Here is a 72,089-nt window from a genome sequence, read left to right as displayed (position 1 = left end):
CATCAGCAACTTACTCAACTTATTGTTCTAGTAAAAAATCATAAACATTTTCACCATGAATGCTTCTCCTAAACAAACATAAAAAATTTCATTCCTCTTCTCAAGGTTTCTCTTTTAACCTATATTTTTAATTTTATAAAAATTTATTTAGTGAATGTTGACTTAAACTAAGTGCATGAATGATGATGAAATCTTGAAATGTAAATTTGATGTTTTTCGTTGATGCATGAAATTCAAGAGAGAACATCAATATTCACATTATTACTATTCATGCTAGTGATGTATGCATTGTTCTTGATCCTTTGATTTTTTAGGTTGATTTTACATGTGTGCATCCGATCCGATAAATTTAAGAAAAATTCTATGGTGGTTATCAAAATTACTTTATTGGTGAAGTCACAATTCCAGCCAATCGACAAAGTTTCCTTAATCCTAGATTGCCACGTAGGACTATATGGTATATGTAACTTACTATGTAACCTCATATTTATTAATATTACAACTAATTATCTGACATATTCGCAAGTAAGTCCCTAACATATTAAATTTATAATACTTTAAAACTTGTTTCATGAAAATCAAAAGTCATAAAACAAATGAAAATATTGTTACGATATTTCATCTTCTTTCGGATTTTTTACTAATATAACCCAACTTTTTAAATTATTTCCCAAAATAACCCAAGTTTCAAAAAATTTCCCAATCTACCCCACCTTTAATAGGGAGGCGCCAATTGGATTGGCGCCCCCTCTTAAAAATTACAAGGAGGCGCCAATTGGATTGGCTAGGGCACCTGCCCTAGCCAATCCAATTGGCGCCTGTGTGTATTTTTTAAGAGGGGGCGCCAATCCAATTGGCGACTCCCTTAAAAAAGCCTCAAATGAAAAAACTTCCAACATGAAAGTTGTAGATCTTTTCAAAACAATGAATTTGGATATAAATTTTGCAACATTTGGATTTTTTTTGAGAAAGTTATGGGCAGTTGAAGTTGGACTTCTGAGTTTTTCAACTGTTGTCTGACCTATAATGTCTTGTATTATTTCATGTGTTTCTTTTAGAGTTATGAAATTTTGTCCAACATAACATTTGAAGTAGACATCTTAAATTTTGCAATGCACTTGGTCCCACCTCAAAATAATTAAAAATGAGTGAGTTATGTCCCTGCGAACTTGACCCAAAATTAGGGTTTCTGTCAGAATGACCTATAATGTTCTGAAATTAATGATGAGCTTCCAAGTTTCAAATGGATTTTTGATGAACATGAAAGTTGTTCATATGGCGACTGTTGTTAAAACTTGAATGGAGGCGCCAATTGGATTGGCTAGGGCAGGTGCCCTAGCTTAGGGTAGGTGCCCTAGCCAATCAAATCGGCGCCTATGTGTATGTTTTAAAAGGAGGCGCCAACTCAATTGCCGAGTCCATCATAAAATGCCTTTTTTGTATTATAAATAGATGCGTTGTGTGACCTATTGTTCCACAACTCAAATAATCATTTGGCTATCATGTTTGGTGTTCGTCGCCGATACGGTAAGGTGATTTATGCGAGAGACAAACCTCAATTGGTGATGCTGTTTTGGAACATCACCACGTTAGATCAACTGAAGAGGGAGCTGGTTCGATGGTTAGACGGGAAGATACCAGAAGGGGAAAAAATCAGAAGTATTGAGAGACTTGACAGTATCTTTGGTTGGGTGCGAATGAGGACTGATAAGGATGCTAGGGAAATGATGTTCGGTCGAGACGACATTAATTTGATTGTTGTAATCAGTTAGAATTAATTATGTTTTCAGATATTTTGTACTGATGTTGGTTATGAAACTCGTTGTAACAAGAACTTAATGATATATAATGATTGATTGTTACAGAAATACAATGTTACAAAAAGCATAAGATGTAGATACAATGTTACAAATAGCTTAAGATCTAGATATCATATTACAATAAGCTTAAGATCTAGATGATGCTCCTAGATTGGGACAGTTGTTTTTGTTGTGTCCTGGTTGGCGACAGATACTACATAATCTTATCATTTTATCTGTGGAATCCATCTCTGTTCTTATACGTGTGCTGTTTGGCCTTCCTTTCTTCTTTCTACGCATCTCTTCATTGTGCCAAACAATATCTCCTTCATATGGAGGCCAGTAATCCTCCATGGGTAGTACTGAAAAGCCTCGACTATATACATTCATGATGGTGTTGGCCTTGTACACATCAGATAAATAGGTGTTAGCGTCTTGACGAGTATAAGCGCATGCTGCAATGACATGGGAGCAAGGTATGCGGAAGGCCTGAAATTTTCCACAATCGCACCAACTTGTGTTTAGTCTAACAGCGTAGGCTAAATTTGGTCTCCCCTCGCTGTTGCCCATTGTTTCCTGGACGCTGAAATTTTGTCTATGACGGTCAAACACGGTTACAGCGTGTGTCGTAGCTTTGATGCTCTCCTCTTTCATGACCTTCATGCAACATTCACTGAATACTTGTCCAGACATTAACACTGCACTCCATCTTTCGCCTCTGGTTGCGAACATAGAAGCCAACCTATAATAGGTTGATCTTACCAAGGCGGTTATCGGCAGGTTTCGAATTCCTTTGAAAACCCCGTTCATGCATTCCACAATGTTTGTTGTCATGTGGCCCCATCGACAACCACCGTCAAATGCTCTTGTCCACTGCTCTACTGGGATGTTATTTATCCATCTCCCCGCATCTTCATTAGACAGTCGAATCTCATCACGATAATATTGAAAAGACGGTTGAGTTAAAGCATACCCAGCATTCACCACCTTCTTGCGAAGATTCTTATCTTTTATAGCACGCATGAAGTTTTGTGCTATGTGTCTGATACAGTAGACATGTGTAGAAGGAGGATCATGCCATCCGTTTTCATGGTTGTTGTAGGCACTTTCGATGGCAGCATGTCTATCAGAAATCAGACATAGATTGGCTTGTGGTGCGACATGCGTTCTGAGATGTCGAAGAAAGAAACCCCATCCAGCAGCTGTTTCACCTTCAACAAGAGCAAAGGCAACGGGAAATACATTGTTGTTACCGTCTTGTGCAACTGCCATGAGCAACGTACCCTTGTATTTTCCGTATAACCAAGTGCCATCAATTTGCAGGAGAGGTTTGCAGAATGTGAAACCTTTGATGCAAGGGTCAAATGCCCAAAAGAGACGGTGGAATATTCTATTACCTATAGCACAGGTTCCGTCTGGCATCATTGCTGGCACTGTCTCCAGAATTGCCACGGTTCCTGGGACATAAGTTTTTAGTGCCCATAAAAATCGTGGTAATTCTTTGAATGAGTCCTCCCAGTTGCCGAAAACCTGCTCAACAGCCTTTGTCCTCGCAATCCATGCTTTCTTGTAAGATGGAGTATAATTATATGTTGTTCGGATATGTGATATAATTATACTCACCTTCACTGATGGGTCTTTGTTTACCAATGGCAGAATGTCTCGACAAATCAATGCTGTGCTCAGTTGACGGTGATCTTGTGCAACGGTTGTTGCGACGCAACTGTGTGGTGGGTCTATTGAAGCGATCTCCCAAGAGTCATTTCTCTTCTTGTAAGATGCAGCCAAACGAAACTTACATAGCATGTTACAACATTCAATAACATACCTTCTTGAATCAGTGCGTTTAACCGTAAAGTCAACAAAGTTGTTCATGTGATATTTTTTGATTGCCAAGACACATTCCTCTTTGGTACGAAACATGTCTCCCACCTTTAATTCTCCTACTGGTCTCGGATACGGATTGTAGAAGACACTGTCGGACATTTCATCATCGTGAAGATCCATATTTGTCATATGTTGAGGAGGAATATAGACATGAGTAGGAGGTATTGGTGGTGGTTGAGCCTCATCTTCATCGTCGTTATTCAGGATGTGATCAACCTGTATCTCAGTCTCCTCTTCTTCTTCATCAAGCGCCCCCCTTAGTCAGTCCTTGAAACCAAGCATTCAGAACTAGGCTTGCATGCATGTGCCCTAGGGTGTCGCCAATTTGAATGGCGCCCCCTCCTAAATAATGTACATGGTCGCCAAATGAGGTGGAGACACCATGCAAACACAATTTTTCATGCACTCTTCCATTTGCCTATAAATTGATTCACTCCTTCACCAATTCTTTCACACCAACATTCTCACTACTTCATCTACATTTCTCACTACTTCATCTACATTACTTCTGTTACAATTTCATCTTCTACAAAATCTTCCATTTTCATCTACACTAACTCCCCAACAATATGTCTTTACTCACAATGGGCGAAGCACACAGAGGAACAGTTGCAAACATCGCAACATACGTAAGTTTTTTCTTATACTTCTTTTTTATGTTTCATCTCCACCAACCCCATTTTATTTTGAAATACCGACTTAGTCATGTGTTTCATTATTTCTATTATAGGAGGTCTCAAGGTTTCGCACTAGAGTCCACGAATTTGTCCACATGGACCCGATGATTCAACCTTATGTTGAACTCGCCGGTTTTGGTCACCTTAGCAAAATTATGTCTTGGTCTATAGATAACAAATTCATTCTAGCCTTATGCGAAAGATGGAGGCCAGAGACACACACATTTTGGTTTCCAACCGGTGAGTGTACCGTGACGTTAGAAGACGTCTACATGCTTTTAGGACTACGAATAGAAGGCAAAGCCGTTAATGGTAAGACCAACTTTCCTAATTCAATTTGCATGGAGCTTTTAAACGTTGATTTGTTAGATGATAATGCTAGGGGACAAGGTATACTACTATCTCGCCTAAAGTCATATTATAATAGTTTTTATTTAGATGAGCATTCTACCGAAGAGGCTCGAATCATCAAAACTAGGTGTTACATTATGTTGTTACTAGGATCCTTTTTATTTCCCGAAGGTAGTGGTTCTAGCATGCATATTATGTACTTACCTTTACTTAGAGATATAGATAGAATAGGTAGTTATAGTTGGGGATCCGCATGTCTAGCCTATCTCTATAGTTCTTTGTGCAAAAACTGCCACAAAGATACTTCTACATTTTCTGGATGTGCTGTTTTGCTACAAGCATGGGGATGGTCAAGACTACCGTCTCTAGCACCGGTCAATAGCAACCCCTTCACTTTTCCATATGCAAAAAAGTAAGTTGTTTAAATTGCTATGTCTTTACTTCCTTCCTTACAGTTTATTACCCATAACTAATTTTTTTAAACTTTTTGGTGTAGATGGTCGGCACGCGGTATGAATTACAGCAGATGTCCGAGACACTGTATTACTCAATATCGCAACCTGTTGGATCACCTTCGACCGACAGACGTAAGCAAAATAATTACATTATTTCTTCATATTATATTGACTTTTTCTACATTCATTTAAATCCTATTGTCTTTAACATTTCAGTTCATTTGGCGTCCATACCTTAATATGGAACATGAGCATCAGATCAACCCTGAAGACGCAGCCGTATGGACAACATGCGCACTGATAATACGGTTCACAACAGTGGAGCTGCACAACACCGATCGTGTGAAGCTGCAGTTTGGTATGGTCCAGAATATCCCAGATCCCCCAGCTAGCCTAGGAGAATGGCATATGCGCAAAGTGAACGACCAATGGAACTACAACCCTTGGCAAACCTTCGCAAGATCAGAGTGTCGCAAGTGGAAGCACCGTCATGACCATGTCTTAACTGACGCAGTCATGCCAAATGAGGTAAAACCAAGTCGTACTTATATGGCTTGGTATAGATCAGTTGGATTTCAATTCATCGCCGATGATATGTACCTCTACGACCCACGCCAGACAACTTACACACAAGAAGCCTCAACATCTAACCCCCAGCAACATTCTCAGCCCGGTTACTCACAACCACCTATCCAACAAACTTTCCGTTCCACAAACACACAAACATACAACCAAAACATGCCATTCACCCAACCCCAAAACCAAGAACATCCCCCATACCACCACCAACAAATGGACCATCAACCTTCGACCGAACATCGCTTCGCACCCACACCATCACCCTACCAAAGTCGCCTTACCCAAAACACTAACCGCCCCATCACCTACCGTAGCCAACAACCCCAAACATCACAATACCAAAACATCCCACAACCATATCTCTTCCAAACACCCCAACAACCTTTCCAACCTTTCCTAGACCCATCATTGTCACCCATGTCCCCCTTCAACCGTCCTGGTCGCCCATCCATGAGTCAACCACACCCCAACTTCTCTGGCATGGGTCATGAGCTCAGCTACGCCGGTACACCATCATTGAATACTGAAGACTATGCTGAGTTGGCTGCATACCTCAACGGATCTTCTCCTGTAGGCGGTAATGACGCTCCTGGACCATCAGATGAACAAACACCGGTTCAGAATCGTCAACGTGGGTTAGGGCCAAGGGTTAGGATAGCTAGGGGATGTGGGACCGGAGGTCGGTTAGGTGATCCCGGTCATCACCATTAGGATTCATTGTGTAAAATCCAAATTTTATTAATATCAATTCGTATTATGTCAAATTTATCTTTGTGTATTCTCCAAACATTAAGTTTCTTTCATAATTCTAAAATAAACACATATCATAAAACAAAAATTTATAGGTCAAAAACCCTAATTCAAGGACTTGTTATTTTTATGTTGAAGGGCTTGAAGTTGGTCCCTTTTGGCAAAGTTCACATACACTTGTTTTGACAGAAACCCTAATTTTGGGTCAAGTTCGCAGGGACATAACTCACTCATTTTTAATTATTTTGACGTGGGACCAAGTGCATTGGAAAATTTAAGATGTCTACTTCAAATGTTATGTTGGACAAAAATTCATATTCCTAAAAGAAACACATGCAATAATACAAAACATTACGACTCAGATAACAGTTATAATGTCAAATAGTCCAAGTTCAGGTGCCCATACCTTTCTCATAATCATCAAATGATGCAAACCTTTACTCCAAATTCATTATCTTGAAAAGATATACAACTTTTATGTTGAAGGTTTTGTCATTTGAGGCTTTTATCATTCATACTAAAGGGCTTGAAGTTGGTCCCTTTTGGCAAAGTTCACATACACTTGTTTTGACAGAAACCCTAATTTAGGGTCAAGTTCGCAGGGACATAACTCACTCATTTTTAATTATTTTGACGTGGGACCAAGTGCATTGGAAAATTTAAGATGTCTACTTCAAATGTTATGTTGGACAAAAATTCATATTCCTAAAAGAAACACATGCAATAATACAAAACATTACGACTCAGATAACAGTTATAATGTCAAATAGTCCAAGTTCAGGTGCCCATACCTTTCTCATAATCATCAAATGATGCAAACCTTTACTCCAAATTCATTATCTTGAAAAGATATACAACTTTTATGTTGAAGGTTTTGTCATTTGAGGCTTTTATCATTCATACTAAAGGGCTTGAAGTTGGTCCCTTTTGGCAAAGTTCACATACACTTGTTTTGACAGAAACCCTAATTTTGGGTCAAGTTCGCAGGGACATAACTCACTCATTTTTAATTATTTCGAGGTGGGACCAAGTGCATTGGAAAATTTAATATGTCTACTTCAAATGTTATGTTGGACAAAATTTCATAACTCTAAAAGAAACACATGAAATAATACAAGACATTATAGGTCAGACAACAGTTGAAAAACTCAGAAGTCCAACTTCAACTGCCCATAACTTTCTCAAAAAAAATCCAAATGTTGCAAAATTTATATCCAAATTCATTGTTTTGAAAAGATCTACAACTTTCATGTTGGAAGTTTTTTCATTTGAGGCTTTTTTAAGGGAGGCGCCAATTGGATTGGCGCCCCCTCTTAAAAAATACACACAGGCGCCAATTGGATTGGCTAGGGCAGGTGCCCTAGCCAATCCAATTGGCGCCTCCTTGTAATTTTTAAGAGGGGGCGCCAATCCAATTGGCGCCTCCCTATTAAAGGTGGGGTAGATTGGGAAATTTTTTGAAACTTGGGTTATTTTGGGAAATAATTTAAAAAGTTGGGTTATATTAGTAAAAAATCCTCTTCTTTCCCATACAAACAACAATTTCATCTCCTTTCCCCAATCTGTAGAACTACCTACATCCATCTTCTTTCGTCGCAATTGTAAAACAACCACTAACTAGGGTTTAGGGTGGAGAACCGTCGCCAACCCAGAGGTCGGTCCGCAACCGACCCCCCGATCACGCCCCCCATTTTTTTATGCGGCGAGGCTCCACCTCCACATCCAGTCGGTGCCCCCATGACTCCTCCGTCGCCACCGACGAACACTATCACGTATCATCGCCACCTCCCCATGCGGCTCTGTCTCCAACATGTCAGTCGCTGCCGATTTTATTGGGTCATCGTTGTCGATTCTACGACATAGTCCGATCTGACTCGGATTACGATTTTGTCCCAAATTTGAATTCGCAGATTTTCCTACCATATTTTGACCTACGACCCAATTTTTCCCGATTACCACAGTTTTGTTACAGTACTTTTATGGCCGATTTCACTACAGTAGCATCGTGATCTATTTTTCTATAATACCATGGCAACCAATTTTTTTGGCTCTTTTAAATTCTTACACTAAATTTTTTGAATTTGACATCGCCATTGAACCCTTTCACCATCCCAACTTAATCTCCTATGTGATTCACCAATCAACATTATCAGTAACATTTTAACCAAATCTCAATTCTTACTCATACTCATAAATTAACTAATTAATATTCACGCACACAAATCAACAAATTATTCATACTAATAATTTAATAGGGTCAAAAATTCATAATAAATCGTTCAACAACTCAATTCATGTTATAACACAGATCAATAATTCATTAATAGGTTATCATGTTTGTCCTACAGAAGTTAAAGAATCCCCACTACCCCATAGCTACAAGTCAATTACCAGATAGTCTCCTCTTACCTTGATTATGCATAAAAATTTGAATTATTGGTGGTTAGGGTTGCCTCTACTCTACTATGGTTGCCTCCTCTCTCTTTCTCCAAAATAATATGTGTTTCTACCTCTTCTCATAATCCTAATCCCTATATTTATATTAGTTATTTAAATTTGTTTTTCCATCTAGCCCCCTTTGATTTTTCTCTATTCCTCTTTTACTCCCTCTATTTTACTCATTATAATTTTTCAAATAGTTACCACTATTTATTTTTATATTTTAACAATACTACTAATAACCCCAAAATTCCAAAAATTCGTTATTACAACTCATTATTCCTCATAATTCAATTATTTTCGCATCAACACCTCACCTATATTATTTATAAAATACTTCAATAATAACACATTACTACTAAACATTAAAATATCAATTAATTATTCAATTACCAAAATTTAGGGTGTTACAACTCTTCCCCACTTATTGAATTTCCATCCTCAAATTTTTTACCGAAAGAGAACAAGTTTGGATAAGACTCTTTCATTTGGTTCTCTAGCTCCCAAGTCGCACTACCCTCAATGTATCCTCCCCACATAACTTTCACCAACAGAATTTCCTTGCCACTTAAGTGATTTACCTTTTGATCTTCAATTTGCAAGGGTGATGTTTCATAAGTTAAGTTTTCTCTCATCTGTGCATCATCTGATTGTATCACATGGTACATACTGAAAATATACTTATGAAGTTGAGAGATATGAAAGACACTATGGAGGTTTGAGAGAGATGGGGTAATTCAACCTTATTGGAAATTGCGTTGTCTCTCTTAAGAATTTGATAAGGACCAATAAAACTAGGAGTAAGCTTTTGAGATTTCAACACCCGGCCAACCCTAATCACTGGAGTGAATATGAAGAATACATGATCTCCTTCTTGAAATTCGAGTGCATTTCTATGCTTATTGTAATAACTCTTATGTATGCCCAACATTGCCAACATCTTTTCTTGAATCATTTTAATCTTTTCAATAGTTTGTTGTATTGTTTCAGGCCCTAGCACAATGCTTTCACCCTACTCATACCAACATAACAGTGCCTGACATCTCATCCCATACAAAGTCTCAAAAGGTGAAAAACCAATATTAGAATGGAAACTATATGTATAGGTAAACTCAATTAGCGGTAAGTGACTATTTTAACTACCACCCTACTCTAAAACATATGCCCTTAACAAGTCTTCCAACGTCTGGATAGTCCATTTTGCCTGACCATCAGTCTGAGGGTGGTAGGAAGAACTAAAACTCACGTTAGTCCCCGAAGCTCTTTGCAACTCTCCCAAAATCTCGAGGTGACCTCAGATCCTGATATGAAATTATGCTAGAAGGGATCCTATGCAATCTCATTATCTCCCCTATATAAATCTCATCCAGCTTATGCAATCGATATATGATCTTTATCAGAATGAAATGGGTTGATTTAGTTAACCTATCCACTCTGACCCAAATTGCATCATTCCCTTTAGTGGTCATAGGTAAACATACTACAAAATTCATGGAGATACTATCACATTTCCACTTAAGAATACTCAGAGGTTGCATAAGCTCATATGGCTTCTAGTGTTCTATTTTTTATTTTAGGCAAGTCAAATAAGAGTACACAAATTTGACAACTTCCTTCTTCATTCCTGGCCATCATCATTCCCTCTTAAGATCCTGATATATCTTAGGGGCACTTGGATGAAAATTCATTCCACTCATATGACCTTGTCCTGAAACCTTATAAATTTGTATTCTCCTACCTTGAAGTCCTCTAATTTCCCTTGATTGATTAGCACTAATTGGTCTATCAAGTGTAAATTCAGTTTTTGTCCCTCCTTAATTTCCTCTAACACGTTGTTAGTCAACCTTAAAATCCCCAACTTCACACTATTTGGCATTAGCTCACACGCCAAACTTAGGTTTCTGAACTGTTCAATTAAATCTATCTCTTTGGGCATTAATGGTAACATGTTTAAGGACTTTCAGCTTAAGGCGTCTTCCACTACATTATCCTTCCCTGGGTGATAATTCAGTTCAAAATCATAATCCTTTAGGAACTCTAGCCTCCTCATTTTCCTCATATTCAACTCCTTCTAGTTGAACAGATACTGCAAACTCTTATGATCACAAAAACCTCAAATCTTGATTCGTAGAGATAATGTCTCCAGATCTTAAGTATAAACACTATGTATGTTAACTCTGGGTCATGGGTAAGATAATTCCTTTATTTTAGTCTTAATTTGTTTGGAGGCATAGTCTATGACATAACCCTCTTGCTTGAGTATGCCACATAACCCTAATTTGGATGCATCACAATAAACCACGAAAGACTGACTTGGGTCTGGTAGGGTTAGGACGGGTGAAGATGTCAGTCTCTACTTATGTTTTTGGAAACTCCTCTCACAATCGGCATCATATACATAAGCATGGCCCTTCCGATTCAGTTGGGTCATAGGAAGTGCTAACTTTGAGAAACCTTCTATGAATCTCCGTTACTAGTCGGCTAAGCCCAGAGAACTCCTAATCTCAGTTACTGACTTAGGTGTCTCCCATCGTAACACCACATCTACCTTCGACGGGTCCACCGTTATTCCACCACTGAAAAATTACATGATCAAGGAAACACACCTCTCTCAATCAAAACTCACACTTAGACAACTTGGCATATAACTTCTTTTATTTTTAGATTTGCAACACAACTCTCAGATGTTCTGCATGTTCTTTATCTGATTTAGAATAAACCAAGACATCGTCTACGAACACCATCATGAACTGATCCAAATAGGAATGGACAATTCTATTCATATACTTCATGAATACTCCTTGCACATTCAACACTCTGAAGGGCATAACTGCATACTCATAGTGACAATAATGAGTTTTGAATGTTGTCTTGGAAATATCTTCCGCATTTTCTCAAATATGATGGTACCATGACCTCATATCAATCTTACTAAACACTTGTGCTTCTACTAGTTGATCCATAAGATTTCCAATTCTAGAAAGAGGATATATGTTCTTGATAGCCACCTTATTCTCAACTAACAATACAGGTGCTCCCCTGGGTGACACACTGGGTCTGGCAAATTTATTCTCTAAAAGTTCTTCCATTTGCTTCTTAAGTTCCCTCAGTTCTTAAGCGGACATTCTATAAGGGGCCATAGACACTGGTATGGTACCAAGTACCAAGTCTATCACAAATTCGAATTCATGCTCGGGTGGAAAATTACTAATATAATCAAGGGAAACATCAGGAAAATCGCATACGACTGGAAGGTTAGAAATCAAAGTTTCACGCTCTAGCTTCAGGGAGGCTCGCATTATGAACACTTGAGCATCATGTTTCAAACACATTTGTACTTGGTTAGCGGATACAAACCTTGAATCCTTACTCTATTCTAACTTAGAAAACATCATCAACTTATCAAAGCAATTTATGTGAATGTGATTGAATGATAACTAGTTCATTCCCATAATAACATCTAATTGACTTAGAGGTAAGTAAATCAAGTCGACACCAAATTCTCTACTATAGATGGATAAAGGACAATTTAAACATACTAGCGTCGTGGCTATAGAACCACTGGCCAGGGTATCAATGGTCATGACAAACCTCATAAAATACACCTTCAAATTTAACCTACGAACACAATCATGTGATATAAACGAGTGTATCACATATGTATCGATAATAGAAATTAAGGGAATACTCACTTTATTCTCTTTTATAAGCAATTTTTTACTTTTTAGGTTCATTAAATAAGTGATGTATTTGGACTATATATAGACTAGAATTATCAATTACTCAATAAATCTAAAAAGCTAGAATTTTCTTATAAAAGAGAATGGAGGGGTACCATTTACGAAACATATACCTTGAATCAGCCTATCCGATTTCGAGGCTTCAACACCACTAAGAGCAAAGACCTTTCCTTTATTTTTGCCATTCTGATCGACACATGGTTCCCTTTTTGGCGTTTGGCAATCTCTACTGAGGTGACCATGTTCTCTGAAGTTAAAATAGGTTAGGGATGCATCTTTGTACTCAGTGACATGATGGTCCAACTTTCCACATGTAAAACATATCGAAGAAAAGACAACCATTCCCCCACTACTTTCATTCTTGGTTGCAGCTTTTTGAATCCCATTGCCACTTGAAACTGCATACAACTTGCCCCAATTCTAATTACTGGTTTTCTTATCACCCAAAATCTTATAGTGAGTAGACCTTGCATTGTTCTCTTCATCATAGATCATATATTTGTTAACTAGCACTGAGAAACGACGAATCTTCTAATACCCACTGAATTGCTTAATCTCAGAGCGCAGGTCATTCTCAAATTTCACACATTTGGAAGCTTCATCATCTACATCATTATAAAGCAGACAGTACATGGATAACTCGTTAAACTTGGCTGCATAGTCAACCACATACATTTTCCCCTGCTGTAGGATAGCTCGTAAGGAAAATATTTTCCCAATAACTCATTCTTAAAGATATCCCAAGTAAAATAGTGCTAGCATCTTCCATTCTTTTGCAGGAATGCTCCCACCAGTGTTCAACCTCTTCAGACAACATGTAAGGTCTAAACAAAACCTTATGGGCATCGGTGCATGCCATGGAAAATCTTCTCAATTTCTTGAATCCAGGCTTGTGCTCCATCGGGATCATATCTTCCCTTGAATTAAATGTAGGAAAATTATTCTTTTGAAACTTCCCTAGCCCTTGGAACTTACCAACTCCTCCATTCTGATTCTGATTAGCTAATAAGGCAGCATTAGCTTGAGCCATTACATGGGTCATTGCCTCTAGGACATCAACGATTGCACAATCGTTCCTACTAGCCATTTTTTCCAGCTTCAAACATTAAAGCAAATAGTGGTTAACGAAAAAACAACAACACCAATAGTGGCATCACGCATATTATGTGCAAGGGTAGTATATTCAAATAGATCTTAAGATCGGCCGGACCAACCAGGCACTGATACCAACTATATAACACAATAAAAACCCCTATAATTTTTTTTTCATTTTTAAGTCTCAAAATCATTTAGAATATTAGAACATTAGGGCGTTACACACCAAAGTTCCTCATTTATTTCAAGAAAAAGAGAATAATCAGTGTATCATAAAATGAATAATCAATTCAAGTTGCAACAACTAACAAATGAAGGTTCCCTCCCGTTGTTACAATATCAAAGCTACGAGTACTACAACTATTGGCCAACATCGAGGTTTAACAAAACATGAAAGACAAGAAAAACAAACGAACATCTCCTATTAGAAGTTGGATCACTCCTTAAGGTCAATCTGAGACTGACCTGTACAATTTTACAATTTTAACACATAGAAACAACCAGGGGTGAGAATATGCCTGACAATTAACATTGGGATAATAACAACGAGGGTAATATATTTTACACATTCAGTCATAAATATAATACATGATTTATCATACGAATAACAAATACATTTCATCTTACTAATTCAAACACCACATTCAATAATATAATTTATTCAATGATGTAACATTATGCTCAACTACTCCACTCACATGCATATGGTACCATCCTACAACATTGGACCGAAGTCCCACATCATCAAATTGAAGTTCATCATCATCGAACCTAAGTCCATGATCATCGGACCCAAGTCCTAACCTAAATTCAAATATACATGATGCATGACTTAAAAAAATACAAATAACCTCCATCTGAACCTCCTACTCGCATTACCATGTACCAATCACAACTTTGGACCGAAGTCTTACATCGTCGAACCGAACTCCATCATCGTCGGTCCTCATGAACCAATCTCAATAACTATACATATAGGCGTAAACAACACAACATCAATATGCCTCAATTAACGGATATTCCTCAACATGTTATAATCAATTACATCAAAATCATCATTCAACTTCAAGAAATCAACATTGATTCTCATAAACGTAAACATATAAACAGATCAACATATAAATATTGGTTTTCCTTAAACCTTCACATTTCATTGCCTACTCACAAGAAAGTCAACAATTCAGTCATTAACAATCAACTTTACTCATATTTCTTAATAAAACATCACTTAATATAATACACCAAATCAATCCAAGGGTATCCCAAACCTTTGCCCTTCTAAATCACCTCTATGCTATAAACATTTGATTTAACTCTAAAATTGTCTCACTGTAATTAATAGGGTTATATACTCTAAAAATGTCTCATTGTATAGGGTTATATACTCTAAAATTTCCAAAAGCATAATCCTGAAAGCCAAAGAACCATCGAACTGACTAAAAAGTCTCAAAAATATGAAAATTGAGACATTTGGAACAAAAACCCAAAAAGACTCATAATCGTATGAACATGGTGGAAAACTACCGCGTCGACCGTCGACCCTCGGCTACACCGGCGATCGCGCCCCCATTTTTTACGGGTGCGGCTCCTCTGCATATGATGTTGCGCACCGCCGCGTCGATCATTGACCATCGCCTCAACCTCCAAATCTAAACTCCTCCCCCACGACCTCACTTTTGCTCGTTGTCGTGCAACACAGCCACCCCCTCCCACGAGGCTCCACATCTGCCAAGCCGACCACCGATAATTTTTCGGCGCCGACGTCGATGATATTCCAGCGAGACCCAACCTTAATCGTGATTTCGGACTGATTCTGAATTCGCGGATCTACCGACCCGATTTAGACCCACGGTCCATTTTTTTCCAATTTCCATGAATTTGCTACAGTACCGTCGCAGTCGATTTTGTTACAGTTCCATCGCAGCCAACTTTTCGATGCTGTCAAATTTTTACATTAAATTTTTTGAATTTGACATCGCCATTGAACCCTTTCACCATCCCAACTCGATCAACTCTATGATTTATCGATCAACCCTATCAGTAACATTTTAACCCAATCTGAATTCTTACTCATACTCATAAATTAAAAGATTAATACTCCCATACATAAATCAACAAATTATCCATACTAACAATTTAACATGGTCAACAACTCATAATAAATAATTCAACGACTCAATTCATGTTATAACACAGCTGAATAGTTCATTTGTAGGTTATCATGTTTTTCATATAGGGGTTAAGGAATCCCTACTACCCCATAGCTACAAGTCAATTATCAGATAATTTTGTCTACCTCGATTACGCAGAAAAATCTGAATTGTTGGTAGTTAGGGTTGTCTCTACTCTGCTATGGTTGCATCCTCCCTTATCCTCTTTCTCCAAAATAACATGTGTTTCTACCTCTTATCACAACCCTAAACCTATATTTGTATTAGTTATTTAAATTTGTTTTTTCAACCCTTTGGTTTTTATTCCTCTTTTATCTCCTCTATTTTACTCATTCTAATTTTTTAAATAATTACCACTATTTATTTTAATATTTTAACAATACTTCATTATAATTTTTTTAAATAATTACCACTATTTGTTTTAATATTTTAAAAATACTAATAATAATTCCAAAAATTCATTATTACAACACATTATTCCTCATAATTCAATTATTTCTGCATCAACATCTCACCCATATTATTTATAAAATATTTAAATAATAACACATTACTACTAAACATCAAAATATCAATTAATAATTTAACTATCAAAATTTTAGGCGTTACACCACTAACTTTAAATTTTGACATGAGGCTATACTCTGGTTCAAGTTAAGGATCACTAACTTTATATTTTTACATGGGGTTATACTCCGGTTCAAGTTAAGGATCACTAACTTTATATTTTGGCATTGGGCTATACTCCGGTTCAAGTTAAGGACCACTAAATTTAGATTTGGACATAAGGTTATACTCCGGTTCAAGTTAAGGATGATGGTGACAAGAAACACAAGAAAGGGTGATTTTAATTGGGTTTCTGAAAATGAAATCTTTTTCAACCCAACACAACAAGTAGAAAACTAAGAACAAAATTAATGAAACAATTATTTTTATCTTGGTTCGCTGTTAACTAAGCTACCTCCAGTATGTCATACCCTAACTTTTACCCCTAAGATCCCATATTATTTCCATCATTTGCATGGCATCAAACATCTCATGTGTGTATCTTTTATGCATTACCAACCTTATGAAAATACAAAAATATGTTTTGTCTTGTTTAATTCTTTCACAAGGTAGGTATGTTGGTTTAAGGAGCTCAAGTGATTGACCGGTCAAGATTATGGGCATTCCTCAGTAATTAAAGCTTCTAATTCATTCACAATAGTCAAGTGATCTCCATTCATCATAAATCAAGTTCAAGATTGCATCCATTCAAGATCAAAAAGCTCCAAACTCATCTGATGCTTAAATTAGGGTTTTGATCAAGATTGCCCTGATGTTAACTTTTTGATCAAGACATAATCTAATGGTTTGAAATATTATTCAAGGTCCTCAATTTCTTCATTATGATCCATTCACGTGCTTCAATTGGCTAAAGAATTTGATTCATTAATCATTGAAGATTTGGAATTCATTTGATGAAAAGTCAACTGCTAAAGGTCAAAGTTTGACTTTTGAGATTTTTTAGTCAACCATGGGTTTCTCAAGTCAAGAATCGTGAAAATATGGTTGATGAATGCATTTGATCAAGAAAATCGAGAAAAAGTTCAAGAATGTCAAATCTAGGGTTTTCAAAATTTCTCTGAGTTATGAAATTGCATGTTCATGAAGCCCACTTTACAAGTTTGTAACTTCTTTCTCAAGCCATCATTTTTCATGCTCAAAGGATGTACTTGTATATGATGTTCCATACTTTAACTTTATAGAAATAATTAACCAAATATCTCATAAGGATTGGAAGATATGAAGTGATGAAGATGAGATCTCAAAGTTGTAAAATTGTTCAACACTTGGAAAAATTTCCAAGTGTTTAGCAGTTAAGATTGTCAAAGTTGATGGTTAATTATCTCCATGAAAGTTGTATAGGATTATAAAATCTTCCCAAATATCCCATTGACATGAATTTATCACACTTGATCTAGGAGTTTCTAAGAAGTAAAGTCACCATGTTAGGCCAAATTGAAAGTCCATCTTCATGTCAAGTTTCATGTTGAAACCAAAGTTAAACCTCAAGATCTTGCTTTGCAGCCTATGATGCTTCTAAATCTTAGCATAATGAGTGTTTTACACAAACCACTGATGCATTACACAAGGGCTTACACCATTATCCAAACAACATACCATTCATGGATCATTTTGCCATAAAACTTCATTGCCATTTCCATAAAGATTACTTTTCTCAACCACTTTCGCTCTGAGCTTTGTAAATAGATCTTGATTTGATCTTACTCTATCTAAACACCAAAAGCAAAATCATATTTGTACTTTTCACCATTTTTTTAGATTTGATCCAAAGTCCATCAAACAATACCAATAACCACTGCACCAAATCTGAACTCATTCACTATAAAAGGAGGTGTCATTGCAATGCTCCAACACGCAAAAAAACATCCATCATCAAGCAAAAAAGAACATAAAATAATTCTTTCACTCTTTCCATATTTTCACTCAAAGAAGCTAGATGAATCATTATTTCTCATCTGGAAGTGCTTTTGAAGGTGCAATGGACACACTGCGTTAGGTAAAAAAAGCTCATTTTAAAACCCCTCATAAAAGCATCATTTTTACTCATTCTTGTTACCATTATGTTTGTTTTGAACATGAACTACCTCATAAAAATCTGATTTATTTTGTTATTTAGTTTTTAATTTTATATTAAAAAATCCCCCCCAAAAAACTTTATTATTTATTCCTTTTTATTTTTCATTTAAGTATGCTTTGATTCAATTTTTGCCATGATTAATTTTCTCCCATTTTTATCCATATGTGTTGAACACCTTGATTATACTTGGACTTATACTTGATGATAACTTGTTTATTTGATTTATGTTTGAAGTACATGGATGTTTATGGTTGATGACTTGCTTTGAAACCCTAATGTATGAACCTTAGAGGCATGAACCTTAATGACTTTAACCCTTGTATGAGGTGAACTTTTGACATAAAATGATACTTTTATATGCTTTGAACTTGCTCCTGAATATTGTTTTAGTATTGGTGCATGACATAGTTGTTTAAGGTTTAACATGCTTGTATGCTCCTTATATGTCCACTTTTAAAATGCCTCGACCATTGCTTTAAATGTCTTGTGATTGATATCATGATATATATTATTTGATGTTTTGACTTGATGAACTTTGCAAAATTATTCTTGAGACATTTTTGCTTGTATGCTTGTATGATCCATGTGTTATGAACTATTCTTTATGCCATGCCTTTTGCTTTATTCTTTATTGATGGTCTTGATTGGTATCTTAAGATGTTTAAGCTTGATACATGGTAGTGATTTCATTCATATGCTTACTTAGTGCATATTTTTAATGCATGATACTTGTGATTATGTTTCAATCCAAGGTAAAAGGGTTATAGTTGACTTATTCCCATGCGCATATTCATTGTGAGTGTTTGTAGCTTCCTTTACCCACCTTATACCCTTTAGCCCATTCTAAACCCTAGTCCAATCTTAGGATTTTTCAAACTTGAACTTCTTTCATAAAAAAACCTTGACTTTAGGTCATTGAATTTTCAAACTTTCTTTCTTCATAAATTCTTCAAAAAAAACTTTAAGCATATCAAACTCTTTCTATAAGACTAAAAAACACAAATCTCATTCAAAACTTTTGTCACTTGGCTTTTTTCATTTTTAAACTCTTTCTCAAAAGAGACTAGACATGAATCATCTTTATAGTTGAGATATAAATATCCTACCCCATAGTAATGATTGAAATTGATGTTGATTCTTTTACATATGAAGGAGTTAGTGGTATACTTGTAGATTCTATATCCAAGTTGGAGCCCTTCCTTCATAATGATGCAAAGATTCATCTTCTCATATTTGTGGGGGTTTAGAGGAGTATTCTCCTTAAGATGACAACTTGTCTCTTCTTCTAAAATCAACTAAACAAACCCTTTTTTTATTTGTACCTCGAACTACGGGATTTTGATCCTTCATTGGTACGTAGGCACAAGAATTTATGTCTTTTCAAATATAAAAAAGCAATAAAACACACTTCTCTTCTCATCTCCCCAATCTTTAGCAAACAACAATAACCAAACACACATATCTCAAGAGGTTCCTATAGGATACTATAGATTATTAGGGTGATAGTACCTTCTATTTTCATAACAAACCCCCCGAACCTTCAATCTCTGTATTTCATTATTTTGCATTGTATATTTATAGGTTATTTGATCTTTTCCCCTTCATTTGGATAAATTAAAGTTCAGTGGTGACATTTTGTTTTGCGAGTCAAGTTGACCTAATAGCTTGGTCTTCAATTCTCACCGCGACACAGTCCACCCACCAAGGTGATTTTGCCTAATCAACAAGGACTTAATCCACTATAATCAAACTGGATTACAACATAAAGACCAATTGTCAATGTCTTCTTGAGTATTTTGACTAAACCCTAGTCACTCAAGGAAAATACAATAAAACAGATTGAGATACAAAGTGTGTTTACAAAATACTTCTAAGAATTCTAAGAAAGCAGAATAAATAAATGAATAGCAAGTATATCATACAAAATATATTCTATGAAGAGTATGAATAAAGTTCTAGTGTGTATTTTCTTTTCTCTCAAATATTTCACAAAGAGCATTATTCACGTATACTATAATTCCTTAGAGTGTAGTGGCTCTTTTCCATTCTTCTAAATCTTATTTATATAGACAATGAAAAGATTCATCGAAGGATAGGATTGGAAAACCAAAGTGAAGTTGTACCCTTGCATAACGGCTTGTGAAAATTGGAGACAAAATGGTATAATAGTACAGTCCTTAGCCTATAAAATTAGTATAGTGGAAGGAATATTTGATCTTGTAATGTGTATTATTTTGTTCATGTGAAACCTTTTCATCTTATCTTCAATTATCAGAGGCTTCTGATAGATAGGTGATGTAACATGCATAAGAGAAGAGTAAGAATATGGTTGAGAGAATCTTCAGAAATTAGGTCTTCAGAGTCTTGATCCAGTTCATCAGAACCCGATCTTCAGAGTGTGGTGACACAAATCTCATAGTTGTTTTGAGCGTAGGGCTTTAGAGCATATCATCATCAAAAGCATCAGAATAGAAAAGCTTTGGATGATCATAAGTCAGAAGTGTTGAATACTTAATCCAGAGCTTGCTTATCTTATGAACCACGTATCTTAGAGTCAGAGTGCACTAGGTTCAGAATTTGATGACATCACATGTCATTCACTCAAAGTCAGAACTTGTATCTAGTATATGCATACTAAAAAAATGATTAGGGTATAAAATTGTTCTCTAAGAGTCTATGAATTGTTATCATCAAAACATAAGACTAGATATAGAACCAAATATTATTCTTACAATCTCCCCTTTTTTGATTATGAAAAAACCATAAATTTGAACAATCTTTACTTGGTTTTATCACATAAAAATATCAGAGTGAGATTGGTAAGCTCCCCCTAAATTTTATACTATTAAAATTATTTTTCAACTTAGAACTTCAAAGTTAGGTTTGCAAGTTCCCCCTGAGTTTAAGACTTGAAATAATTTTAACATATAAAATTATTTAAACAATTTATATATTTTGGAAACTCTTCGAGAATTTCAATAATATTTATGTCATCCACATGGATATCTATTATAGCAAATTCTTTTCTAGATTTTTCATAAAAATACACGGACTCCTAGAGTTATTTGTATATCTCTCTCGTAGCAAATATTCACTTAGACGATTATACCACATGTATCCATATTGTATTAACTTAGAGAGAGACTTGTTCAATTTGATGGAGTAACTTTCTCAAGATCCAAAATTATGTATCTCTGATATATTAAACCCTTTTGTGAGTTTCATCTAAATGTCACTATCAAGTGAGTCATATAAATAAGTTGTTACAACATCCATCATGTTCAAATTAAGTCATTCATGTGCTACAAGGCTAACTAAATATTGAAAATTAAATGAATCCACTACATGTGGATATGTTTCATCAAAATCCATCTTAGGTCTTTGTGAAAATCATTGAGCAACAAACCAATTTTTATATCTCATAATTTCACCAATCTTATTTTGATTTTTTTTTTTGCAAAAACTCATTTATATCTAATTGATTTCACACCTTGAGGTGTTAGGACTACAGGTCCAAAAGCGATATGCTTGTTGTAACAATACAATAATACGTGTGTCTAGAATCACATAGTATTAAGTGTTAAAAATGGTATGAAATATAATACAATAGTAGAATTACATTAGTATACAGATCTTTGCATCCAAACAAGGTATGTCAACACTACTAAAAATAATACATTTCATGACGAAGCTTTCATCTAACCTATTGAAAAACTGAGGTCAAATGACCTGGAACGCGCCATTTTTTCTAAAAGCTTAATCTTTTACCTAGATTTTTCCCAAAACCAATATAACAAGTTGCTCCGGATTTGAGCTTCGATTCCCAACACTTGCAATTTTATGTTTTATTTAGAACTAAAAAGACGCCTTTATTTTTTATAGATTTCACATCGAATATGTTCCCTCGGTTTTTAAGAAAATCGAGATAAAAATTCTCTAAACAATATTTTATTCCTTCAGATTAAATGTTAAGTATCATTCAATTTTTGCGCCCTAGCTAGCAAACCAAAGGAAAATTATTCTCCTCCAGTGAACAAAACTGAAACACCATTATTCTCCAAGGAGGAAGGAAGTTCGAACCTCAGACCAACACTTTTCTGTGCGTCTCTCATCATATTTTCGGTATGTACAAATTCTCCATTATTGTTGTTGTTGTTTTTTGTTGTTGTTGTTTCTGTCGTCATTCTTGTTATTGGTATTGTGGCCTTTGTTGATGTTGTTGTCGTTAATGTTCTTATTATTATGGTTTTTGAGACTTATACAGTTCATTTTTGTTGGTTGTATGTTATTTTTATTTTATTTTCAGAATTTGTATGTTATTATGGATCGTAGTTGGATGAAAGCTAATAGATTAAGTAAAGAGTATGAGAATATAGTGATTCACTTTCTTGAGTTAACAGAAAAAAATCTTCCTAACAATAAGGGGATTTTTTGGTGTTCTTATAAAAAAATTTGAAATATGAAAAAAAAAATCCAAGGGATGATATATTCAATCATTTAGGTTGTAATTGAATTATTCAAAATTACACGAAATGGACATGGCATGGTGAAGTGACAAAAAAAAGACCTTTGTCACATATAGTTGAAGATGATGAAAAATTTACGAATAATACTCTAGAAGACATGATTCGTGATATTGGAGTAGATGCTTTCAAGAAAACTAATGTGGTAGATACTTTGCAAAGAGACATGGAAGAGTCGTATTATACAAAATTCAACAGTTTTATAAGATTGTCAATTGTGTTAAGACTATTAATCTTAAGGCAAGAGGTGGCTGGACGGATATAAGTTTCACTGAATTGCTTGAATTATTGAAATAAATGCTTCTAGAAGGTAACATGTTGTCGAACCGTAGTTATGAGGCAAAGAAAATATTGTGTCTAATGGTTTTGGACTATGTAAAAATACATGCATGTCATAATGATTGCATATTATATAGGAAAAAGTATGAAAACTTGAAGGAGTGCCCGAAATGTGGGGAGTCACTCTACAAGCAGAAGGACAATGGTGTTGAAGTCGGTGACGGTGTAACTGAAAAGGGTGTTCCTTCCAAAGAATATAAAGGTTCAAGAGATTGTTTGATAATGTAAATGACGCAAAGAATGCTATATGGCATGCAAATGAAAGAGTGTGTGATGGATTAATTTGCCATGTAGATGATTCATTGCAATGGAAGAAAATTGATTCATTTTTTCTATATTTTGCACTTGAACCGAGGAACTTTAGGCTTGGACTTACCAACGACTAAATAAACCTTTTTGGAAATTTGAGTATTAACCATACGTCATAGTTTGTTCTTCTCATAATTTACAACCTATCTCCATGGTTGTGCATGAAGTGCAAAATATGATATTATCAATGACGATTTCAGGTCAACGACATAAGTGTTTATTTGACGCCATTGATTAAATACTTAAGACTTTTGTGGGAGAAAGGCGTTCATGTTCATGATGTGTATACATGTGATAATTTTAAGTTGCGCACCATGTTGTTTTACACAATCAATGACTTTCATGTATACAGTAATTTGTCTAGGTACAACGTAAAGGGACATAAAGTGTGTCCTATATGTGAATTTGGTACATGCCTCCACCAATTACAAAATGGAAAAAGACTGTTTATCTTGGGAATCAAAGATTTTAAGACCTAATCATCCATACCATAGATTGCAGAAGACTTTTAATTGAGAGCAAAAGTTTGATATCGCTCCAAAACCCTTAATTGAAAAGGAAGTTTATAAAAAACAACACATTAATGTTGTCTTTAGAAAGAAACAAAAATGGCATGTGGAGGAAAATATTTGCAAAATAGTACAAATGTAAAAAAAATACAGTAGTCATTACAAAATACAGCGGAAACACATCAAGATATGCTAAAGTAAGGCCTTCTCGTGAACATCCTCAAGCCTCATTATCCTTACCTTTAGCACCTGAATGAGTAATTATTATAATAAAGAGGGTGAGAAGCAAATATCTTAATGGGATTCTCCTATCTTAGGAATCCTCTTGCTCATAAGGTATTCTACAATATTACTCCGACTCTAGTGAATTATTCCTTACGGGATTGTAACAATCCATGGGTACCAGGGTGTCATACCCCAAAATTTGCCCATTCATATTTCAAGACATTTCAGGGCACTCCGACTCATTTTTATGACACTTAAAGGAACTAAGGCCCAGCTCGCGAATGACCCAAACTGGCCTACTCGCTACACGCTCACCTAGTGATAATATGAAAGTGGTTTATTTGGAAGTGGAGGAAAAGGGGTACAAAAAGGAAAGAAAACGGACCAAACAGCAAAGCCCAACCCAAAGTACAAGAACACGGGTGTGGCATCTGTGACGAGCGTCACAGAGGCTGTGACGAGCGTCACGCCTCGCACACCCCTGTGACGGGCGTCACACCTGGTGTGACGAACGTCACACCATTCCCCTACTTTGTGGGCGCAGGCAACGCTTCGGAGACTTGAAGATCCGTTGGGCCCTATATCCACGTACGTGTTGAAGACTTTTTTTTGGCAGCAGGCATGACCTAATGACAACAATATAAATAGCCGCCTTGAAAACCTAAAAGGAAAAGCTTGGGCCGAGATTCTTTTTCCTTTGCCGTTTTCGCCTTTGCATTTTCCCGTCTTTTCCAGCAGCTTAGGCATTGTGTTTTACAAGTGCTACACTATTTCTTTTGCAATTCCTGATTCCCTTTTGGTATTTAGTTGATTCTTTTTGCACAATAATTTCTACAACGGAAACTATTGTGTGCCTTTTTACCGAATCTAATCTTACGGCGGCAGCGAGGTCACCTCTGCTCAATTCTATCCGATCGGCCAATTCAAGGTTGCGACTCAATTGCAAACAGGTTTGCGTTACTATTATCGCTTTATGTTCCTAATTCACATGTGATATCATAATTGAGATTCATAAATATATTTGAGGCTTTGCATGTAACTTAAGTATGCCTGGATACTTTGAATTTGTTGTAATGGATGCCGCTGTTCTTCGTCCTATTTTGATCTTTGCCCATCTGACCTGTTTTATCATAACCATGCTTTGTTTACCTATTACTTTGGTGCAGCTCTCGATTGCACCCTGATTTGGTATTCTAACCCGTTTGCTGAATTTTGCAAAGGTTCATATGTCCCGGGAAAAGATTGCTGTTTAGGTCTCCCACTTTATTGGTGGGATACCCTTGTGGAGATTCACCCTAAGTGGCCTAATTAATTTTAATGTGTTCATTTTAATGTCTTAATTTTAATGTATTAATTTTAATGTATTAATTTTAATGCATTGATTTTAGTATGGACTTAATTACTTAATTGACTTTAAAATATGACCTTTAAATAAGTGATCTTGGACCTCTCTTTGCTGCCTTACGGTATCACGGTATAACGGTCATGTCCCGCGAATATGGGGATATCCTTAGCAAAGACCCTTCGGTAAAATCATCATAGTCCCTCGGATGTTGCCTTCGGAAATACGATTTCGTCCCTCGATGACCCTTCGGTATAGCCTACGGTTAAATGATGATCGTCCCTTCGAATGCTAAGGTATCCTCACAACTGTTGCCTTCAATGACCTATCAATGACCCTACGATGACCCTTCTACATCCCAAGGATAAAACTACTTACTTCTCAATAGTAAGGACAGTTTTACCCTCATAAGGATAGGAAATGCCCGGAAAGACCTCGGACAGGTATAACCTAAATTGCTCATTCATAACCAAAAAAATATACTTTTCACCTCACACCTTTCAAACATCTTTTTGGAAAATCACCACTTAGCATACATCCGCACTAGGATCATTGTCGAGTTATATTTTTCTAAACTATTTTCTAAATTAAAACGAGATAACCACTTTGTATACATTCATGCAAGAATCATTACAAAGTTAAATTCTCATTTTGCAAAACATTTTTCACACCTTTCTCAACCACCTTTTTCAAACTAGAAAACATAAATGATTGAGCAATTAAGAGCCCATGGATAACCATGGATACAAAGGGTGCTAATACCTTCCCTTTGTATAAAGTACCTCCCGAACCTAAGAATTTAAAATTAAGGTCTTTCCTGTTCTTTTCCACCTTTCCTTATTGGATAAAAGAAAAGTCGGTGGCGACTCTTGCTAACCGCGACATTGCGATTACAAATCCAATAAAGTCCAGTTCACCGTATGACAGAACTGGCGACTCTGCTGGGGACTTAAAGAGAGGTCCATCTTTGAAAAAAATCATTTATGTTTTGGGATTGTTCCTTCTTTTAAGGGTATTGTTGAGTGAAAGATCCTACACCCGGATCTAGTGTACCTTAGGTAAGTAGCAATAGATCATCGCGACTATCCGGCGTATACTGGAATGGTTAAAATGATAGTTACGGTTAATGTGACACTTTGGTTGTCCTGATGTTCCTCATGTTACTTGAGGAAAAATTTGGCTTCCGCGTGGTGTCATCAAAGCATTAACCAGACCTTTAGAACCCTAATTGACTTATCCTAGCCATTAGAAAGTAGTGAGATAACTGACTTCGGTTCCGATTGAGGTTGGTTGATACTCGATACTACACTCTTTGAGATTGGACTTTAGGGAAGCTTCGGTCAACCACTTGGTGTTGCACTGAAGTGGACCTAAAGAAAGGTCGATGATCTGAGATCCTTCTAGAACCCGGTTACTATTCTAGGACAGGTTGAACCAACCAAACTTCAGTGGGGAGGGTACTTACCTATGGAACTCATGCAAGCCTTAAAACCTAGGAATAATTGTTGTGTGACATGCTTGTGCTTGCATAACATCATAACATCATAACATCATCATACTAACCATTTCAAGGACTTAGGAATTTAGCTTTGCTCTTTGAACAGGTTATGGCTTCCAGGAAGACTATCCGGATCAATCTTGTAGCAATCTCTCCTCAACTCAAGGATTTGGTGTCAGAACTCCCCGATCATGCTCAGTTCAACAAGAAACATGGTCATCTCCTCAATCTGGTTACCACTGGTTTCAAAGAAGATATGATGAGAGTCCTATTCCAGTTCTTCGATCCTAAGCATCATTGCTTCACTTTCCCAGATTATCAGTTGGTACCCACGTTAGAAGAATTCTCCCAGCTGCTTGGGATACCTATCCTGGATCAAATACCCTTCAGCGGTTTAGAAAAGATGCCAAAGTCTGAAGAAGTTGCCGCAGCTTTACACATGACGAAATCTGACATTGAGACCAATTGGGTAACAAGAAGTGGAATTAAAGGTTTACTCGCCAAATTTCTGATAAGTAAGGCCCGAGAATTCCTAAAAGTTATGAATGTTCATGCTTTTGAAGATGTTCTAGCATTGTTAATCTATGGTTTGGTGTTATTCCCTAATCCAGACCAATTCATAGACATGAATGCTATTAAGATATTCCTCACTCATAACCTTGTGCCTACCTTGCTTGGAGATGTCTTGCATTCCCTTCACACTCGTACTATGAAGAAGCAAGGGACTCTCATGTGCTGCGTACCATTGTTGTCTAGGTGGTTTATTTCGCACCTCCCTCAATCAGTCTTGAAGAATGATCAAAATCTGAAATGGTCTCAAAGGATAATGACACTCTCCCATTTAGACATCCGGTGGTGTTCTAACCTCAGAGAAAATGTTATCATCATCGACCGTTGTGGAGAATCCCCTAATGTACCCCTCATGGGGATAAGAGGAGGTATTACTTATAATCCTGCCTTAGCCCTACGTCAGTTTGGGTATGCCCGAAGAGATGGTCCACATGAAATGATTATTCAAGGTACAATGTTCGACTATGACAATGACCCTCAAAATCTCCGTCAAAAGTTTGTACGAGCTTGGGGCATGGTGAAAAGAAGCAATTTAGGCAAGAAAAATTCTATTCCTATGGAGCCTTATCTCAGATGGGTCCGCGCCAGAGCTCGTGAACTTGTCATGCCATATCTTGCAGTCGGACCATTGATTGTTGAATCGGAGGTCGAAGGAGGTACTTCCCAGATCATTTCTTACCCAGATATGCCTACTGATGCTGAGGAATTGAAAAGATCCTGGACCCAGTTGAGAGAGGAGAGAGATACTTTCGAAGCTCAGTTCAATGCAGAAAGGAAGAAAGTATTAGAGCTCACCAGTCAGCTTAATGAGGAACGAAGACTCAATGCATATCTTCGCCCAAAAAGAAGTCGCCCCTGGGAGATTTGAGATGTCATTGTATTTTACTATTATTCCTTTTGTAATGAACATTGATTAAAAAAGTAGCAATAAACATTTCTCTCTTGTTGGTGATTTATGCAAAGTTAAATTCCAAAAGTCCTTGAAAACATTTCATGCATTGCATCACATAACATAACATTGCATAACAGGTATTCTAAAGGACCATATTCTCACGGTCTGCCTCTTAAACAGAAAAATGGATCTCGAGCAAACTGTCAAAGATCTCCAGACTCAGAATGCTCAGTTCAAGGAGATGATGCTAAGCTTATCCAAGGGGCAGGAGGAACTGAAGGCTCTTTTGGCCGAAAAGAAGAAGGACAAGAAAGCTGTGAGCTTCATTAACCCGGGCAGAAGGCGTAAAGGACAGGCTACGGGAATCAAATTTGGAATCCCGAATGGTCCAGAAGAGGGGGCGGAAATTGATTCAGAGGAGGAGAATCCTGATTTCTCTAACCCTGAGGATGAAGATGAAGAGTATGAAAATGAACAGTACTCTCCAAGAGATGATAAGTACAAACTGCTGGAAGAACGCATGCTAGCCATGGAGGGTCAGAAGACACCTGGTCTGGATTTCGAAAGTCTGGGTCTGGTCTCCGATGTGACCATTCCCCGCAAATTCAAAATCCCCACTTTCACTAAGTATGATGGTGCGTCTTGTCCTCAGATGCATCTAAGGGCCTATGTGAGAAAGATTCAGCCGCATACCACTGATAAGAAACTGTGGATCCACTTCTTCCAAGAAAGTCTGTCTGGCACTCAGTTGGAATGGTATTATCAGCTCGAGAGCTCTGACATCCGCACCTGGACTGATTTAGCAACGGCTTTCTATAAGCAGTACCAGTACAATTCTGAATTAGCACCTACTCGGCTACAGTTGCAGAACATGGCCATGGGATCTAAAGAAAGCTTCAAAGAGTATGCTCAGAAATGGAGAGATTTGGCTGGCAGAGTCAAGCCCCCTATGACTGACCGAGAATTAGTAGACCTGTTCATGGGTACCCTGACTGGCCCATTCTACAGCCACCTACTGGGGAGTTCTTCATCAGGTTTCACTGAACTTATACTGACAGGCGAACGGGTGGAGAGCGGCATTCGGAGTGGGAAGTTACAGGCAGCTACTTCTACAAGCAGCAAAAAGTCCTACCATGGGAAGAATGAATCGAATGCGGTGTATGGTCAGAAGAATCATAATAAGAAAAATGGTGACCACGCCGTTGGAGCAGTGACGATCACAGCACCGCCATCTCAGAACTTCCAACAAAGACAAGACAGACCAAGAAGGCAGTTCACCAGGATCAATATGACCTTGGCACAGGCACTGCAGGGAATGCTAAAGGCAAATTTGATCACCCTCAGAGATCCTCCTACAAATCCCAACACTTCCTCTTCTCGTTATAATCCCAATGCCAGGTGTGCGTATCACTCCGATAGCCCCGGGCACGATACAAACGATTGTTGGCCATTGAAGAATAAGATTCAGGATATGATCGAAGCTGGAGAAATTGAGTTCGAGCCTCCGGAGACTCCTAATGTCATCACTGCTCCTATGCCTAATCATGACAAAGCTGTTAATGCTCTCGATGACGGTTCTCTCATCACTACTGTAGCGGACTTAACATCTCCTCTCCCGATCATAAAGAGGAATTTATTGCAAACTGGTTTATTTCCAGGTTGTACTGAAGATTGCAATCTCTGCATACTCCGGCCCAAGGACTGTCTGAAGTTGAAGAATGGTATCCAACGACTGATGGACGATCGTACAATCCTCTTTGAAAGGGTTTCTAAGGCAGAAAACCCTATTGAAGAAGTATCTGTGATTGCGAGGTCCAAAATTCCAGTGAAGATTACTGCTCCCAGAATACCTGTAAAGATTATTGCTGAGCCCAGAGTAGCTCCCCTGATCATTACTGCACCTGGCCCGATCCCGTATTCCTCAAGCAAAGCTATTCCGTGGAATTATGGAGGTGATGTTTACATCCATGGTGTAAAGCAAGTTGGCAATTCTGCTAATCCTAATGACATTGTTGGGACTAGTAAAGTTACTCGAAGCGGAAGGATCTTCTCTCCAGAGATCTCACCTCCGGTTCCCGAAAACCGAGGAAAAGAACCAGTCAACCCTTCTCAGTCAGAGACACCGATCGAAGCTACTACTGAAGATGTTGCCAAACGAGAAATGGAAGAAATGCTGAAAATCATCCGCAAGAGTGATTTCGATGTGGTAGAACGGTTGGGGCATACTCCTTCCAAAATCTCGATGTTGTCCTTGTTGTTATCCTCTGAATCTCATGCCCATGCTTTGATGAAATTCCTGAAGACTGCCCATGTACCTCAAGAGACCTCCGCCGATCAGTTCGAAAACTATGTTGCTAACCTGACTGTTGACGACGGCCTAGGTTTTTCCAATGCTGACCTGACACCAGCAGGAAAAGACCACAACAAGGCCCTGCATATTTCTATTGAGTGTAAGGGAATCACTTTGGCTCATGTGTTGATTGATAATGGCTCTTCTTTGAATGTGCTACCGCAAGTCGTGCTCGATAGACTTGACTGTAAAGGCATTGAATTGAAGCCTAGTGATATTGTGGTACGTGCTTACGATGGTGCGAAGAGTGTTGTCCATGGCGAAGTAGTCCTCCCTATCAAGATAGGACCTCAAGTCTTCAATACTACCTTCCATGTAATGAACATTCGTCCTGCCTATTCCTGCTTACTGGGACGCCCTTGGATTCATGGGGCAGGTGCTGTAGCTTCGTCTCTCCATCAAAAGTTGAGATATCCGATAGAGGGTAAGATTGTCACTGTGTGTGGGGAAGAAGAATACATTGTCAGTAGTGTGCATACCTTCAGATACGTTGAGATGGATGGTGAATTCTTCGAGACTCCAACTCAGTCATTTGAAGTGGTTTCTCCGCCCGATCCTGTCCTTAAGCCAACTCCCTGTGTGCCCAAGGTTATTCGTGCTCCTCCTGCTATGATTTCTCTGAAAGATGCTCAAGCTGTGGTCGAAGATGGTGGCTGTACTGGCTGGGGTCAACTGATCAACGTACCGTACAAGTCTGACAAAGCTGGTCTGGGATTCAACTCTGAAAAGATGGTCAAAGATCAAATCAATGCTGTAGAAGATGCTGACAGTGATGGCGACCTGGATAATTGGATCTACCCAACAATTGGCGACGGACTCAATAATTGGAAGGCTGAAGACACTATCCCGATTTCCTTTAGTCAGGAGTAATTGTTATTGTCCATTTAGTATTGCAAATCTTTATTTTTCAATTGAACCTCTTAAAGCATTGTGTCTACGCCCGGGGCACAATAGCTAATTTGTTAAGGGTTTTGTCATTTCATAAGCATATTCATATTCAATAAATCAATGGACTTTTTCGCATTCAAATATTGCGCTCTTTATTTTTTCCTGCCGTCTTTCGAACAAGCTATGCTTTCTTACACACACTCACGTAACAAATTGCAGATCCGTATCCACTCTGGATCCTATTGATAATAATTCCGCTACTGTTCATTATGACTTTGAAAATCCGATCTACCAAGCCGAAGATGGAAGTGAGGAAGATTGTGAAGTCCCTGGAGAGCTTGCCAGATTGTTACTGCAAGAGGAAAGGACTATACAGCCGCATGAAGAGTCCCTCGAAATCGTAAACCTGGGTACTGAGGTAGACAGAAAAGAAGTCAAAATAGGAGCAGATTTGGAAAGTAGTGTGAAAGTAAGGTTGATCCAGATGTTGCACGACTATGTGGAGGTTTTTGCTTGGTCTTATGAAGACATGCCCGGGTTGGATACTAATATAGTGGTGCATCGGCTGCCTACGAAGGAAGACTGCCGTCCTGTCAAGCAAAAGGTTCGCCGCATGCGTCCCGAAATGTCTGAGAAAATCAAAGCCGAGGTTATGAAACAATTCAATGCCGGTTTCCTAGCCGTTACTTCTTATCCTCAATGGGTTGCTAATGTGGTGCCTGTGCCAAAGAAGGATGGTAAGGTGCGAATGTGCGTAGATTACCGAGACCTGAATAAAGCAAGTCCCAAAGACGACTTTCCGCTCCCGCACATTGATGTTCTGGTAGATAACACCGCTCAACACAAAGTATTCTCATTCATGGATGGATTCTCGGGTTACAACCAGATTAAGATGGCGCCTGAGGACATGGAGAAGACTACGTTTGTGACGCAATGGGGCACGTTCTGTTATAAAGTAATGCCATTTGGTCTAAAGAACGCCGGGGCAACGTACCAGCGTGCTATGGTGGTTTTGTTCCATGATATGATTCATCATGAGATAGAAGTATATGTGGATGACATGATAGCTAGATCTCATACTGAAGAAGAACATCTCGATCACTTATACAAACTGTTCGAGAGGTTGAAGAAGTACAAGTTGAGATTGAATCCAAACAAATGCACTTTTGGAGTGAGATCCGGTAAACTCTTGGGCTTTATTGTCAGCGGTAAAGGAATCGAGGTTGACCCGGCTAAAGTGAAGGCTATTCAAGAAATGCCAGTTCCCCGTACGGAGAAAGAAGTCAGAGGTTTCTTGGGACGCTTGAACTACATTGCTCGATTTATCTCCCACTTGACCGCTACTTGCAAACCCATCTTCAAGCTACTGAGGAAAAATCAAAAGATGATATGGAATGAGGAATGTCAAGAAGCTTTTGACAAAATCAAGAAATATCTCCAGGAACCTCCGATTCTGATACCACCAGTTGAAGGAAGACCTCTAATCATGTATTTGACCGTGTTAGAAAATTCAATGGGGTGCGTATTGGGGCAACATGACGAGTCTGGTCGAAAAGAGCATGCCATATACTACCTGAGCAAAAAGTTTACCGACTGTGAAACAAGATACTCACTGCTCGAGAGAACTTGCTGTGCTTTGGCCTGGGCTGCTCGCCGACTAAGACAGTATATGTTGAATCAGACCACTTTGTTGATTTCTAGGATGGATCCCATCAAATACATGTTCGAGAAGCCTGCCCTCTCCGGAAGAATAGCGAGATGGCAGATGATCTTAACAGAGTACGATATCCAGTACACTACCCAGAAAGCAATCAAAGGAAGCGTGCTAGCTGATCATTTGGCTCATCAAGCGGTGGACGATTACCAATCTATGAATTTTGAGTTCCCAGATGAGGATGTCATGCTTGTTACTGATAATGGAAAACCTAAACCAGATGAAGGACCCGAATGGGGATCCCGATGGACTATGGTCTTTGATGGATCTTCTAATGCATTGGGCCATGGTGTTGGGGTTGTACTCATTTCTCCCGGAGGTTACCATACACCTCTCACGGCTAGACTATGTTTCCATTGTACCAATAATATGGCTGAGTATGAAGCATGTATTTTTGGACTCAAAGCTGCTATAGATTGGCGAATCAAGTTTTTGAGTGTGTACGGAGATTCGGCCTTGGTAATCAGTCAGATCAACGGGGAATGGGATACTAAACATCCAAATCTCATCCCTTATCGAGAGCAGGTGATGACATTAATCCCATACTTTGAAGAGGTAACATTTGAACATATTCCACGAGAGGAAAACCAGTTGGCAGACGCATTAGCTACCATGTCATCTATGTTCAGAGTCAGATGGGGCAGCGAAGCTCCCATGATTACCATCGGACGGTCAGATGAACCAGCTTACTGTTATGGACTTAACACTGAGAAGGTACAGGAGAAACCTTGGTTCCACGACGTAAGAAGATATTTAGAAGCTCAGGAATACCCTGAAGGGGCATCCATCAAGGACAGAAAATTCCTGAGGAAGTTCTCCGCTAAATTCTTTCTGAGTAACGGAGTGTTATACAAACGTAATCATGATTCGACTCTGCTTCGCTGTGTGGATAAAAAGGAAGCAGAAAGGATTATGGAAGACATGCATGACGGTATTTTTGGGACTCATTCTAATGGACATACAATGGCCAAGAAGATTCTGAGATCAGGGTATTATTGGTCTACCATGGAAGCGGATTGCCACCGTCACTCCAGAACCTGTCACAAGTGTCAGATCTATGCGGACAAAGTACATGTGCCTCCTGCTCCATTGAACGTGTTGACAGCTCCTTGGCCATTTGCAATGTGGGGCATCGATATGATCGGAGAGATTAAACCTACGGCTTCCAATGGACATCGCTTCATTCTCGTCGCTATTGATTACTTCACAAAGTGGGTAGAGGCGGCCTCATTCGCTTCTGTCACCAAGAATGTGGTGGCACGGTTCATCAAGAATAGTCTTATTTGTCGATATGGCATCCCTGAAAGAATTATCACTGATAATGGTACTAATTTGAACAACAAGATGATTACTGAACTCTGCACGCAGTTCAAAATTAAGCATCACAACTCTTCTCCGTACCGGCCAAAGATGAATGGCGCCGTAGAAGCTGCTAATAAGAATATCAAGAAGATCATACAAAAGATGACGGTAACATACAAAGACTGGCATGAGATGTTACCGTTTGCCCTTCACGGTTATCGCACTTCAGTACGCACTTCGACAGGGGCAACTCCTTTCTCTTTAGTCTATGGAATGGAAGCCGTTTTACCAGTGGAAGTTCAGATTCCCTCCCTAAGGATCATGAAAGAGGCGGGCTTAGATGAAGATGAATGGATTCAGACACGACTCGATCAGATAAACTTGATCGATGAGAAGAGACTTGCGGCTGTTTGTCATGGACAGATATATCAGAAGCGCATGACCCAGGCATTTAACAAAAGAGTCAAGAGACAGGTGTATCAAATTGGCGACTTGGTGATCAAGCGTATCATTCTACCCCAAGGTGATCCCAGAGGCAAATGGACTCCCACATACGAAGGGCCATTTGTAGTTAAGAAGGTATTCTCTGGTGGAGCCATGATACTTGCTACAATGGATGGTGAAGACTTCCCACATCCCGTGAACGCGGACATAGTTAAAAAATACTACGCATAAAAAAAGACCCGCTAGATCGACGTATCTAGGCAAAAGTAAGGGCATCCCGGCGAACCAAAAGGGTTCGGGCAAAAATTAGGGATATATATATAAAAGATGTACACCCGGCAAGTCGAAAACCTGAAAAGGCGGCTCGGGCAAAAAAGGGTATCCTGTTGGACTGAAAACCTGAAAAGGCGGTCCAGGCAAAAGTTAGGGATTAAAGCGTATGACTATGTCCCGTTTTCAGTCAACTTTCATCCAAGTTCAAGGGACTGACCAAGCCAATCACTTCTATCCGACAGCAGAGGATGAGATGCTTGAAGACATAATGGCCGTAGTAGACTTAAAATCAATAGGACTTTTTCTGCATAGTTTTCTCTTTGTTTCGACAATTTCCTCTTACCAGGATTTCTGTCTCCTTGTACACAAATTGCCTGTTTATAGGCCTCCTTTCAAAATCAATACAACCTTCTTGCAAAAAAGATATTTTTGTTTTTTACTTTTTCCGTCTTGTTTGCGTAAACGTCCATTGATTTAATTTGAATTAATATGTGCATTTGAATATGATCAATGTTTATCAAAAATACGTACATAGAATAGCAATAGCAGTTACTACAAGACTTTGGGATCGAGGATAAGGTCTAATCATGCTCCCGATGAGTCCACTACCAATTCTCTTCCCCCAGCAAGCCTGTTCTTCCCCAGAAGAAGTGGGCAGTATTCCCCGGCACAGCCAGCTATCCCCCAACAGAGGTTGGCACCATCAGACAGATTGATCCTCTCTTCCATCCCCAGCCAGGCTCTGTTGAATATTTCCGCCATCAGACCAAATCAACAACCCCCTGCCGCGAAAGGGTCATCATTACAAGTATCTCCAATCAGTAGATGGGGGTTTATTTTCCCCAGTAGAGTCTCCAAGCAGAACTTCTCATACGCATAACTCATTCCTTACATCATTTCACATCATACGCATGCATACAACATTCGCATTTATTTTCGAAAGCATAAAACATCTCATGCATCATGACATGGCATAAAGCTAACCTTTCTTTGCAGGTTAATTATCCTCCTGATATAGTCAAAGTAAAAGGCTCATCCAGGCAGACGCCTTTATCAATCACAGACAAGATTCAGATACATATTCCAGATGCAATTCACGGGAACATTCATTCAGACAGACACCTCTATCAATTATGTACAAGATCCAGATATGTATCTCAGATACAATTCCCGGGACATTCATTCTGACTACAGTTCAGTATCTTCCTAACGATGGCATCTTTAAGCCCATCCCAGACATTTATTGCAAGTACAACATGTACAGATATTATCAGATACAGCCTAACATACGGTTCATTCTGATTCAGCCCAACATATGATTCCTTCAACTATTTCAAGACGGTCTAATGTACGACCCAATTAAGACCTTTGTCTCCTCAGATGCTACCTAGTGTACGGTACATTTCTGAAGTGTAGTCTAGTGTACGACTACCCCCTTTTTATCATCAGATTCGGCCTAATGGACGGCTCATTCTGCTCTGATACGGTCTAATGTACGACCCAATTAAGACCTTTGTCTCCTCAGATGCTACCTAGTGTACGGTACATTTCTGAAGTGTAGTCTAGTGTACGACTACCCCCTTTTTATCATCAGATTCGGCCTAATGGACGGCTCATTCTGCTCTGATACGGTCTAATGTACGACCCAATTAAGACCTTTGTCTCCTCAGATGCTACCTAGTGTACGGTACATTTCTGAAGTGTAGTCTAGTGTACGACTACCCCCTTTTATCATCAAATTCAGCCTAATGGACGGCTCATCCTGCAACTCCAATACAGTCTATCATAAGACCCATTTGGATCTTCAACTCAGATACAATCTAGCGTACGATCCGTTCTGATTTTTCATCCTCAGCAAAGTCATCTGCCTAATGGATAGCCCACTCTGGTCTTCAGACACGGTCTAATGTATGATCCATTCTGATCCCTTATCCCCAGCAGTATAGCATACTCTGACTCCCCGACGAAGTCAACAGCATAATGGAGGGTTCACTATACGGTCTGATGTATGACCCGGTGTGACACCCATGTCTCTAGATATCGTCTAATGTACGACACAATCTGGAAATCTCCTCAGCAAGTTTCTTGGATGGTATCTTTAAGCCCATCTCCACCAAGACTAATTGGCAAGTGCAAAATTTTGGGGCATTCTAGTGTTCAATAATCTTTCACCTCTAGACCACGAGCGGCACATACCATTCTACTCTCTCGGCTCAAGAATATTGAACAGGGGCAGCTGTCATACCCCAAAATTTGCCCATTAATATTTCAAGACATTTCAGGGCACTCCGACTCATTTTTATGACACTTAAAGGAACTAAGGCCCAGCTCGCGAATGACCCAAACTGGCCTACTCGCTACACGCTCACCTAGTGATAATATGAAAGTGGTTTATTTGGAAGTGGAGGAAAAGGGGTACAAAAAGGAAAGAAAACGGACCAAACAGCAAAGCCCAACCCAAAGTACAAGAACACGGGTGTGGCATCTGTGACGAGCGTCACAGAGGCTGTGACGAGCGTCACGCCTCGCACACCCCTGTGACGGGCGTCACACCTGGTGTGACGAACGTCACACCATTCCCCTACTTTGTGGGCGCAGGCAACGCTTCGGAGACTTGAAGATCCGTTGGGCCCTATATCCACGTACGTGTTGAAGACTTTTTTTTGGCAGCAGGCATGACCTAATGACAACAATATAAATAGCCGCCTTGAAAACCTAAAAGGAAAAGCTTGGGCCGAGATTCTTTTTCCTTTGCCGTTTTCGCCTTTGCATTTTCCCGTCTTTTCCAGCGGCTTAGGCATTGTGTTTTACAAGTGCTACACTATTTCTTTTGCAATTCCTGATTCCCTTTTGGTATTTAGTTGATTCTTTTTGCACAATAATTTCTACAACGGAAACTATTGTGTGCCTTTTTACCGAATCTAATCTTACGGCGGCAGCGAGGTCACCTCTGCTCAATTCTATCCGATCGGCCAATTCAAGGTTGCGACTCAATTGCAAACAGGTTTGCGTTACTATTATCGCTTTATGTTCCTAATTCACATGTGATATCATAATTGAGATTCATAAATATATTTGAGGCTTTGCATGTAACTTAAGTATGCCTGGATACTTTGAATTTGTTGTAATGGATGCCGCTGTTCTTCGTCCTATTTTGATCTTTGCCCATCTGACCTGTTTTATCATAACCATGCTTTGTTTACCTATTACTTTGGTGCAGCTCTCGATTGCACCCTGATTTGGTATTCTAACCCGTTTGCTGAATTTTGCAAAGGTTCATATGTCCCGGGAAAAGATTGCTGTTTAGGTCTCCCACTTTATTGGTGGGATACCCTTGTGGAGATTCACCCTAAGTGGCCTAATTAATTTTAATGTGTTCATTTTAATGTCTTAATTTTAATGTATTAATTTTAATGTATTAATTTTAATGCATTGATTTTAGTATGGACTTAATTACTTAATTGACTTTAAAATATGACCTTTAAATAAGTGATCTTGGACCTCTCTTTGCTGCCTTACGGTATCACGGTATAACGGTCATGTCCCGCGAATATGGGGATATCCTTAGCAAAGACCCTTCGGTAAAATCATCATAGTCCCTCGGATGTTGCCTTCGGAAATACGATTTCGTCCCTCGATGACCCTTCGGTATAGCCTACGGTTAAATGATGATCGTCCCTTCGAATGCTAAGGTATCCTCACAACTGTTGCCTTCAATGACCTATCAATGACCCTACGATGACCCTTCTACATCCCAAGGATAAAACTACTTACTTCTCAATAGTAAGGACAGTTTTACCCTCATAAGGATAGGAAATGCCCGGAAAGACCTCGGACAGGTATAACCTAAATTGCTCATTCATAACCAAAAAAATATACTTTTCACCTCACACCTTTCAAACATCTTTTTGGAAAATCACCACTTAGCATACATCCGCACTAGGATCATTGTCGAGTTATATTTTTCTAAACTATTTTCTAAATTAAAACGAGATAACCACTTTGTATACATTCATGCAAGAATCATTACAAAGTTAAATTCTCATTTTGCAAAACATTTTTCACACCTTTCTCAACCACCTTTTTCAAACTAGAAAACATAAATGATTGAGCAATTAAGAGCCCATGGATAACCATGGATACAAAGGGTGCTAATACCTTCCCTTTGTATAAAGTACCTCCCGAACCTAAGAATTTAAAATTAAGGTCTTTCCTGTTCTTTTCCACCTTTCCTTATTGGATAAAAGAAAAGTCGGTGGCGACTCTTGCTAACCGCGACATTGCGATTACAAATCCAATAAAGTCCAGTTCACCGTATGACACAGGGACATGCCTCGTGCATGAGGGAGTACTTTACCAATTACCAGATATTTAAGGCCGGTTGAATACCATAGAATCAGTTGAAACTATGGATATCATGAATGGGATAAGTAGGAAATACGCCATGATCAGTCAAGGTTAGTCATTATTCATTATTCTCACTTACTATACTCAAAATACTTCATCATTAAGTCTCAACATTAATCTTATGTGTCGTCACCTTAATTTGTTAGTCATAAACAATAATCTCAATGATTGGTACATTGAGTTAGTCATCATTTAGTTAGTCCTCATTCATGGATACCATTGGCGGTATCTGTGTACCAATCATTATGGAGATATCATATGGTCTAGTCCCTTAGATATCGAACATCATGTGCATTAAATAAATTCATTACAAAAACCATATGTTATATGTCTTATTTCAGAGCACAACAGAATAACTCGTATAATAAGATTTTTTAGCATCTGATTGTGTCTCGTTTCGAGTTACGAAACACAAGATACGCTAAACTCAATGCAGTTAAAAATTTCTGCATCAAATGCCCGCTTAGCCATAGTCTAGCAAGCTCCAAGCAAGGCAAGTCAGAAAGCATACTTTTTTGAAAAACAGCAGTCTCGCTTAGCGACAAGTAGCGAGCTTAAAGTGATATCTCGCTTAGCCACCCCTTTGTCTCACTTTGTGAGGAAGCTCAAAGTTATAGTTCTTCCTCACATGAAGCCTCACTTAGCGTGTTCTAATGGTCGCTTAGCGAGTAAACCCAGAAATATAGTTTCTCTACGCATGAAGGCTCGCTTAGCGGGTATTATGCTCGATGAGCAAGCAATGTAGAACAAAATTTGTTCTTAGGTCCAAAATCTTATATTTTCCTCATGCCACACACTCTTTAACCCTAACACAAACATACAACGACACGTAGTCGCATAACATACATGTATAACAAAAAATTCACAATAACGCAACAAATAGCATGCAAAGATCAAGTCACACCCCAATTCCCATTCATGAAATTCCATTTCCTAAGATTTCTACTAGCTATAGATCCCACCTTGAGACAAAACCTAAAATGAGAGTTGATGAAGACCAAGGTTGATGATTCTAGGCTTGAAATGGGGCTCTCCTTCAAGATTCTTTTAAAAGCTAAGCATGTATCAAAGAAATAGTGGAAGTTCAAGATTCTTTTAAAAGCTAAGCATATATTCATTTTTGGCCAATTCTCACTTCGTTTACAATCTTTGATAAACTTTGATTCATGATGCTCATTATTATTTATCATGTTTAGCTCTATATTATATGCAATGACATTGTCAATATTTACTTTATTTTGATTCCATCATATTTCATTCATGACATAATTTATCGAGATCTCTTTATTTTTATAAATTTCAGGTACCTAGTTAGTTCTATTTGGAACTCAAAAATAAATTATGTGAAAGTACTATTAGAGTTTTCATATCCTCACTTGAGTCATATTTAATTTATTTCTTGTAGAGGTATTTTAATTTTGGAACCAAATTTCTTACCACTCTTGATGTGAGGTTTCAACTCATTTGCAATATTAGCAACAAATAATTAGTTTTATAAACTATGAAAATGAGAAATATATTGAATTTTTGGTTCATATACGTTTATATGAGGATCAAGATAACAAATTATTTTAAATTTTGTTCATTTGAACTTATGATTCACTCTTCAGCCGCTTACTCTCTCCCATTAATTTTAGAAAAAATAATTTCTCAATTAATAATCAGGCTACCTGACTGCAATCAATTATCCAATTCGCTCATATTATATCTCAAAATTGAGATTCATATCAAATATAATTTTCAACATTCTTTCAGGACTCGCCTTAGTGTATTATATTAGAGCAATTGGAAAATACATAACACATCCAAAAATTCACTTTGTTGAGAAGTATCAAGTTATTAACCTGAAATAAATTATACATGGAATGAGAAACATATAGTATTGTGTTGGCTTAATGTGAATAAATATCTTAATGATCATGTTTTATGTGTTTACAATATCTAATTTAGAACTTATTATCACATAAGTATGAGACATATAATTAACTTTAAACGTCTAAAGAATTGATCTTCAAGTCCATTGTTTTATGAACATATGCTACAAGATGTTCAATATCAATTTTAATAATATATGTGATACTTATCAAAAAAGTTTTTAAAAAATTCATAAAATGAGATCTTAGTTTGAGAAAACAATTTCACAAACTTCTGATTATGAGTAGACAATAAATATTTTATGATATTTTAGTCGATTCAACAATTAATGTCATGAAAAACTTAATTTTCTCAGATTTTAAATTTCCTTTAGAAACACGCAAAATTTATTAGATTGAAGAAAAATTTCTAGTTTTTGGATATTAGTTTTTGCATCATAATACATATGCATGATCTTTTAGTTGAGAAAATAATTTCATAAACTTTTGGTTCTTAGTAGACAGCAAACATATGCATGATCTTTTTAGACGATGCAATAATTAATATCATGAAAAATACTAAATTTCTCAAATTTTTAATTTCTTTTAGGGTTACACATAATTTATTGGATTGGAGAAACTTCTAGTGTTCACATCATATTATATCCGAGATGACTCAACCGATTTTGCCAACGACAAACTAAAATTTAATATATAAACTTTTGATTTATATAATACATGTATTTCAATTTTCTAATATGTTTGAACGGTGAACAAATATAATTTGATTGTTGTACTGATTCACAAATATCATCTAAATTTCTCAAATTTTTAATTTCTTTTAGGAACATACAGAATTTATTGGATTGAATAAACTTTTGATTCTTCAATATTAGTTTTCGCATCATAATACATTTGAGACTACTCAATAGATTTTGCCAATAACACACGTAAGTGTGCTTTATAAAGCTTCTGATTTATATGATTTTATTCTTCTAATTTGTTTCAATCCATAGTAAATAATAAAATAAATAGATTAGGACCCGCGCGATGCGCGGATGGTAAAGAAGATCGTACGCACTAGTACAAAAAGAATAATATAATTTGTAAATTTACACCCGTTTTACAAAAAACGGGTGTAAAAAGCAAATGCGGTGGCAGTTTTGTAAATAAAGTCTTATTTTGAATTTTAGTACGTAACAATAGACACCCTATTTTTAAATAACGGGTGTAAATTCAAATATTATTTATTATCAACTCTATATTACACCTGATATTCAAAAAAAGGGTGTAAATTTAAAAATAAAAATAAAATATTCGTGCCTTAAACAATAACTTTTATTATTCTTATTTGTTTAATCTTAAATTTTCTTAAAAAAATAATAAATTTTAATATTAATATATAACAATAGACATCCTATATTTAAAAATAGGGTGTATAATTATAACAATATAAATGACTAAATTTATATTAAACCCGTTATATTAAAATAGAGTGTAAATTTTGGAATATTAATATAACAATAGACACCCTATATTTAAAAATAGGGTGTATAATTATAACAATATAAATGACTAAATTTATATTAAACCCGTTATATTAAAATAGGGTGTAAATTTAGGAAACCCTAAGTACAATTTATCATTACCGCCTAAAATATAACCATGACTTCTCATGTTCCAAATTTTCTTTTCATTTCACATTTTAGAAACTTTTCATCATCGATGAAGTGCAAGAAATAGTGAAAAAGGAACAAAGAACGTGATTGCTCGGAAATCTTCACAACCCACAACGGCTTCATCATTCTTCTTTACCGTTTTCTATACTCTCTTTTACGCTGCTTTGGATATTAAAGTTGATTCATTCGTTGTTGTTCTTACTTTTCTTTGCTGGGTTTCTTCTAGTTTCATCGTTAATTCCATCAGTTTCGAACTCGCTTGGAAGGTACTTTATTCATTTATTCGTTTGTTTTCATTCATCTACTCATCAAAATTATTTTAACCATTGTGCTGTGACGGTCGTAACAACCCTTGCTTTAGACTGGGTAACTAACTCTGACGGTATGCATATAGTAGAGAATATTTTAATAATTACTTTTCTGTCCTTCAGAAAATTTGTTGACGAGGAAAGGTTTTAATTAATTGCGCTGCAGTCCCTTAAAGATTTCGCTATTTCGGTTGGTACAGCTGATTGCGACCATGATTGTGGTCGTGGCAGTCACAGTACAGGGCTCAGATTTCACTTGATAATAATGTCCCATGAATTAACCACATAATTTCACTTGGTACTGTTGGACTAATGTTTGTCAAATTAGAAAGACTGGTAGACCTTTCAGAATTTTGTGATTGGTTATTTTACAGATTCTAGCAGTGTTGTCAATAAAGATGAATCTACTCCCATTGTTATTTTGATTCCTGGTTTAACAAGTGATTCTTCAGCTCCTGTAAGTTATTTCAAGCTAGTATTGTTTATTTGTGTGGCTAAGTTATATTTTAGTGCCGTCTTATAGTTTATATTCTCCCTTTCTTTGCAGTATCTCAAACACCTTGCATATCATACAGCAAAACGTGGATGGAAAGTTGTTGTCAGTAATCATCGAGGACTTGGAGGTGTTCCAATCACGGTTAGAAATATGTAGATTAATTAACAAGTTTGATTATTTGCATTTCTTTTTGTTGGAGTTGTAGGTAGGATTGATGTGCATCTCAATAATATTACGGTGTACCAAATTTGTTGTTTTCTTGTTGTAATGTAAATGCTTATTAAAATTATTTCAGTCTGATATTTTCTACAATTCTGGATGGACTGAGGATACTCGCACAGTTGTTAATTACGTCCACAAAGAGAATCCCAAGGCACCTTTGTTTATTGTTGGAAATAGCGTTGGAGCTAATATTCTGGTAAATTCGAGACTAAAGTCTTATAATCTTCTTGCATCAAATTTCTTCATGTCATATTTGAGTCACTATTGATTAATTTAATTACATACCTCAACTAATCTGAAGGTTGAATTTTCTATATGATCGCATACATCTTCAATTGCTGCCTTCCCACATTGATCTCTATTTCTTCTAACGTGTGCTCCCTTCCCACATTAACTTGTGCTCAAATATCCAAATAGCTTGGCACTACACTGTATAATTCTAAGGATTGTTTGCAGGTAAAATATCTTGGCGAGGAAGGTGAGAACACTCCTGTAGCTGGAGTTGTAGCTGTTTGCTCTCCTTGGGACCTTTTGGTTAGTAATTACTGAAGTATTTTGATTTCAAAGTTTAACTTTTGCTAAAATGACATTTATTAATATACCTAGTATGTTGTGAAAAGTAACCACAATCTAATGGATCTATCTTCTGAATTTGGACCCAATCTAATTGTTTGTGAATCCAATTGAAAAAAAAATTCTTAAGAATTAATTGAAATATCATGCAATCTGAATGGAATGTTAAAGTTTTAACATGTTTGAAGCATTTAGAACGGAGTGTGCACATTGCAATATTTTGGTTTGGAATCGTATGAACATAATGAAACTATCTAAAACATTCTTGTGATATACTTTCCGGCCTTTAGCATTCAAGCTATGTGTGCTTCTGGTTCAAAATTGTTACACAGTCTATTTGATATAATGAACGGGGCTTTGTCAAATTTCACTATTAGTTTGTCATCGCTGAAAGTTTCTATTATTTTTCATTTTTCCTGTTATTGCTCTTTAACTGGAAGTAATGTTAACTATAATTTTGCAGATAACTGATAGATTTATAACTCGTGCTCCTGTGCAAAAGTTTTATGACAAAGCACTAACAGGCGACCTTCAAGATTATGCAAAATTGTATGCCTCTATCTTTCTGATTGATAAGCTCTTAATTTTCATCTATCACCATTTGCTGACAAACATGAAAGTTTTTAGATGTGTCTCTATAGTTCACTTTTGATGTGGTTTGATAAATATTCATTGCAGACACCAGCCTCTCTTTTCTCGGCTTGGTAATTGGGAAGGGATAATGAAGGTGGTCTTACTCTCAATAAGTTCATAATTTTTACTACTATTTAATATAATATATGATAAATTTGTATGCTTATCCTACAGTTGTTTGATGTTAACTTCTTTATCACATATTCACTATGTTTTTTGATACACATTTCTATTGACATTTTTCTCAATACTGCTGTAAGTTTTTGTGCGCATGTGTGTGGTTTTAGAGCAAGTTACTAGCAAGTATTATTCAACGTGGAAGATTTCTAAAGAGTTTCAAGCTATTGACCTGACCATTCATTTTTATTCATTATTCCTCTTAATTCTGTTATTTTATAGCCGGCATTTTAAATGTTACTAGTCTAGGACATTAAGTGATTGAAAGATGCGTGCTGATTTTAGAGGCCAAATATTTGTTCTACTCTTTTACCTGTTGGATATAGCTTTTTTTCTTAAGGCACAAAACTTATTCTAATATGTACCACATTCTCAAATGTTGTTCAGTGTTATTGATTTGGTTAAGTTTTTAAAGCTTGATTAATACTCATGTATTCTTATGTTTTGCAGGCACTTTCTATTCGAGATTTCGATGACCACGCCACTCGATTGTTTGCAAAGTATGAGGTACATGTACCACCTAAGATTTGTAATCTTCTATTTTCTGCTGTCTTCTCTTTTCTGGTTCCTTATGTCTGCTATCTAAAATCCTTTTGTTTCTTTAGACTGTTGATACGTACTATAGACGTTGCAGCAGTACTCCTTATGTGAAATCTGTATCAATTCCGCTTCTCTGTATTAGTGCTCTGGATGATCCCGTCTGTACCAAGGAAGCCATTCCATGGGACGAATGCAGGTATGCTGCTTTGTTGTTTTTTCTAATCAGTTTTCTTTCTATTTCTGTTGCATTACTTCAACATCCATTTTAATGCGTAATCCTTCGATAGGTTAAATAAAAATATTGTGTTGGCCACTGTAAAGCATGGAGGACATTTGGCTTTCTTTGAAGGAATAACTGCATCTAGCCTGTGGTACTTGATTCATTTTGTGCATCTGACTCTTCCGTATTCTGTTACATCAACCAATCTTATGCCTTTAATTGTCCTTCAGTTATTATATTTTAAAGAAATTTAAACAAATGATCATAATATCATCGATATTATTCCTTGATTGGCTATAATATCATCTAAGTTCCAAATAAGCAACTACTATTATAAAACAAATTAAAAGTAATTTTCGTGTTGCAGGTGGGTAAGAGCTGCTAATGAATTTCTTGATGTACTACACTCTAGCCATTATATGCATCAACAGAAGAAGGTAGAAAATGTTACTTTTTGTGTACTTAATAAGCTTATTGATAAAGGGTTTATTCTTTCATTTGTTCTATACTATCTTTGAATGCTATGCAAGTTATATCATCTTGGTGCACTAAGTGGAGCATTTCTAGTGGTTGAACTGCTGTTTTCTCTATTAATGGCAATGCAGATTTCTAAACCAAACGCACCATTAGACTCTTCAATCGATCAGAGCCCTTATATCAATGTTACCGAAGATGGATTGGTGGCTGGACTGAACAATGAACCAACAACAGAAATCCAGAAGAAAAACAAGTAATACAGGAGAATATATTCTTGTATGACTTGGTGCAAGATTCTAAAGATTAGAGAAATGTTTGTTTTGGTTATTTTTGTTTTTTATTGAATATCCAGGAATATATAAAAATATTTGGTTTAATGAAATTTCAAATAAAATATTTTTAAAAAAATTGAGATATTTTACACCCTTCATACACAAAATAGGGTGTAAATGTGTTAAAATTAAATGTAATTATAAGATATTTTACATTTGATATATCAAAAATAGGGTGTAAATATTTGTCATTTTACACCCGTTTGAATTATAATAGGGTGTAAATTCGTTTAACTTCAATGTATGTAGGTGACAATTTACACCCGTTTTATATTAAATAGGGTGTAAATGTCCTAAAATTCAATGTATATATCTACCAATTACACCTTTTTTTATCTAAAACAGGGTGTAATAGGTGACAATTTACACCCGTTTTATATTAAATTGGGTGTAAATGTCTTAAAATTTAATGTATATATCTACCAATTACACCCTTTTTTTAAATCTAAAATAGGGTGTAATATATTCTCTTTTTACACCCGTTTTAAAACGGGTGTAAATTCTTCATACATATCTCACCCTTTGAATTTACACCCTATCATAACGGGTGTAATATGTATAAAAAACGGGTGTAAAATCTTCTTTCTGCACTAGTGACGGATAGTAAATAGAAGTTATTAAAATAAAATAAAAATTTATTTCTTGTAGATATTTTTTACTATAAAAAATCTAATGTGGATAATAAGATTAGCATAACAAAACAAAATAGTCTAATTTTAATTGAAAAGTAATATATTTATAAATATGGAAATGCAAGGCGAGACATCAAAATAAAATGTTAAGACATGAAAGAAGACTTCAAAATTAGAATCAATTTTTGTGGTTTTGGGTTATTTTTTTCTTAGATGAGCATTTGTTGTTCCTTTGTTTTGTTTTAATGGATTTTTTTAATCTCAAATTTGTATATGAGAAGTGATTCATCGTTAAAGGATAATATCAGAAGTTTATTGTTGCTACTATTATTTTTTGAATTCCCTTTGATATGTGTTTTATCATCTGATGATGTTATGATTAACCTTTGTTTAGCACTGCGAGTTTTTGTTTTCCTTTACTTGTATGGTTTACCATTGATGTTGTCACCATCATTTCCTCTTCCACGTTCTTCTTCTTCTTTTTCATCTTCTTGGTGATCTTATTTATCTTGAATCATTGGTGGTGATATAGACTCCTATATGTAATAAATATATTGTTAATATTCATAAAGTTAGAACATATTTGTATAATTATAGTACAAATTTAATTACATGTTTAATAGGTGTTTTTAGAATTGGTTCGTGTAGAATATCAGTTGGTACAAAAGTTCGTGATACCGTGTAGATTTGTGACCATTCTTTTAAATTTTTTGCAGACAACTTTATTTCAAAAATAAGAGTACAATGACAGAGATTATGTAATATTGATGGTGTAGACATGTTGGCTTGTTGTTGCAAGAGCATTTAAGTCATTGTATTGAGTAGCTTTTGTGCCTCTTGATCAAATAATGTTAAAGTTGCTTTAGCGGTTTCATCGAACATTTTTAGTATTATCTTCAACATGCGATTACATGTTTCTATATTATATTACTAATAATATTTTTGATAAGATGGTTTATGATTGAAAATGTTTAACCTTGGTTTTGGACATTTTGAAGGTGTTTCACACGAAGGACATTTCAATTCATGACCTTCTTATTTAAGTTTCTTCATATATTTTTCACATTCAATGTAATGACATTCAAATGTATCATCAATTTCATTTATAGTTGCTCAAACTATGAAGAAAACCTCATATATTTAAAAGTTAAAAAAAAATTGGTAAGTAAAATAACTTTAAAATTTTATTTACAAAAGAGTATTTAAATAAAATTTATAGTGTATTTGTGTATCTGACTCCCATGTCATTGCCATTATATTTTACAGTGTAGTTCTATTTTGGGTCATCCTCATTTAAGGTGACATATTTGACAACTAAGTGATTAGAATCTCCTTTATTTCTAGTTGGTCATTTGATGGAATGATAATTTATACAAAATAAAAAGAGACAGTGAAAGACTAACTTTAAATTTTAGTTATTTAAAATGATAATTCAAAAATGTTAGCATTTAATGGATAAAGTATATTCCATGGCTACAAAATCTATAACGGTTAAATACATAATTACCTTTAAATATCTTCACTGTTGTAGAGATGATTGCAACAATAGTGAGTTTTTTTGTTGAGTTGTCATTAATAGTGACCTTAAAAAATTTAATCCTATGAATAAATTATGATTAGAATGTTAAGATTAATTTTAATTTAATATATTTGATTTATATATGTAAAATATGATTTTCATAATAATAAATCAATATCATTTCTAAATTATAATACAATTATAATCCAATTAATTATTAATGATGATAAAATTTGATTAGTCAATCATTTTATAGGTAAGTAAATAATCATGTCGATATGTTTAATGTTAATAATAAAAAAAGTTAAATATTATTTATTATATTCATTATTGCATTTAATTGGGAACAATTTTAAATATAATTTATAGTAAATATTTTATCAACTTTTAGTTTTTTTTAATAATATCATTAAATTTTATGACATTAAAGTTTTGAATAACTCTTTACATTGATTTATGACGTTTTGTCTTAAGAATAATTGTCCTTCTTCTATTATTAGTGACAAATAAATTTTATTTTTATAGAGAATAAAATTAATTTTTTTATTAAAGAATAAAATTTATATTTTGTTGATTCAAATTAAATGTTGATAGATCAATTTTAATAAATATTAGTTATGAATAATTTCTAGAGTAATATTTATCTTAGTAACTTTTCTTATTTCGTGTAATAAAATTTATATTTTATTGATTCAAATTAAATATTGATAGATCAATTTTAATAAATATTAGTTATGAATAATTTCTAGAATAATATTTATTTTAGTAACTTTTTTTATTTCGTGTAATTTTATTAATATTAGAGATAATGGTTAACATATATAATACATTGTACATATTTTCTTATGTCTCTAATTCTTATTGAATATAATCTAATAGGCATTTATTATCTATATTTATTATTTATAATTCAAATAAAATTAATTTTATTATTAAAAATAATAAATATCAATAATTAGAATAAATCGAAAATTATAATCAACTATTGGAGTTTATGGAAAGGAGAAATTAAACCGTAATCGGAGATATCCAAAATTGAATCTTGCAAGAACAGCTTCACGCATACCGCATACCAAATGCTTCAATCTTAATCCCAAACTCGAACAATCTTAATCCTAAATTCGAACAGTAATTAAGAAAATCCAAAATTGAATTCTGCAAGAACAATCATCCAAAATCTATTTGTCAGTAATTGTGGGAAGGAAAAAATTGAACGGATAATTGTAGGAATTAAAAAATTGAATTGTAATTATAGAAATTAAACCGTAATCGGAGATAGGAAACCGTAGGAAGGCGGATTATTTTTGAAGAAGTTAGTGTTAGATGTAACAAAATAATTTGAAACATTGAATTTAATATATATAATAAATAGATTTATATACAAGATATTCATAGAAATTTATGGCATACAACTACAATTTCGTCATCTAAATCAAAAATTTCTAAATTTTATTAATAATCATATAATCCATAAACTACATTAATACATTTTATTACGCTGTTTATAAAATTTAGAACGCAAATAATTCAACAAATATAAATAACTTCACAAAATTTATGTAAGAAATATAATTTTATAAACCAAACTGAAATAATATAAAAAATTAAATATTTTTTTATTATAAAATTAAAAACAAAAAATATATATATTTATGATATAAAATGTGATATTTATATTTATTATACATTAGATAAAATAAAAAGAAAACATAAAGAAAAATAATTTCAAAAGACTAATATCAAAAATAAAAAACATAACAAAATATAGTTATTATTTAGAAATTACTATATTAGAGATTCTTTTGTATAGGATAAAGGGCCAGTTTGTTTTACCTTTTAAAAAATGGATTTTTTCTTTTTATTTTTGAAAATGGATTCTTAAAAAATATTTTTCAAAATATTATAAGTTTTTCTAAATTTGTTTTTTATAAATTAAAAGATTGAACTATTCGTTCTATAACATAAATATACATTATTGAAGATCAAAACATAATCAAAATCATAATTTTTTCGAAAAGTTGTATATTAAAAATGATTTTTATGAAAAGCTATTTGAAATAGATTCAAAATTAAGTGATTTTTTTAAAATTTGATATCCAAAAAAAATTTCGATAAAATGATGAAACATTGTATCCAAAAATGATTGTGCGCTTACCATAAAGAAATATCACATGAAACATTATGGATTTTAAGGTGAAAGATTCTTATAAGAAGAGATATCTAATATCTTGTAATAATGATATGTGTAAGTTTCCTCTGTTAGCGTCTTATATAAAAATAAGTGACTTATAGGAGATAGTCATTATGAACCCCCCACATAGTTGTTCAACAACTATCTTTAATCAGGATCATTGGAAACTTAGATCCCACTTGATGTATCAATATTTAATGCCTTTTGTAGATAATGATCCTTCAATCAAGGTGAGTGTTTGTATGAGTATAATTATTTTTTAATATAAATTCACTTTATCATACAAGAAAACATTGATTTTAAGGAATAAAGCAATTGAACAGGTATACGATAACTAGGAGAATTCATATAAAGATCTTCCATGTTACTTGTTAGCACTTAAAAAATTTGTTCTTAGTATAAAGGTAGAAATGGAAACACTACCTATATATACAGATGACGGTACTATTATTGAAGGAAAACACATCTTCCACCGGTTATTTTGGGTATTTCAACCATGCATTAGAGGCTTTGCATATTGCAAACCTATACTTCAAATTGATGGAACCTGATTATATGGTAAGTACAAAGGGACGCTGCTTATGGCGGTAGCACATGATGGCAATAGTAATATTTTCCCTGTTTCTTTTGCCCTTGTGGAAGGTGAGACGGCTAAAGGTTAGGGGTTCTTTCTACAGAACTTGAGAAGGCATGTTGCTCCTCAACCTGACCTATATTTGATTTCAGACAGACATGCATCAATTGAAAGTGCGTACAATAATCCAGATAATGGTTGGCATAATCCGTCATATGTGCATGTCTACTTTATCAGACACATTGCGTAAAATTTCTTGATAGAAATAAAGGACAGAAACCTCATAAAAAAGTTATAACATGGGTAAGTATATATCTATCTTTTAACATTATATCTTAGTAAATTATATATTATAACATTAACCCATTTTTTAACATATAGGCTATGCTTTAAACTAACCAACATTTCATTATTACCGAAATGAAATTGGCATGGCTAATGGTGATTCTTTAAGGTGGCTAGACAATATTCCAGTAGAAAAATGGACGAGGGCATTTGACGGGGGTCGGTGTTAGGGTCACATGACAACGAACCTCGTCGAGTCAATGGATCCAGTCTTTAAAGGAACATGTAATCTGCCCATTATAGCATTGGTATGTGCAATATATTATAGAATTGGATCACTATTGCTGAAAGAGATGCACAGTGGAATGCAGTGTTGAAATCTGGACAAACATTTACAGACAATTGCATTAAGGTGATGAAAGAAGAAACAACAAAATCCAACATGTAACCAGTAAGAATTTTTTACTACAATCAAAATGCGTTCAATGTGAAGGATACAATTGACCATGATGAGGGGAATCCTATGGGACATTACAAGGTTAACCTAATAAATGGTTGGTGTGATTGCGGAAAGTTTCAGGCATACCGTGTTCCTTATTCACGTGTTATCGATGCATGTTTTATGGTGTGCCAAGATGCCTATGCTCTTTTTTCCAACATTTACAAGGTCGTAAACCTATTTGGGGTTTACATCACAAGCTTTCCAGTGCTACCATACGATGAATATTAGCCCATTTATGAAAAAGATCAAATTTTCCGTAATCCAAGAATGCGGAGGAACAAGAAAGGCCACCCAGTGAGCACATGTATTAAAACAGAAATGGACATGGCTGATAAGTTGAAGATAAAATGTTTCATGTGTCGTCTTCCTGGTCACAGCCTAACTCAGTGTCGCAATGTTTGAACTAGTAATAATTAGTTTTTTATTTTGTTATCAAGTATCATTTCCAGATTGCCATCAAGCTTCTCAATCATTTGAACCATTACTAATTTAGTAACAAATATAAATAAGAAGAATCCATATAACACAAAATGAACAACAAAAAGTCTAAAAAAACAACACACACAACAGATATCAAAATAGATACAAATATTTAATCACAACATTTAGACACAATATTTCTAACTGATTACAACAATCAAACTGATATCATTTGGTCCAAACATTATTTCCCTAGCATCCCTATCATTTCTAACTCGCACCCACCCACGATGGCATTGTGTCTCTCAGTGCTTCTATTTCTTCCCCTTCAGGTATGTCTCTGTCTAAGAAACGGATAAAATTTCGCTATAGTTGCTCGAAACTTTGGATTTTCAGAAGAGCATCTCCATCGGAGGCTTGTCTCTCGAATAAATCACATTGCCTTTGCAGCGGCGAATCATGTTTGCACTATTAGAAAAAAATGAGAATAGATGTGAAAAAATGAATCATACTACATCTCTATTTATATCAAATCTATCATGTGGATCTGTCGAAACAATTGGCGGACCTATTATAAAATAATCAAAGGATTCGTCAATTGCAGTGATGAAGTTGTACTTAAATAATAAAACAATTAAAGTATATACTCATTGCAATGACCGAACTGTACATAAATAATAAAATAATCAAAAGAGTTGTCCATTGCAGTGACGGGATTGTACTTTTTTAATAAAATAGTCAAAGCATTTGTTCATTTAAGTGACAAAGTTGTATTTTTTAATAAAATAAATATATACATATAAATCAATTTAAATTATTTAAAATTAATTTATTATAATTAAAATCTAATTTATATATATTTATTATTAATTATAATATTCATTTTCAATATTTATTTTAATATATATTATTTTTAATATTAATTTAACAATTTATTCATTTTTAATATTATATTTAAAAAATATATTTTACATGACTCCGCCCTTCCAATATGCGGAAGCTTTGAAAAAAATAAGAGGGTCCATTTAATGGGTGGAAGTACTTCACATTGTTTTTCTTTCGGAAATATAACAGTTTGGTATATAGTATTGAAATATAGTGTATATTAAAAATTCGCTTGCAAAAAGATGATATAATGATAAAAAAATTCTTTATTAGATTAAATTGTTTTGGTCAGTAAAATTAGGCTCATAACCATTATAATTTAAAATAAATAAATTAGATACATAGTCAATCAAATAAATATTTTATACAGTTCTGTTCATTTATTGTTCTATTTGACTGTCTTTTTAATTTAATAGTTCAAAATACTATAGATATAAATAGGTGTTAATTGATAATTGATATATATATATATATATATATATATATATATATATATATATATATATATATATATATATATATATATATATATATATATATATATATATATATATATATATATAGATTGACGTGTTTTTTATTTTTATTTATGTATATTTTTAAAAATAATTTTTGAAAGTTAAATTCTTTTTTATTTTAATCCATAAAATTAAAATTCATGTGAAAATTTGCAGGAGCGGATTTTAACTTTAGATATTATAATCAAAGGATTTTATTTAATCAAAAAAGGAAAATACTAAATAAGGAACGAGAAACAAAAATACTCTAATGTAGAGATATCAAACGATTATTTAAGTCATATAAATTCTTAATTGAGAGAAAAAAATTCTTCAATATAATCGTTTGAAAAGAAGAAAAAAAAATACTATTGAGATCTATTGACCGATTCTTTGCTTATTTTTTAAGATCGAGAATAGTAATACTCGGTATCTAAAGCTATATGGATTAGAAATTTGTGATATCATAATAGCATGTCACCGAGTGAGGAAGAACAGAACAAAGTAGTTCCCATTCCCATACCATACCTTTGCTTTGCATCACTCAAATGTTTGTTTCTACTTTTGGTGAATGAATAAGCCTATGTCAGAAAAACAGTGTATGAGATATCATTCAATCAATGTGAAAAGCAAAAGCCTAACTATTTTTCCCAACTAAGAATTATTGCTAACAAGAAAAGAATACTGCTCATCAGAAAAAGAGGTTCACGACAAATATTTCAGTGCCAAGTTTCAGACACCTATGACATCAAGTCATGGATCCAGCATTATTATATTTTGAAGCCTCACAAGTTACAAACAACGTTATTTATTTACATGTTACTCACGTGTTTACCTTAACAAATTCAAATTGTACTCACTAATTTATAAGGTTTGGAAGATGAGGGTGATGTCTTATACTTTATGAATTCTGATTTATTGACGGTGGATTTAATGGTTTTTGAGATTTAACTTGTTGCCATTTAGGCTATCTTTGTTCTCATATGGATTTTTTTTTAGTTGTGGAGGCCTTTTGACCAATAGTAATAGTATTGGTGGATTGTTTGTGTTGTTTTTCTTTTCTATTATACTTTTTTTCTCTTTTGAAGATTTTTGGCATTTCTTATACTTAGTATTGTTTTGTTGTACTTTAATATTTATTTACCCTATTATATTTGTCATTTAAAAGAAATAGATGGATTTTTTACAAAAATAAGAAATACCTCTGGTTTCAAAAAAAATCCTAAACTACCCTATTTTTCGGAGGAGTCGCCAATTAAATTGGAGACTCCTCTTAAAACTTGAATGGAGGCGCCAATTGGATTTGCTAGGGCCGATGCCCTAGTCAATCCAATTGGCGCCCCTGTGTAGGATTTTAGAGGAGGCGCTAATTCAATTGGAGACTCCTCCTAAAATGCAATTTTTGTGTTATAAATAGATGCGTTGTGTGAGTAATTGTTCCACATCTCATATAATCATTTGGCAATCATGTTTGGTGTTCGTCGCCGATACGAAAAGGTGATTTATGCGAGAGACAAACCTCAAATGTTGATGTTGTTCTGGAACATCACTACGTTCGATCAACTAAAGAGGGAGATGGTTCGTTGATTAGATGGGAAAATACCATAAGGGAAAAAAATTAGAAGTATTGAGAGACTTGACAGTATCTTTGGTTGGGTGCGAATGAAGACTGATAAGGATGCTAGGGAAATGATGTTCGGTCGAGACGACATCAATTTGATTGTTGTAATCAGTTAGAAATATTTATGTTTTCAAATAGCTTATTCTGTACTGATTGTTTGTTGTGAACCTCGTTGTAACAAAAACTTAATGATATATAATGATTGAAGGTTACAGAAATACAATATTACAAAAAGCTTAAGACCTAGATGATGCTCCTCGATTGGGACAGTTGTTCTTGTTGTGTCTTGATTGACGACAGATACTATATAATCTTATCATTTTATCTGTGGAATCCATATCTGTTTTGATACGTGTGCTGTTTGGTCTTCCTTTTTTCTTTCTACGCATCTCGTCATTGTGCCAAACGATATCACCTTCATATGGAGGCCAGTAATCCTCCATTGGTAGTACTGAGAAGTTTTGATTATATACATTCATGATGGTGTTGGCCTTGTACACATCAGATAAATGATTGCAAGTATCTTGACGAGTATAAGCGCATGTTGCAATGACATGGGAGCAAGGTATGCACACCGATAATACGGTTTACAACTGTGGAGATGCACAACAGTGATCGTGTGAAGCTGCAGTTCGGTATGCCCCAAAATATCCCAGACCCCCCCAGCTAGCCTAGGAGAATGACATATGCGCAAAGTTAACGACCAATGGAACTTCAATCCATGGCAAAGCTTCGCAAGATCGGAGTGTCGCAAATGGAAGCACCGTCATGACCATGTGTTAACTGACGCAGTCATGCCAATTGAAGAAAAACCAAGTCGTACTTATATGGCTTGGTACAGATCGGTTGGTTTTCAATTCATCGCCGAGGATATGTACTTGTACGACCCACGCCAAATGACTTACACACCTGACACCTCAACATCAAACCCCCAACAACAGTGTCAGACCGGATACACACAACCCCCTGTCCGTCAAACGTTTCGTTCAACCAACACACAAACATACAACCAAAACATTTCATACACCCAACCTCAATACCAAGAGCATACCCCATACCACCACCAACAAATTGACCATCAACCTGAGACTCAACATCGCTTCGCACCCACCCCATCACCCTACCAAAGTCGCCTAAACTAGAACACCCAACAATCATTCAACACCAACCGCCCCTCCTCCTACCGTAGCCAAGAAGCCCAAACCTCACAAAACCAAAACATCCAACAACCCTATCTCTACCAAACACCCCAACAACCTTTCCAACCTTTCCTCGATGCATCGTTCACACCCATGTCTCCCTTCAACCGTCCCGGTCGCCCATCAATGAGTCAACCACATCCCAACTTCTCTGGCATGGGTCATGAGCTCAGCTACGGCGGTACACCATCGCTGCATTCTGAAGACTATGCCGACTTGTCTGACTACCTCAACAGTCTTTCTCCTGTAGTTGGTAGTGACACTCCTGGCCCCTCAGATGCTTAAACACCGGTACCGAATCATCAACGTGGGTTAGGGCCACGGGTTAGGGTAGCTAGAGGATGTGGGACCGGAGGTCGGTTAGGTGATCCCGGTCATCACCATTAGGTTTATTTGTGTAAACGGCAAATTTTATTAATATCAATTGGTCCTATATCAAATTTATCTATCACGTATACCATTTACAAAAAAAATGCATTTTAGGAGGAGTCTCCAATTGAATTGGCGCCTCCATACAATTTTTAAGAGGAGTCTCCAATTCAATTGGCGACTCCTCCTAAAAGTGGGGTAGTTTGGGAATTTTTTGAAACCAGTGGTATTTGGGAATTTCCTTGAAAAAGTGGGTTATTTTCGTAAAAAAAAATCGAAATAGATTGGTTTTTTATCCTGAAATTTCAGTTCTTTGGATAAAGGTTTTTTATATATAATAAAAAAAATATAATAAAGTTGTTAAATATTATTATATTTTTATTAAATTAACTTTATTAAAATGTTAAAATAATGTACATTTTAATCTGAAAAGTGAGAATTTTTAAACAAAACTTATTTGATAAAATAATATTTATTTTAAAATGGAGAGAATAGCAGTCAGACTTAGGGAATTAATTGATTATCAAAGTACATAAATTCAATTTGGAATAGTTATTTGATAGACATGTTAAGGATATCTGGAGTTCCTTGTCATGCTTAGAACCCTATATTCTTTGAGTTTATAGAAAAATCGATTGGGGTGTATCTGTGTGTTGATGACGCCACTAGAGAGCAATTCAAAATGGATGTTGCAAGGATCTTGGTGAGAACCAAGTGCTTCATGGTTTTGAATGAGACTTTCAACATAAAAATCAATGGAAATTTCTTCAACTTGAAGGTGGTAGAGGATGCTCACGGGCCTCTAAGAGTCAATTTACTGTCGGGATGGCAAAACCACCAGAATTCATCAAAGTAGAAAACCAACTCAAACGAATGGAGAGGTGAGGCTTTTGAGGAAGAGGACACTAAAGAAGAAAAAGATGATGATCAAGCTTGTTTGAGGGCTAACAGAGTAGGTTTAGGGAATAAGGAAAAATAGGATTTATTTGTATTTGCAAGAAAAAATAGATGAAAAAGCTGGTGAAAAATGTAAAGATATGGCAAGTAGATTCAACGGATAATGAGACTAATTCTTCAAAACAAAAATCAAACTATGACTTTGAGGGTCAGAAAGGCATTAGGGAGGTGAACCAAAGTAGGTTAAGGAGTGTCTATGTGGTGTCAAGTGTAAGATTGGAGATGCATCAGGACTTGTTTGATGTCGTGTGTCAAGTTCTCAAAAGTTCCCAACCTGGTGATTTGAGCCCGTCTTTCTTTAAATTTGAGACGAAATTAAAGTCCATTCCATCTACACAAGGCCCTTAAACTAGGAGAAGGAAAATCGCAAAGAGGGGAAAAAGATAAGGGTCTTAAATTTTCCAAACGATCATATTTTTCTTCTCTAAGACCACCTAAACATACCAAACAAATTGCGTGTATGCCTTCCTCATCATCAACATTTCGTGTTATCTCGGAGTCAGAGAGATTCTTAAGAGATCTCGTCTTGTATTGAGATGAAACCATGAATTTTGATGTGGCACATGAAAATAGATGATTTTGGGAGAAGAAGAACCTCGAAGCTCCGGTCAAATTTTGGAAAAGGCAACTAAATTTGGGGTTTTAGGTTTAGAGGATGACATGGTGCATGTGGAGATGATCAATATTGTAGAATCAAGAGACAAGGAAACCAAATCTTAGAAGGATGAAACAAATCGCATGTTATCATGAATTTAATATCTTACAACGTTTGAGGATGTGGAAGCACAATTAAGAGAATAATCTTAAGCTATATAATTTTAAGGGGGATTTTGATCTCTGTTTGCTCCAATGGACCAAAATTGAGCACATCCAATAGGAGTTGGCTTAGTATTTTTGGGGAGGCAAGAAGGTGGAGTGGACTTTAAAAGGTTCTCATGGAAGGTCATGAGACATTCTCATTATGTGGAAGCCATGTATCTTTAAGCTTAAATTTAGTTTCGGTCGTGAAGGGTTTGCAATAATAAATGTTAAGTGGGAGGGTAAATCAATTTATATGGTAAATGTATACTTTTCCTAGCACGTTCATAAGAAAATGGATATTTGGAGTCAATTGTGTGATTAAAAGAGAAAGTTGTCGGGAGGTTTGTACTATGTAGCTGGCGACTTCAATGTAATCAAGAATAAGGCGGAGAGAAAATGTCAAAGGGTAGAAATTAATAGAGTTGAAATACTGGAATTTGGAAATTTCATTGGCAGGATAGACCTAGTGGATGTCCCATTGTTTGGAGGAAAATTCACATGGATCAAGTCAGATGGGAGTGTTACTAGCATGATAGACAGATTCATTTTCTCAAAAACTTTGGTAGAGTTTTAGAAAATTAAAGCTTTAGGTGTTAGAATGAGGGAAATCACTACTACAAATAATATATTTCATGACAAAGCTTTCACCTCACCGAACAAAAAACCGAGGTATAATTTCAGGATGCACCATGTTTTTTTAAATACCATTTATTCCCTCTGTTTCAAAAATATCTGAGGGGAAAACTAATTCATGACATGCTTCAAATCCCAGAAAATGCAGTTTATGTTTATTTTTTTAAAAGAGGTGTATTTTTTATTTTATTATTTATCTGTAAATTAAATAATCCTTTCCTTTAGTTTCTTTAATATTCAATGGGTTAGATAATCAGGTTTTACTATAAAATCACTCATAAACCCTAAGTCTAAATCATATATAGTCGCTCCAAACTCGTACACATCATTGTTGTTTCAACCTCTTGCAGGACCATTGTTATATTTTGGAATAAACTTTCTATGTTGTCAGTCAAAGAAAACACTTCATAATTTATTATTTTTCTCGGTTGACAGTATTGAGAAATTTATTCCTAAACATACTGTAAATTGCAAGCAATATTGTTGTTTCACAGTACAAGTCATTGCTTGAATATTGTAGCACACAAAGAAAGTGGTGAATGATAAAAAAATTGAAAAAGGAAATAAGACATGTTACTTGTCAATTTTTTGCAAGTAATATATTACCTCGGTTCTTTTATAAAACCGAGGGGTAAGTCATTTTTCACCTCGGTTTTGTTTAACAACCAAGGTGAAATTATTTACTCTAATATATATATATATATATATATATATATATATATATATATATATATATATATATATATATATATATATATATATATATATATATATATATATATATATATATATATATATATATATATATATATATATATATATATATATATATATATATATATATATATATATATATATATATATATATCTTAACTTGTTTTAACTAAGGCTAAATGATACAAGCAATCTACATTATATATAATAAACTCAAGCTTATTTTACTCGTTGGTTATATTTTAAAATGGATGGCGTAAAAAATTTCATCATTTAAAAAATTCTTAAAGGATTTCATTGGGGATTGAATCCACGACCATTGCCATTTTACCCCTCGATTATTTAGAAACCGAATGGTAAAGTGGAAAATTTTCAAGTTGCCATTAGTTACCTCGTATGTGTAACCAAAGTAAAATCTACTTCGCGCCCAAGGTAAGATGTGTTTTTTGTAGTAGTATATGTCCGATCATTTTCCTATTTGGATTAGAGGTAATGAATCTAATTGGGGGTTCTAAACTATTTAAGTTCTTCAATGCTTGGATGGAGCATGCCTAGTTTTTCCCTTTTGTCTCAAATGTGTAGAAGTCAAAGGCAAATCTATGGAAAGTTGATTGTGTGCTAATCGAGAAATTGAACCACCTGAAAGAAAAATTGAGGATTTGGAACAAGGATATCTTTGGTATTCTTAATTAAGAAGTAGGCAAGGTGATCATTGATCTTAACGATTTAGACATGATAATGGCCAAAGGTACTCTAATAGATTAAGATATGTTGGCATGAAAGAGATTCTTGGGTTCAAACATAGTGTGGGAGGTCATGCACTTCAAAGAGAGCATTTGAAGATAAAAATCCAATCATAAATGGCTTAAAGAGGGGGATTCCAATTCTAGATTCTTTCATAAGGAAATAAAGTAGAGGTTTCAAAGGAACAAATTTGTATGATTAGTAACAAGTGGTGGGAGGCTTAAAGAGGTTTCTGAAGTAAAGAGGGAGATCAAAACTCATTTTGAGATTTTTTTTCAAAGATCAGTTTCCAATAAGACCTATTTTGGAAATGGTGGTCTTCAATCAATTAGCCTTGGAGGAGAATGAATCTTTAGAGATCTCATTTTCGGATGAAGAAATTAAGTAGAGTGGTGTAAGGCTAGTGACAGTAGTCCCGGTTCAAATGATTTCAATCTAAGTTTTTTTATGTAGTTTCGAGAGTTAGTCAAAGGTGACGTGTTTGGGTTGGTCAAGGAATCTCATCTGAATGCCAAAGTGCCTAAAGTAGTAACACCATCCTTTTTTTCCTTAATTATAAAATTAAACAATCATCAAACTTTAATTAATACATATGTCTCATCAGTAGCATGTATATGATTCTAGCTAAACCATTAGCCTCTACGATCAAGAAGGTGTTGAATGGATTGATCTCAAAAAGTCAATATATTTTTTCCAGGTCAAAGAAAAATGAAAGATGGAATTTTGGTGTTAAATGAAGTTATGTATTATTCTAAGAGAAAGAATAATGGGTGTTTGTTAGTCAAAGTTGATTTCCACAAAGCGTATGATTGTGTCTCTTGAGGATACTTGAGGTACATCTTGTCTAGAATGGGATTTGGCATCAAATAGATTACGTGGATGGAAGCATTGATGTTTTCAAGTTAAATGTCCATTCTAGTTAATGGGATCCCAATTGAAGATTTTGAAGTTTGTAAGGGACTAGGGCAAGGGAATCCTCTTTCTCTTTTCCTATTCTTATTGGCAGTAAAAGGTTTAGCAAGAATGGTTCAAAAAGCTTCAAACTTAGGTGAAATCATTGGATTATAGGTGAATGAATCTATTCACTTCTATCTCCTTAAGTTTGTAGATGATACAATAGTATTTTGTGAACCCACTTGGAAAATATATGGTTTGTGTATGAGTTTAGCAAAGAATAAACTCATGGGAATAAATATCAAAGAAGATTTCACCTAAGCAACTTCTTCTTTTCTATCGTGCAGTCGAGTATATATTTCCTTTACCTTTCTTGGAATTCAAGTAGGTGTTAACCCCAGGGGAAAATAAGCTTGGTGTCATATTCTCTTAAAATTGCAAAAGAAATTGTCTTTGTGGAAGGGCCTTCACTTGTCACTAGGTGGCATAATTGTTTTTATTATTGCGGTGTTGACTAGTATACCAGTTTATTATTTCTCATTTTACAAAGCTCTGAAAGTGGTTTTAAAGGAAATTACCAAGTTGCAAAGAGACTTTCTGTGGGGAGGGGCAGGATGAACACAAAGTCAATTGAATTAAGTGGTCTTTAATTTGCAGTCCAAAGAAGGAGGGAGGATTAGGTTTGAAACACTATGGAAGATTCAATGTGGCATTGCTAAGTAAATGGCACTAGCGTATTCTCATTGAGAAAAATGTGGTCTAGTATGATTTCTTATCTTTGAGGTATGGCAACTTGAAAGCAAAGATCCTAGCCATTGATTATCCTACAACATCCAAATATAATTCTCCCAGATGGCGTGAAATGTGATACTTGGTTAACTTGAATTGGTTCTCTTCCTCTATTAATTATAGATTATGGGATAGAGAATATATTAAGTTCTGGAAATTCAAAATGTTGGGGACAATGAAGCTAAAGTGAGAGATTTTGGTGTTTGGTATGACAGGGTCTGGAACTAGGGTATAGGTGTTCTAAGTGAAAATTTGAAGGCTTAATATCCTTTTTAGTCATGTATCTTAACCTCAAGGTTATTTTTGGTCCCTTGACTTAAAAAAGGTTCATATTAGTCCCTTAACTCTTCAAAATATACCATTTTAGTCCCTTTTGTCAAATTAGCGACAAAAAAATTCAAACATTTGTCGCTAATTTGATCAAAATGACTAGCATGGTACGTTTTGGAAGAGTTAAGGGACCATTATGGATATTTTTGAAGTTAAGGGGCCAAAATGAACTCCAAGCTTAAGATAAGAGACTAAAAAGGATATTAAACCAAATTTGAATAACGAAGATGGCAACCAATTGACAAGTTTGATGGACATTATAAGTTCACTTAAGTCAGTTACTAAAGGCGATTATTTGTTTGTTCGGTGGAAATATGGAAACAGGTTCTCAGTCAAGAGTAGTTACAGGATATTATTATAGGTGTTTAAAGAGGATTATTATGTCGAAGAAGTAAGACTTAACAGCGTGTTCAAGATTTTGAAAGCTAAACTTCCAAGCAAAGTGCAAGCGTTTAGTTGGAAGCTTTTACACAACCAAATTCCAACCAAGTTTCAACTAGCCAAACACGACATAATTAAAGGAGCTCATTACCTGATTTATCATCTCTGTCTCACTAAGGAATAATTGATACTCATCGTTTTCTAACATAAACCGAGAGGTATGTGGCGCTAGTTTTGAAAAAATATATAAAAAAATTGTTGGGGATTGAACCAATGACCATTTCCACTATCCCATAAGTTATTCTAAAATCGAGGGCTATAGTGGTGAGTTTTCAATACGCCCTTCGTTATCTCGCCTCCGTAACTGAAGTTGAATAAACTTTGCGTTCGAGGTTAAATGTATTTTTTTGTAGTAGTGCTTGTCACGTGGGGGCCTCGAATATGACTTTATCAACCAAGAGCGAGACGCCTTGCCAGTGGCGCCTCAACTTGGTTGTTTAACAATCCGCTCTTGGATACTGAATCATTACCTTTCAATACATGATCAGTATTTGAGATGCCTATGCTTTTGCAACCGATATACACATGTTTAAGCTTTCAAATTCTAAAATAACTCTATCTCTTGTGTTTTCTCGTTATTCGTATAAGAAAAAATCAAATGGGGTTTGCAACGAGATAAGCCTCATAACCCCTTGTCCCTAATGGACTACTCACTCATGGTGTTATTTATCGCACTTAAACAATGTGGAGACACAACAACCATATAATAACAAAGCAATAAAGATGGAAAGAGTAAACCATAATGAAGACAATACTTTTTTATTATCAGAAATAACTCCAATAGTGCTTGAATGCTCTTACAAGGAAGTGAAAAAATACAACAAGATAACATAAAAAAGCTTCAAAGCTGGAAAATAATATTTGAGTAATGTGAAGCTAATACCAGATGATTGCTAACAATAATTCAAGGCTTATTTATAGCCTCTAAAGACATTCAAGGCTCTAAATTCGTGTAAATGTCACTTAAGGTCATTAAGTATCAAAATTGGAACAATTTGGAGGCAATAAAGGTCACAAAACGCGTAAAACTTCAAGAATTTGTATTTGCCACTAGGATGAAGACGAGAAGTTCCAGGAAACACTGCATGCTCATGTTATTCTCTAAAAATATAGGGGGAGTTTGGAAACAACACGACCTGTGTCAGGGAACACGACTAGCCCGTTTTGTCCCTGGGTTTCCACTATGGGCATAACTCTTTGGGCCAACACGGCCCAACCATGTTGCCCTCAGGTCTTTTGTATGAGAGGACTTCCTTTTTGTCAGATTCTTGATCTTTTTTACTTTAACTTGGTTTAACACTACCTTATTACCTAGAAATAGTAAGAACATGCCAAAAACGCATAAAAGCATAACAAAACAAGGAAATAAAGCATAATAAACACTACTAAAGACACAAAATAAACGATATAAATACCACTTATCAAACTCTCTTAAACTATAATCATTGATTTTCCTCAAGCAACACAACTTGCATAGGCAAATTTCAGGTTAAGCGGTTTAGTTTTGCAAAACTTCTGAAAGTAAAATCAATTATACTCATATGTGATTTTTTGTTCAAATCAGCAAAGACACTATACTTGCTTGACACTATGAGTATTACACGAACACAAACTGTAGAAAAAATACAGACCAAAGTCTGTTATTTCAGATACATCTCTAACTACGCTTTCGACTTAAGTCTCACTTTTCAATTTTCCTTCCATTTTGTTCAAGACAATCAAATTAAGGCATTTAGAATACTAATAATCATCACATACACACAAGATTAGATCAAAGAACTTATTTGAGTATTTACAACACATAAGCAAACTAGTTGCCCTTTTTTATTTGCAGACGAAAGTACAAACAAATGTGTGTTTATTTATTATTGCCTTTTTTTAGGTTGACACTAGGGTCAACAACTGTTGAGTTGAATAACCGGGTGAGGGTTACCCAAATTAATAGGTGCAATTGCCTTTTATCGCCATATTCATCTTATTGGTGTTATTTTTCCTTAATCAATCAAATGTGATATGTAAATCAATGGTATGCCATACTGTCTAACTAATTATGAAGTACTTCTCAAATTCAGAGGCTATGGTACAAAATAGACGTTAAACCCATATCTTACCTGGGAAACTTATGATGTCCAAGTAATACTAATTTATTAAGCTTTCCTGGGGTCCCTAAGTTCAACTTCTCATTCCTCCAATTCTATATACTTTCTCGGTTCTCTCATAGTAAAAAAAATATTTTTTTTTAAAATGACTCAAATTTTTGGGAGAATATTTAAAATAGTGTATATATAACTCGAAACATAAACAAACACACACAATAAAATAAAAGTAAAAGAGGGAAACCCCTCCCCAACTTAAATTAGACATTATACAAATGTTCCAGAATAAGAGAATAGAGGGTGAAGAGAGAATTTACAAAGCACCTCCCGAAGGAGGTGGAAAATGTAGCATATAAGATGATTGTAAAAATTGTGTTCTTTTTGCCTTATTCTATTAAATTTTCATTCCTTATTAAAACAAACCAAACCTGCAAAGTGAAATAATATAAAATGCATAAGCAATAAAAAGCGCGGGTTGTCTCCCACGAAGTGCTTTGTTTAACTTCGTTTGACTTGACGGTGAATGAGTGGAAGCACTCGTGGTGGTTCCTTTAGAGTTGGTCCTTCAACCTTAAGCTTAATGGTCCTAGGGATCCATGCCCACATATCTAGCCATCTCTCTGATCCATTACTCTTCTTTTTCTTCTTTCTATGGGGTGGTTCATACTTCTGAACCCGTGGGGATGATTTTAGTTATATCATAAGTATCATCTGTTCAGGTTTGGCTTCAACACAAGTATTAATCATGTCGACTAAGTAGCAAGAAACCATTGTATAAGGTTTTTTTAGGAGACTTATCATTATAAATTCAATTATTTCACCCCCCACCTCGAAGGTCAACCTTCCTTTTTTAACATCAATAACTTCTCTAGTCTCATGGTCCTCTAATTTTCTATTTTTAGACAGGGCCTTAGTGAAAGGTACATTGGTGTGGATCTTTTCCAATGGTTCAACAAATTACTTGAACTATGCCTTTACCTTAGCCTTCACAATTTTTTCCGAAAATGTAATTAGTGGCTTATAAGGAGGAGGAGCATCATAAGCTTCTTCCTTCTTTACCTCTCAGACAACCTTTTTTTATGGGTGTGTCAGTGGATTTTGCTTAACCTCTACATTTTTCTTACTAAAACTCTCGTTAACCTCTTTATCCTTCTCCCCATAACTCTTAACTTGTTTAGCACATTTAGTTGTCATGACATTCACATGTCCCTCGGGAAAGGGTCTTGGAGTGATAGAAGTTGAGGATTATTGTTGCATAATTTAGGAGATAGGCGTCTCCAACATTTTATTGCAAGTGGGAATCGATTTAAGCTTAGTGGTCAAATGCCTAAGGACCTCATTAGTTTTGAGGTTTTAGTTTTTGAACTCTTCATTATGGCGATTTTGCGTCCCCATAAAACCCTTTATCATAGATTCCAGGCACGTCGCAATAGAATTATCCCCTAACATTTAAAGGTTGGATTGTTAGAAACATTGTGGTCCCATGACATGCTGGGGGTAGTTATTGTAGGGAACATTTGGGTGATCCATCCATCCTAGATTATAGGTATTAGGGCATGGGTTTTCATGGTTATAGTTTTCATAATTAACCATATCTTAGATAGACAATATGGAAATGATCATTTTTAAAGGGGAGTTATTTGCATACAATAAAAAAATAAAAATAAAAGGTTGCTTTAGTATATACGGTGCTATAATAAAACTTCAATATAAAAAATTATTTCACCGACAAAGGCACCAAAAATTTTATGCAAGCCACAAGTGTACAATAATGCAAGGTAGTAAATGATATCGAACCACCAGGAGATATGTTTGATTACTGGTTTTTACTCCAACGATGTGTATTTAAAACAATCAAAAAATTGGGGATTCAATGCAAATGAATTAAAATTAGGACACGAGGTATGTGATTATCTATCTTAACATGCTCAATTGACTATCCAAAACGAATACGAGAAAAACATATCAAGTTATAGAAAATAGACAAAATGTTGCACAATATCTACTTTTGTAGCACATGTACTCTCTTCTATCACTAGCCCATATTATTCATCTAAGAACTCGTATTTTGGCACGTCTATAAGACTTTCTCAACCGAGAGTGAAACACCTTGTAATGTGGGTGCCTCAAATGTGCCTTTCTTAACCAAGAGTGAGACGCCTTGTCAGTGGCGCCACAACTTGGTTGTTTAGCAATCCACTCTCGGATACCGAATCATTACCTTTTTGTACATGATTGATGTTTGAGTTTTCTTTACTTTTGCAACCGACATACATATATTTAAGATTTTGGATTCTAAAATAACTATAGATCTTGCTTTTCTTGTTATTTGTATAAGGAAAAGGAAAAATCAACTGGGTTTTGCCAAAAAGATAGGCCTCACAACCCATTGTCCCTAATGGACTACTCACTCATGGTTCTATTTACCACAATTAAATAATGTAGAGACATAGAAAACATATAATAACAAAGAAATAGAAATGGAAAGGGTAAACCTTAATGAAGATAATGATTTTTAATTACAAGAAATAACTCCAATAGTGCTTGAATGCTCTTATAGGGAAATGAAAATGCAACAAGATAACACACAAAAGCTTAGAACAAAAGCTTCAAAGCCATAAAATAATCCTAGAATAATGTGAAGCTAATACCAGATGATTGCAAATAATGATTTAAGGCTTATTTATAGCCTCTAAACATATTGAAGGCCTTAAATTTGTGTAAATGTCACTTAAGGTCATTAAGTGTCCAAATTGGAACAATTTGGAGGCACCAAAGGTCATGAAACATCCAAAACTTCAAGAATCAATAACTCTAACTTGGTTGAACACAAGCAGTGTCAGGAAACATTGTCTACTTGTGTTGTTCTCTGAAAACATAGGGGGAAGTCTGGGAACAACACAACCCGTGTCAGGGATCACGACCAACCTGTGTTGTTCCCGAGTTTCCACTATGGGCGCATCTCTGTAGGCTAACACAACCCGTGCCAGCTAACACAACCCAAACGTGTTGGCCTCGGGTCTTTTGTATGAGAGGGCTTCATTTTTGTGTGATTCTTGATTTTTTTCCCCGCTTCAGTTTAGTCCGACATGCCCTTATTACCTGGAAATAGTAAAAACACACAAGAATCGCATAAAAGTGGAATAAAACAAGGAAATAAAGCATAATAAACACGGCTAAAAACACAGAATAAATGGTATAAATACCACTTATTATAGAACTTGAGATTTTTCACTATAGTTAATTTGTCATGCTTTGCACACACCAAAAACGATGAGAGTAGAAAAATGGACCAAAACGAGATTTTTAAAACAAGGGGACTAAACATTTATTTTTGGTAAAGTAAAGGACTAAAAGTAAATTTAAGTCAAATAATCATTTGGTAGATAATAGATAAGAGCTAAAATTTAAAATTATTTTATATTTTTAACATATATAATATTTATTATCATGTGACATGCATGCCCCAACATGTTGGTGGTTTATATATGTGATTTGTGTTGTTGTTTGTGATTAAAATGTGTGACACTTAAAAGTCATATTTAGTTCATGAAAATGTGAGAAAATCAATGAAATGATTATAAAATACTTTTTTTTTTAAATTCAACATAATGGTGAATCAATTCCCAATAATATTAAATATTGTCATGAGTAGTTTCTTAATATAACTTTGCTTGTTAAATTTTTAGGTCATTCAATTTCAATAAAAAATAATATAATTATTTATGAGAATCATCATTTTGTCATTTTTTAAAAAAATTAGGGAGCGAGCAAGAGGCTTTGAAAGTGTGCATGAGTGGTATGACCTCAAGGGGGTAAACACAAGAGTAAATCCATCTTGGAGTTTTCGTCAGACTTTGATCTTACTATAACTAATACCTAGTTTAGAAAAAGAGATGAACATCTGATCACATATAAGAATGAGGTGACATGTTCTCATTTAGATTTCTTTCTTATTAGAAAATCTGATAGGAATATTTGCTTGGAGAATAAAGTTGTTCTGAGAGAGAGAGCCTGACTAACTACCATATAGTCTTAGTTATGGTCATGGATGTAAGGATCTAAAGGAAAGTTAAGAGAATAAGTCACATGGGAACATCACAGATCAAGTTATGGCATTTGAAGGGTGAAAAAAAGGAAGTTTCCAACATAAGATCTTGGTAGAATGGTTTGAACAACCACAAAGAAATGTAAATGGTATATGGAACAAGATGGTCCAAGATATTAGAAAAGTAATTAAAGAGACATTGGGAGAATCAAGAGGTTTTAGACCTAATGGTAAATAATTATGGTTATGGAATAAAAGTGTTTAGAGTAAAGTTAGAGTTAAAAAATATTATTTTAAAGAACGGTCTGGGTGTAAAAATGACGAAACTTGGGAAAAGTATAAGAAAGTTAAGAACAAGACCAAAGAGGCGGTGAGTGAAGCAAGAATCTCAAATTTTGATGGATTATACTAATCTTTATGAACTAGGGAGAGAAAGATCTATGTATAGGCTTGATAAAGGAAGACAAGAGATTTGTATCAAGTGAAGTGTGTTAAAGATGAATAAGATAAAGTTTCGGTTCAAAAAAGGATATAAAGGATAGGTGGAAGACGTATTTTTATAATTTATTTAATAAAGGGTATGATATCTCACCAGACTCTAGCATACTCAATTTAGAGAAGAGGATCACAACTATAATTACTATGGTAGAATTCAAAAATAAGAGGTAAAAGAAGCATTCAAAAAGATGAGTAACAATAAAGTGGTTATGCCAGAAAACATACCTATTCAAGTGTGGAAGTTCTTGGAGAAAGAGGTATTGAGTGGCTCACCAAACTCTTTAACTAGATCATGAGGTCAAAGAAAATGTCATACGAATGGATAAGAAACACTTTAGTTTCAATCTATAAGAATAAGGGGGATATACAAAATTATGCAAATTATATGGGGATTAAACTTATGAGTCAAACCATGAAGTTATTGGAAAGAGCGATTGAACAAAGACTAATAAAAGAGACTTAAGTCACTGAGATTTAATTTAATTTTATGCACGAGAGGTTGACCCTAGAAGCGATTTATCTACTACAACAGGTGATTTAACAGTATCAGATGGATAAACAAGACTTGCAATAAATTTTTACTGACCTGGAGAAGGTGTATAATAGAGTGCCTAAAGAGATTTTGTGGAAAGTCCAGAGAAAAAAGAGGTTTGGATTGCATATATTCGATTTATCCAAGATATATATGAAAGGGCATCGACTAGTGTGAAAACACAAGGTAGAGAGACAAAATAAATTCCCATTACAATTAGTTTGCACCAAGGTTCA

The 72,089-nt window shown here is 35.3% G+C and overlaps 2 protein-coding genes across 2 annotated transcripts; both read left to right on the top strand.

Moving 5' to 3' along the window:
* The first annotated feature begins 5,216 nt into the window (after window positions 1–5,216).
* Window positions 5,217–6,512, top strand: LOC127121577 (altered inheritance of mitochondria protein 3-like). Its single transcript, XM_051052040.1, has 2 exons — window positions 5,217–5,301; window positions 5,386–6,512. Exons 1-2 carry the CDS (start codon window positions 5,227–5,229, stop codon window positions 6,457–6,459), a joined length of 1,149 nt encoding a protein of 382 aa, XP_050907997.1. The 5' UTR covers window positions 5,217–5,226; the 3' UTR covers window positions 6,460–6,512.
* Window positions 6,513–23,210: 16,698 nt separating this feature from the next.
* On the top strand, window positions 23,211–47,644 carry LOC127123866 (uncharacterized). The gene is made up of 14 exons (XM_051054047.1): window positions 23,211–23,287; window positions 23,527–23,673; window positions 43,757–43,970; window positions 44,362–44,469; window positions 44,560–44,649; window positions 44,804–44,926; window positions 45,187–45,264; window positions 45,767–45,852; window positions 45,982–46,030; window positions 46,564–46,620; window positions 46,719–46,849; window positions 46,941–47,024; window positions 47,241–47,310; window positions 47,479–47,644. The coding sequence occupies exons 1-14, from the start codon at window positions 23,211–23,213 to the stop codon at window positions 47,605–47,607; spliced, it is 1,443 nt and encodes a 480-aa protein (XP_050910004.1). The 3' UTR covers window positions 47,608–47,644.
* Window positions 47,645–72,089: the final 24,445 nt, after the last annotated feature.

Source organism: Lathyrus oleraceus, chromosome 2, assembly GCF_024323335.1.
Source record: "Lathyrus oleraceus cultivar Zhongwan6 chromosome 2, CAAS_Psat_ZW6_1.0, whole genome shotgun sequence".
NCBI lineage: Eukaryota > Viridiplantae > Streptophyta > Magnoliopsida > Fabales > Fabaceae > Lathyrus > Lathyrus oleraceus.
This window is presented reverse-complemented; position numbering and strand designations above follow the sequence as displayed.

What these genes read in the sequence shown, in the direction of transcription:
- LOC127121577 (XM_051052040.1), top strand. Translation starts at nt 5,227, where the DNA reads ATGAATTACAGCAGATGTCCGAGACACTGTATTACTCAATATCGCAAC. An exon ending in ATCACCTTCGACCGACAGAC is followed by an intron (nt 5,302 to 5,385) that starts GTAAGCAAAATA and finishes TTAACATTTCAG; the next exon opens with TTCATTTGGCGTCCATACCT.
- LOC127123866 (XM_051054047.1), top strand. Translation starts at nt 23,211, where the DNA reads ATGATTCGTGATATTGGAGTAGATGCTTTCAAGAAAACTAATGTGGTA. An exon ending in GCGTTGGAGCTAATATTCTG is followed by an intron (nt 44,927 to 45,186) that starts GTAAATTCGAGA and finishes GATTGTTTGCAG; the next exon opens with GTAAAATATCTTGGCGAGGA. An exon ending in ATTCCATGGGACGAATGCAG is followed by an intron (nt 46,850 to 46,940) that starts GTATGCTGCTTT and finishes ATCCTTCGATAG; the next exon opens with GTTAAATAAAAATATTGTGT.